General features: G+C 36.9%; 1 protein-coding gene and 2 pseudogenes across 1 annotated transcript; 2 read left to right on the forward strand and 1 right to left on the reverse strand.

The window, feature by feature from the left end:
- Positions 1–1,384: 1,384 nt before the first annotated feature.
- On the reverse strand, positions 1,385–41,179 carry LOC135147207 (uncharacterized; annotated as a pseudogene).
- On the forward strand, positions 37,462–37,576 carry LOC135147442 (small nucleolar RNA R71; annotated as a pseudogene).
- A 10,078-nt stretch (positions 41,180–51,257) lies between the features above and the next one.
- LOC108192423 (profilin) lies at positions 51,258–53,365 on the forward strand. The gene is made up of 3 exons (XM_017372510.2): positions 51,258–51,462; positions 52,060–52,197; positions 52,896–53,365. Exons 1-3 carry the CDS (start codon positions 51,331–51,333, stop codon positions 53,028–53,030), a joined length of 405 nt encoding a protein of 134 aa, XP_017227999.1. The 5' UTR covers positions 51,258–51,330; the 3' UTR covers positions 53,031–53,365.
- Positions 53,366–72,089: the final 18,724 nt, after the last annotated feature.

A 72,089-nucleotide genomic window follows, 5' to 3' on the forward strand; every position in this document is an offset into this window, starting at 1 on the left:
CATTTATCTAAAGATTAAATCTATAAAGAACAATGGGTATTGAAGTAGTTATTCCTTTTCTTTTTCTATCTTTTTTTTTTGCTATTTTCTTTTTTTTTATTCGCAAAGGTTCGATTCGACATTGTTTCAACATGTGGGTTCTCTCTCAGGTATCGAATAATATCACTAGACAATCTCTCCATCAAAGGTCTTGTGCAAATGTGTGTGCCATCTTGGAACTACGAGTACAAATCGGTCGATACAAGTTTCAAAAAGACAACCTTACTCAACTACGTTCAAATTATCTAAAAGACACTACATATATATACTTTTCAAAAACATGCTAAACACCAACTACTCCTAAAGTTCGAGTGAGGGAAAGACAACTTAGCTAAAACATCTCTATTTTTGGATTTTTCTAATTTTTCATTTTTTAGGTTTTTTTTCATTTTTTTTAGAATTACACTAAAGCCCTCCCCATACCTAAATCATGCATTGTCCTCAATGTATGCAAAAGAAAGAATTGAAATTAGAGAGTAAAGAGGAAAAATACCTGAATAGGGGATGAAGGGGGTTTTTATTAACTACTGAAGCAACTTACGTGATCAAGGGTTGATGAGGTGGATGACCTCTTCCTCCGAATCAACAGGTAATTCTAAAAATGGTTTAAGGCGTTGACCATTAACTTTAAAAACATTACCATTTTTAGGATCCTGAATTTCAACAGCACCGTGAGGAAACACAACTTGAACAATGTAAGGACCGTCCCATCTAGAACGCAACTTGCCGGGAAACAAATGAAGCCTAGAATTGTAGAGAAGAACTTTTTGGCCGGGAGAAAAGGATTTTCTCAAAATGGTTTTATCATGGAAGGCCTTGGTTCTCTCTTTGTAAATTTTAGCATTTTCGTAGGCATCATTTCTAAGTTCGTCCAACTCGGTCAATTGCAACTTCCGATGACTACCGGCGGTGGGTAAGTCGAAGTTCAATTCTCTAATGGCCCACATGGCCCTATGCTCTAACTCAACCGGCAAATGGCAAGCTTTACCATACACGAGTCTATAAGGAGACATTCCTAAGACGGTCTTAAAGGCGGTTCGGTATGCCCATAAGGCATCTATCAACTTGGTCGACCAATCCTTCCTATTCGAGTTGACCGTTTTTTCTAAGATTTGCTTAATTTGCCGGTTCGACACCTCTACTTGGCCACTAGTTTGAGGATGATAAGGGGTAGCAAGCCTATGAGTGATGGAGTACTTCTTAAGAAGTGACTCGAATTGACGGTTCTTAAAATGCGTTCCTTGGTCACTAATGATAGCCCTAGGAGTTCCAAATCGAGAAAAGATATTCTCTTTAAGAAATCGGAGGACAACTTTGTTGTCATTGGACCGGGTCGGAATGGCTTCTACCCACTTGGAAACGTAATCAACCGCGAGAAGGATGTAAAGGTGGCCAAACGAACTAGGAAATGGGCCCTTAAATTTATGCCCCACACATCGAAGAGCTCTATAACCAGGATTGGGCTCATAGGCATCATGTTCCTCCTAGTGATTCTTCCTAGATGTTGACACCTACTACATGCGGAACAATACTCGGCGGCATCCTTAAACAAACTAGGCCAATAAAAACCGCATTGGAGGATTTTAGCGGCGGTCTTTTTCGCACTAAAATGACCTCCACATGCTTGATCGTGAGAAAACGAGAGGATGCTATGAAACTCACTATTTGGGACACACCTCCTAATGATTTGATCGGGACAATGTTTAAAGAGATACGGGTCGTCCCAAAAGAAATGTTTCACTTGAGAAAAGAACTTGGCTTTATCATTTTTGGACCATGTCGAGGGAATGTCACCGGTTGCTAAGTAATTGACTATGTCGGCGAACCAAGGGAGAGTGGAAATTGAGAGAAGGTGTTCGTCGGGAAATGACTCGCTTAAGGGCAAGTCGTTAGTGGATTCAACCACTAATCGAGAGAGGTGATCGGCAACGACATTCTCACAACCTTTCTTATCCCTAATCTCTAAGTCAAACTCTTGGAGCAACAACACCCATCTAATCAAGCGGGCTTTTGAGTCTTTTTTAGAGAAAAGGTACTTAAGAGCGGCATGGTCCGTGTAAACAATGATTTTGGGCCCGATAAGATAAGAGCGAAACTTTTCTAAGGCAAAGACTACGGCTAGAAGCTCCTTCTCGGTGGTAGAGTAATTGAGTTGGGCATCATTTAAGGTCTTACTAGCGTAGTAAATGACATGAGGCCTCTTATCTATTCGTTGTCCTAAAACCGCTCCTATCGCATAATCGGATGCGTCACACATAAGCTCAAAAGGTTGACTCCAATCGGGAGACTTCATGATCGGGGCCGAAGTCAATTCCCTTTTAAGGTCTTCGAAAGAATGAAAACACTCGCTTGTGAACTCGAATTTGACATCCTTAGCTAAAAGGTTGGTCAAAGGTCGAGCCTTTTTGCTAAAATCTTGGATGAATCTACGATAAAATCCCGCATGTCCAAGGAAAGAACGAATTTCCTTAACGGACTTGAGAGGTGGGAGATTAGCTATTAGGTCGACCTTAGCGTTGTCTACTTCGATCCCTTTTTCAGAAATTTTGTGTCCTAAAACGATTCCCTCCTTAACCATGAAATGACATTTCTCCCAATTTAACACTAGATCCGTTTCCTCACATCTTTTCAAAACTAAGTCTAGATTGTTAAGGCATTGGTGAAAAGATGGTCCAAAGATGGAAAAGTCATCTATGAAGACTTCTAGAAAGTCACCTATCATTTCCGAGAAGATGCTAGTCATGCACCTTTGGAACGTGGACGGGCCCGTGGTTAGGCCGAAAGCTAGACGTCTATAAGCAAAAGTTCCAAAAGGGCAAGTGAAGGTGGTCTTTTCTTGGTCCTCGGGTGCGATTGGGATTTGAAAATATCCCGAGTAACCATCTAAGAAACAATAAAACGCATGACCCGCTAACCTCTCTAGCATTTGATCGATGAAAGGCAAAGGAAAATGATCTTTCCTAGTGACGGCATTGAGCTTCCTAAAGTCTATACACATTCTCCAACCGGATTGGACACGGGTTGGAACTTGCTCATTGTTCTCATTGGTCACCAAAGTAATGCCCGACTTTTTAGGCACTACATGGACGGGACTCACCCACTTACTATCGGAAATGGGATAAATGATCCCATTGTCTAAGCACTTAAGAATCTCTTTCTTAACTACCTCCATCATGGGAGGATTCAACCTCCTTTGAGGTTCTCTCACGGGCTTTGCATCTTCTACCAAATGAATCCTATGTTGGACAATCGCCGGGCTAATTCCTTTAATGTCCGAAATGCTCCACCCTATCGCTCCCTTATGTTTTCTAAGGATTCCTAAAAGTTCTTCCTCTTGTGACATAGTCAAATTAGAGGCAATGATAACGGGATAAGACTCGTTAGGACCTAGAAAAGCATACTTAAGAGTGTTGGGAAGAGGTTTGAGTTCTAACTCCGGCGGTTGTGACTCAGCAATTTTATTTGAAGATGGCAAAAGCTCGGGTTCAACATCACGCTCTTGACTCGTTGTAGGAATGGTGGATTCTAACATTTGGTTGACCTCATGTGTGTAGTCGGAAACATCCCAATCCTCTCCAAAATGTTTTAAGCAAAATTCAAGGGCATCTTTAGGATTCATGAGATCTTGATCAACTATTTCATCAATTAGGTTGACATCCATAGGTTGATCATAAAAATCATCGGATTGTTTCCCCACATGAAAGATGTTGAGGTCGATAGTCATGTTGCCAAATGTTAACTTCATTAAGCCGTTCCTATAATTAATGAAAGCGTTGGATGTAGCTAAAAAGGGTCGTCCTAGGATGATGGGAATTTGATTCTTCGGGTTGTTAACCGGCTCGGTCTCTAGGACGACAAAATCTACGGGAAACACAAAATCACCTACTTTAATTAGCACATCTTCGATCATTCCCTTAGGAATTTTCACGGATCGATCGGCTAATTGAAGTGTGACATTGGTTTGTCGAAGCTCCCCTAAACCTAAAGCTTGGTAGACAGAATATGGAAGGAGATTAACACTAGCCCCTAAATCAAGTAATGCCTTATCCACAAAAGTTTCTCCTATGACACATAAAATTGTAGGACAACCGGGGTCCTTGTATTTCACGGGAATTTGGTTTGAGAGAATCGAACTAATGTGAGATGTAAGGAAAGCTTTCTTAGGGACATGGTTGGTTCTTTTATGGGTACATAACTCCTTAAGACACTTAGCATATGAAGGAATTTGTTGAATTGCATCTAAAAGGGGTATGTTGACCTTGACTTGCTTAAAAACTTCCAAAATCTTCTCCATTTGAGCCGATTGCTTCGGTGAAATAAGTCTTTGTGGGTAAGGGACTCTCGGTTTATAGACTACTTCACTTTGCCACTCGGGTTCTGGGTTTGGGTCACTCGACTCCTCACGGGCTTTTGAACACTTGGGTTTGTCATGATTAATGGTAGTAATGGGTGGACTTGGGTTAGAAGTCGAATCCCCTTTCTTACCGAGGTTCTCACCAACTTGGGGATCAACTTGTTTACCCGACCTAAGAGAAATGACCGAATGCACATTATCCGGGGGTCTTTGATTAAGTGGAAATTTTGGATTCGGCTCCGGTTGGCTTGGGAATTTGTTCTTTTCTCGCTCACACAATGTGCTCGCTAATTGACTCAATTGGGACTCTAACTTAGAGACGGCTTGCACATTAGAATGCAAAAGTTGCCTATCTTGAGTTAAAGTTTGCATGAAAGTTTGTTGGGATTAGGTCAAGTTAGTTTGCGATTTCACTAAGGCCTCTATGCTCTTTTCTAAGGAATTGAGTCTCTTATCCGAATCATTAAAACCGGGAGGATTCAACGGAGCTTGACTCGGGTTTTGATAATTCGGAAAAGAATTGGGCCTAGGAAAATTAGGTTGTGGAGTTTGAAAGTTTTGTCCTTGGTTCCACGAGAAATTCGGGTGATTCTTCCACCCGGGGTTGTACGTTGGTGCAAACGGGTCATTTCTAGGCTTGGGTTGAAACATCGCGTTCACTTGCTCAAAATCGTGAGATTGTTGGATCTCGGGATGGGAAGCATTATAGTTCGGGAACATAGGCATAGATGAGGGGCCACTATGAGACTCTAAAGCTTCGAGTCTCTTAGTAAGGGTTGCTAATTTGGCATCGGTTGCCACATTGTTTCCTATCGAGTGCAAACCCCTAGAGCTAGATGCCTCGATCGACTTTTTAGGTTCCCTAGCAGACTCCCATAACATTGTTTTCTCGGCTAAGTCCTCGAAGAATTCCCACCCTTGGTCCTCATCTTTCTCCATGAATTTGCTTTGGCACATAGACTCTAATAAAGCGGTGGTTTGACTATCTAAGGCCTCGTACACAATCTTGCAAAGTCTCCATTTCTCTATTCCATGGTGGGGGCATTGTGATAAAAGATTTTTGAAACGATCAAAGAATTTCCAAAATGACTCATTTTCCCTTTGATGGAATTGATTTATTTCATTTGTAATTCGAGTCGTTTTATGGTTTGGAAAATACTTTTTAAGAAACATTACCACAAACCCCTCCCAAGTGGAAATAGAATTGACGGGAAGACTATACAACCATTTTTGAGCATTTTCTTTCAAAGCAAAGTTGATTAGTCTAAGCCGAATGGAGTCTTCACTCAATTGTTGGAGTTTTTGCAAACCGCAAACCTCCTCAAATTCTCGAATGAAAAGATAGAGATCCTCACCTTCACTCCCTAAAAATTTAGGCAACATACTAATGTGATGTGCCTTGATTTCGAAATTATTCCCATTAACGGGAGGAAGGGTGATACACGATGGTTGAGCGGAACGGGACGGGTAACAGCGGTCTTTAAGAGACAACGCCATGTTTACTATCGGTTCGCTAGCTTCTATGGGTTCGGAGTCCGAAGAGGACGAAGAAGGAATCTCGATGATCGGTCTTACTAATCTAGACGACTCGCTCCTAACCCAAGTAGTTCGCATAAACTAGATAGTAAACACGTAGCAAGTAAGTGCGAAAATTAAAACAAACAAAAGAAAGGGTGTAAAAGTGAAAGAAAAACTTAACTCTAGGGTTCCCTAATAAAAATGAACTAGACCTTGCTCTTAACGTTAAGGACCACCAAAAACTCGATAAATCCAAAATTATTCGGACCGGTCTGGCCAGTTTGGAGCAGGCATTGCCAAGAGGCCAATCTCCGCGCTTAGACACCAAACCTTAATCGGCCAGGTAAGCTTTCGCTTGCCTTAGACACCGAAGAGTCGGAATAATTAAAGATTACCTCGTTCTTTAGGTACCTTCCTAATTGAGCGCGAAACCTAGGGGCTAATGTCTAATTCAATTTTATTAAAAGGCTAGGGAATGCAAAATGAAGGATTAAGTCGTTGTGGGCCAAGGAAAGAGTGATGAAATCCCTCCCCTTATCTTGTGATTGGGTTTTGCCCTTAAGATTTATTTAAAATGATGCTCCACACAACGAGATAATAAAGGCTATAAACAATTATGGATGCTCTAAACTACGTGTTTTAATCTAGAGAAAAGAAAGAAATTAACGCACCTTAGGGTCCTCCAGCGATCACCACAATTAAAGGTACGAAAATTTAAAAACAAAAATTAAAATCTAAATGATGTGCCCTAAGTGATTAAATGCATGATGCGACACATATGTAGTTCTAACTAATATTTTTGGATTTTAAATTTTTGATTTGTTTGTGTTTTTCAATTTTCAAATTTGTTTGTGATTTTCTAAATAGAGGCAAAAAAATAAGAGTGGAGAGATACGGGCTACCAAAGCAAGCTTCCAAATCCGGGTAAAATTTGTCCACTTTACTCCATGATTCCCGAATAATCCTCCTCGAAATAAAAAAAACAAAAAATAGTGAGAAAACAAGCTAATCCGAAAGATTAAAAATAAAGGAGCGAAAAATTAATTTTAATCCCCGGCAGCGGCGCCAAAAACTTGATGTGCTAGAAAATATTACCTTTTAAATCGCAAGCGCACGATCACCGTTTTAATATTTAAGATTCGTCCACAGGGATTAAATTTAATTATTTTCGCAACCTTAAATTCTTAATCTAGGCGAATTAGAACAAAGAAATTTGTGAAAGAGAGTTTTCAAATTTTAGTCTAAAATTGCCAATTCTAGAAAGAAAATTAATTAAGCTACTTGATTATCACTTAACTAGTTAAATTGTGTCTAGAAAATTATTGAAGCCAAATAATTAAAACAAGACTAATTGATTTATTAGAACACAAAACCAGGGAAAGGGGCTTTGACTTGATGACATGGTTAAATAAAAAACGCAAGCAATCAAATTTATCAAAAAGATAAGCAAATCTCGACTAAACTCGAAACAGAAAGGTGAACAAAATGAAAACATAAAACCAAAACCTGCAGGACTCTTCAACACATGACTCGATTGTGACTTCAAATCAAAACAGAACTTTAAACTCAGCCATAATTCCAACCAAGCATTCAAAATCAAAAACTCTAACTCGATTAAAAACAAACCAGCGACTCATATTCGTGACTAAACAAAGTAAACTAACAGGTGACTAACTCGGAGAAACAGGAACGGACTTGGCTAAACTAAAACGAAATCAGCAGCCAACAATACACAAACTCAGCAACGGCTCAACTCGGTGATTCAAAGAACAGGGAAATGACTCAGCTAAAATGAAACAATAAACTCAGAAACTAGCAGGCAAAACTCGATAAACTCCGCAAGCAAAACAGAGAAGATGACTTGATGAACTCAGATTGATTAAACCCAGTAAACTTAAAACGCAGCAACACACAGTACCCAACAGACTGGACTCTAAGCTATCAACTCCGAACTAAACCCAGCATACAAATTCAACTAACAAAATGAAACCCAGAATCTAAACTCAGTGGTTAACTCAGCCAGGACTCGGAAAGCATACAAAACCCAGAACACGACTCGGCATGACTCAGTGCAGAAAAACAAACTCGACCCCAACTCGGAAAGGCGTTTTTTTGGACTCAGCTAACTCGAAAAAAAAAACTCAGAACAGAGCAATATATGCGACTCGGTGGACTCGATTAAGACTCGGCAAACACCAAAAACACCCAGTAACAATAAGAACGCGACTCTGTTCAAACTAACAGCAAAAAAAAAAAATCAGCCATCAGACGAAACAGGAACTCAAGGTAACGACTCGTACGAAAAATGGACTTGAACCTTGCAAATGAAACAGCAAACAAGCAGTAGACAAATCTAACAACGCACTCAGCTATAACTCGGTACGGAAAGCTACAACTCAGCTATCGAACTCTAACAAAACTACAAGACTCAAACTAAGACGAGACTCCGCAAGCAACTCGGCAGCTTGAACTCGTAGATAGCAAAATGAATCACAGCAAGAAAGACGAACCCAGAGAAATTAAACACACAAAACAATGAACTATAGACTCAGCGAATTGACGAAAACAGGGACTGACTCGGTGATTTGGACTCAGTAGCAAACAAACGAAAACAGGGTAAATGGGTTTTGTGTTTTAAGAAATAAAGACGAAAGCAAATTAGTAAGTGTAAACATAAAACAAGCTGTCTATTTTAAATTTTTACTACTAGCACTTAAAATTATAAATATGATAATTTTGGGGTTCTAAATCTAAACCCTAACACAAATTAATTTTGTGCTAGGATTTAATTTACTATTTCAAAAGATCACAAATCTATACTAATCACAAGCTTAATGATCCTTCATTTCCCAAAAGCTTAAAAAGCATGTGGTGGTACTTAAAAAAATCATACAACTTGGAGAAAATAAATTAAAAAGACAATACAAGATTAAGCTAAAAGAGATTTGCATAGAAATTAAAAAGTGTATACAAGCTTGGAAAGGAAATTGGGGCTAGCACAATGTAACTCTATCTAAGATACTAACTATAGAAATGACTAGGTAGAAAAAGATAGGTAGGTAGCTAGGTTGGTTCTTTACAAGTAAAGAGAAGGGGGGTATTTATAACTAAAGAATTAGGGTTCAGGGGTAGGGTGGCTCAATCTTGACCATCCATGTGCCTTGTGTGTTGGGAAGATTGTGGCCCTCCATGTGTCCCTTAGTTGCCAACTCTTTTCTTTTCTTCTTTTTTTTTCCTTTTCTTCTTTTTCTTGCATTTTCTCTTCTTCCTTTATTTATCTACAATTTCCTGAAATAAAATAAATAAGCGATTAATACTACGAAAATAAACAAAAAATAGGCACTTAAATATGCAAAAATATGGACTAATCACCCGCAGCTCTCCCGCTTCCTCCTCCTCTCAAAAGACTCAGCTCTTTCAGCGAATGCTCTCTGACCAGGTCTCCGAGGCTACCATTCGGGAGTGGGACAGGCTTTCGATAGCCGAGGCCACCCGTGACAAGGTGGTGGCCAACGCCAAGAGCCTGTTCCTCGATCTGAAGATGGGGGAGCATGTTGCTGATACAGCCCGGGTCAATGAGACGATGAGGGCGGATCTGAAGCAGGCTATGGCGGACCTGGCTTCCGCTGTCAAAGATAGGGATCTTGTGCGGAAGGCCAACCAGGAGCTAAAGGAGGCTGAAGCCAAAGTCCGTGAGGAGAGGAGGAAGGAGGATGCCGTGAGGCGTTCTGTAACACCCCGACTTTTCGGAATATTAAAACTAACTCCAAAACTAAAATACAACACAATTTATTAATCCAAAATCCGATTACAAAGGTGACTATTACAAAAGCGCAGCTAATAACTCTAATCAATATGTCAAATTTCTCCAAATCTAATATCCTCGACTCCAATGCTAATCAACCCGCTCTTAATCAAACCTGAAAAATGTAAGTAATGAGCTATACAGCTCAACAAGCAACTAATTGATCCAACTAGTCGGGCCAAGTAACAAGTATACACATATGATAAAATATAATTTCTATAAAATACGATAACAATATACGAAACAAATACTTTCAAAACACTTTCATATTCTTATTCGATGCCACAATCACATGGTGAACAATAACTCAGAACTCATAATTTATACCACGACCACTACAACCCGGTGATAACGGTCCTGAATTTTCCGAAAACTGTCACTATAACCCGGTGACTCGGTCCTTATTCTTATTCTTATTTTCACAAACCATGGCATAAATCAGAGTTCCGAAATCATCGTCAACACCGCACATATACGAGAACGAAAATCAATTCAAAATATAATCACTTAGCCCAAATTTATATAATCAAATATAAACATATAACACATAATTTTTAAAGCACTAGAAAGATCGGTCAGAAACTTACCTCAACACCATCCTAGATCATATAATCAATCCTTGGCAACCAACCAAAATCATCTCATCCTAGACTCCAAAATCCTCTGCGAATCCAATCTGTCCAGATCACTAATCTACTGTTTTGACCCCATAAACAACATTTTCTGGAAAAACACAAAACACGGAAGCTGTAGAGGACGAAAAGACCTTTCCGAAAAGGTAAGGCTCATCAAAAACGGACTCATAACGAATCGGGAATTAAATAAAACGTTTGCTGATCAGATTCAAAGCGAAAAACAGGACCTGAATATGTTTTGTAATTTTTAGAACAGTTCGAAAACGAATCTGAGAAAACATTGTAAACGAAAGTTGTAGGAAATTGAAAGAGCTTTCCGACACATTAAAAATCATCGAAATCCGATAAGAATTGAATTTACTACGAATTTTACAAGACAGCTGATTTCTGAATAAAAACCCTATGAATTTTTGTAATAAAAAGAAGAGAAAAGATTGGGAGCTCGCAAAAGATATAAAAAAACGAGGGAACACGATCGATATATAAAGAGTCTCAAAACCCTAATTCTAAACTTACCCGTTATCCGGATACAAGTCTGATCCATATTAGGCCCATTATCCTATTTCAATTTTAAAACCTAATCTAATCCAATTTTAATCCTTTATTAATATTACTAATCAATTAATATTATTCTAAAAATTACGGAATATTACACGTTCCTTGGAGGAGGAGGCTGATGGCCTTGGGAAAATGGTCAAAAAGCTGGAGGGCCAGGTGAAGGAGCTGCAGGAGGCTGCCGTTGCTGCAAAGGCGACGAGGAAGGAGCGGGAGGCCGCCGTTTTTGAGGCCGGAGTTGCCGCAGGGGTCAAGGACTGCGTGAATTAGGCCTACCGCTTCTTCCCTGACAATGATTGGGCCAAGTTGGGGCCCGATGCTGCGGTAGCCCTGGAGGAGGCGAAGGCCGAAGATGCTGCTGGCCAGGAGAAGGTTCCGGCGACTTGCCAAGGTTTCTCCGGGGATGATACTGAAAAGAGGGTTGTGGCTGAAGACGAACCGAAGCCCGTAGAGCCGATCTCTGCGGGAACTGAGGTGACGCCCCCGGAAGGGGTTCCAGCTGCAACCCTAGTGGCAACCCAGGCTCCGCAAGACATCCTCGCTGCTGACGAGAAGGGCTCCTCCTCCCCTGCTGCTCCTTGATCTTCCCTCCTCTTAGTTAATCAAACTTTTATTTTTTGTTAATACTGAATTTGTGCGTGGCGCTTATCGTCACGAATTTGATATTTTGGATGAGGGTGCGGGCACCTCCGAATGCCCCGCGAGATATTTTTAACGCTACAAGGGCCTCCCCCTGTTGGTGTGGGGACGAATTTCCCTTGTAGTTTATTTTCTATGTAATTGCTTTCACTTCTTCATTCTTTGCCTTGTATGCCTTTCTTGTATTTCCTTGGATATTATTGTGTTGGTCGCCTAACCCTTCCGTGCAGGTAAGGGGAATGAACGCAGGGGGTAACCCTTATATTGAAAGTGTACACATTGTCCACCTTCTGGGGGGTTGTGACCCTCGAGACTTTGTTCATCAGGATTGTCTCCTTCTTTGAGGATGCACGTTGATAGTCTAAGAGTACTTAATCTTTAACAATCCACCCAAGGATAGGTAAGCTTGACCTTATGTGAGAGCTTGGCATTGGGGCTTTACCCGTGAGCCCCAAATGTGAACCTCGAAAGATATTCTTGGGCGTTAGCCTTAAAGTGATCCCCAGATGTAAGCTTTTTTAGAATAATCTCCAAGTGCAAGCTCCGAGCTAATTCCACAAAGTAAGCCTCGTAGCAATTCCACCAAGTTAGCCATGTAATAACTCCACCAAGTTCGCCTTGTAATAATTCCACCAAGTTAGCCTTGCGAGCCAGGATAGGCTTCAAATTCGAAAGCCCTGATAAGCCTTCGGCCTTGAAAGCCTTGATGGGTTTTCACCTTGAAGGGGTACTGTAAGCCCAAAACCTTGGAAGGTTGAGAAGCTTTTTCCTTGAAAGCTTTGATAAGCTTTAAACCATGAGGGGCTACTGTAAGCCCGAAACCTTGAAAGCTTGAAAAGCTTTTGCCTTGAAAGCTTTGATAAGCTTTAAACCTTGATGGGCTACTGTAAGCCCAAAACCATGAAAGCTTGAAAAGCTTTTGCCTTGAAAGCTTTGATAAGCTTTAAACCTTGAAGGGCTACTGTAAGCCCAAAACCATGAAAGCTTGAAAAGCTTTTGCCTTGAAAGGTTTGATAAGCTTGAAACCTTGAAGGGCTACTGTAAGCCCAAAACCATGAAAGCTTGAAAAGCTTTTGCCTTGAAAGCTTCGATAAGCTTTAAACCTTGAAGGGCTACTGTAAGCCCAAAACCATGAAAGCTTGAAAAGCTTTTGCCTTGAAAGCTTTGATAAGCTTTGTTGCAGTGATTTTATGTAAAGTTCGTTCTCAGGGAAGGACTTAATACAATATCAAACCAAGTATATTATTCCTTTCTATTTAGAAGTTTTAGAGAAAAGTTGTGTTTTTACTATTAACTAAATTGAACTAATAAAGCAAGTAAAAGTGTGAATTAACGAAGATAAAAGGCAATCCAAGAATCAGGTTTCTTTGCTGGCTACAATGAATGTCAATCAATTGTGATATGCAAGTCTCTACTCTGCTAAAAACAATCCTTCTATTGATTATAATGTTCTCTCCCAAGATACAAAATAATACCTATAATTTAATCTTGAAGTCACTCCCATGATCAATCAAAACGAAATTATAAGTTATCACGAACCAAGGATTTTTTGTTTCACAACTCGCCTAATAATCTCCCGATTAATTAATCGAGTTATGTCTGTCATATCATGTACAAGAGATATAAATCCTCTCCCGATTCATTATAAATCCTACAGATACAATTACAGGTTCGCGACTCCTATAACTGTGTTAAGCGCTCAATGACAGATTAGCATACATAGGGAAACCACAATCTTAGATCAAACAAACATATTAAGCCAACAAATACTCCCCAATCCTCGGATTAAAGGATTAGTTACCCATAACAATTAAAGAAAACACGAATATATATATAATTGAAATCATGTCACAAAAGTACAAGAGTGAAGAAAATACAACTTGACGAAATCTCTCGAACTTGGACTGAATCCCTTCAATCTTTGCTCAAGTTCTCTCCAAAAGCTTTCTCTCTATCTCCGTCTCTCAATACACAATTCTCAATATGTTTCTAATCATACAAAACCTAATAATAATAGTGTTTTAATGGTTTCCTTGAAAAACAAATATATTTTCCTAAAACAATTTCGATTCTGAAAAGAAATTCGTAGGCTGACTTTCAGGCCTGATTCTGGGCTGATCCATTTGTCTTTAGAGAGCTGGGCCACTTTATACTTGTATAAAATTCCAATATCTTCGCGTGGGCTGTTGAATCGCTTAATTCTGACGCCCGGAGCTCAAGTTATGGCCCAAACAAGATTTGATTCGCAGGTAGCCCATAAAGTCCGAATTTCCATCAAATAAAAGCCCAAATAAGCTAATTTCATCTAACTTAGGAATATTTATTTTCCTGCCATTAAACACTTAAAATCAATTAGTAATTACCCGATTATTTACAAAATACTACAATTATGGGAATAAAATCATATAAAAGCATATATAAATATATGCTCTATCAAATATCCCCACACTTAGTGTTTTGCACGTCCTCGGACAAATAAAATAAATAACACTAACACCTAATAGATATATACCACTTCCGTAGGTGATCACGGTTGCATTTGGCATATGCAACAAGCCCTTTAAACCCCTAGGCAGCCCTAGTGGACGAGTAAGGTCTCGTGAGGGCCTATAGTGAATGTACCCACAAAATTCATTTCTTTTCTGCCAAGTCTTAAGAATGCAACTAATATGAATGCAAACTAAATGAATATGCATAGATCCCAATCATGAAATTATCAACCTTGTCAACGTATAATCCTCAGAATTTGCAACAATCAAAGAATTCATCTAGCTCACAAATTAGTCATGCAACTCTTCCACTGCAAGTACGGAGTGCATCGTGTGTGCTCAACATGCTCTCTAATGAAACAAAATAGAGACCAACAAACTTCAACAGAATCTTAGCCATGAGTCGTTAATCAGAATAATGCTTAAACACTTCGTTACATTAGAGTCAACTACAGTTTAGGGTCACCAAGGAACTTCCATGCCTCTCCTATATATGCTTCTTCTTTTTTTTTTCTTTTTTCTTTTTTCAATATCTATTATTTGGTGTGTACATGCTCGGTCTAAGGTCGGGACGCTGTAAATGAGTTACGACCACCATAAGACTTCACCAACCAAATTGTTCACATGCGGTTTAGGTGGCTTATTTGACCGTGCAATGGTTGAGATCCCTAAAGATTTATACACTAATACCCATTTAGCGAGAGTTGGGTCAGTAATCCCAAACCATGAAAGGCTTTAGGTTACTAGGCACAAAGTCCCCTCAGACTTAATTACTCGAGTATTAATGAGCCCAACCTAATCAATTTTACCACCATTTTTTTTTTGTGAACTTTATTGCTAATACATGTATTTTTTTTCTGTTTTTTTTTAAGAAAGACATGTATATCCCAAAGCTCCCCCTCACTTAAGAATTATAGACTCCAAGCTCAGAAGGGAATAGTCAAAATTCTACGCCCGGCCCATAGTTAAGACTCAAGAAATAAGCTAGTCTAAATCTCGCCTCTAGAACATTTATAGTGTAATTACAAGTTCCCGCACAAGCAATTTCTAAGCATGCAAGACATCACATATGATCAAGACTACTAACCAAGAAATTATGCAAATAAGCTCATCATAGGAAATTGACTTGGTCGACAAACTTTCATGAAATTATGAAAATGCAAACTATAAAAAAAATTAATAAAAATAAAAAATCTACTAAAAAAAATGCATGCCAAATTAAATAACTATATGCTCTAATTTAAATGCAACTATCATGACTATCCTAAAATTAAGACAAGGCAATATGCAATTTTTTTATTTTTTTTATATAATATTATTATTCGTGAGAACACATCCCCACACTTGAATGGGTCAATGTCCTCAATGACACAAGAACTACTCTAAAAAGCTATGAAAGAAAACTCCCCTCAAAATCAAGGTGTATGATGTGGAAGGTGCCTCTGAATATAGGAAAACATGTCTCCCATTTGTTTTTCCATCCTCGCCATTTGTCTCTGCAACCCTGCAACCTGGTCCTTAAGAGTATTTTTCGGATCCGGCGCTATATCATGATCTTTCATTGTTATTGAAGCATGCTTACGCTTGTGATCCACTTTACGCAGCTCTAAAAGTTTATGTCGACGCAACAAGTGCATACCAATCAAGTAATCGACATTGATAGTAGTGGGCCAGCCTTCTACCACCGGTAAATTGGTGGTATTGCGATTAAATACACCCAACCTCTCAGCAATTCTTGTTACAAAACCTCCTAGGACAATAGCACCTTTAGCTCGCTTGGCTTGATACAAGAATCTGCTAATTAACAAGTTTGTCCAATCCACTAGTTGGCCATCATGAACGTGATATAACAGAGCCAACTCACCCGTTTGAATCTTGTGATTATTTTCAGCACGACCATATATGGTGTAGGACATGAGGCGAGAGAAGTAGCGATAAGAATCACTTACAATTTATGAAGAGAAAGCACAATCAGTTCCATAACTGGCACTCTTCGGCAAGCGAGTGAGTGCTTGCCAGAATGGAGTAGCATATCCTTCGGGCAACGGTTGTGACTCAACCAATTGCCAACCAAACATATCAGCCAGAGCAGATTTTGTGATTTCATGCTGCACATTAGCTATCCGGAATGACAGGGCATCATCATTGACAGTGAAAGAACTCAAAAATTCATATGTAAGTTTCTCATAGGAAGGATCATCCATACTCATGAGGCCACTCCAACCAGTAACTTTCAATGCTTGTACGAGGTCATCTTGTATTCCCAACACTTGCAAAGCTGATAGATCAATATATTTGTTTGACAAAACCTTCCGTTTAGACAACACCGCATAAATATTCTGTTGTGCCGCACCACTAAATTTGATAGTGTGGGGATATTTCTGAGTTTTAGAAGCAGCGGCATGTAATGTGTGTTGTTTCGCCGGACCAGTATTCTGCATCTTTGTACCACCACCAAAAGGTTGAGTTGTCGAGAGATTTTCAAGCTCGCGCTTTTGTTTCTTGGCAGGAGGTTGTTGCTGTTTGCTTGAAGATCTAGAAGCCATGAAAGGGTTGTGTTGGTGAAATTGTTACCGGTTGTTATCTGAAGTGCAAAAGACAGAGTCAATAAACACGGCAGTTTGCACGCGACAGAAGATCGAGGATCACGGCTATCAATTATATAATTTGACGATGTGTTATGAACCCATGGTGGCTGTATATATATTGAAAGCACCCTGCAGCATCTAACTAAAACCAACTGGGATTAGAATTTCAAGAAAACAGAGCAGAACTAGGTTAGTGTACACGTAGAATACATATATTATAATACAGTAAATAAAATACAAAAGCTAATGTTACTCTTTTTGTTTTTTTTATTATTGGTGAAACTAATTAAATAAAGTAATAACTCTATAAAAAAACCAAAAACAAAAAAACTAATATATGTATATATATAATATATAGAATATAAAATATGTAGATAAATGATACATATAATTTTTTTTTAAAACAATAATCAAAATAAAATTAGCTAAGTAAATAAAATAAGAAACAATAGATAAAATACAATATATATATATATATATATATATATATATATATATATAATATAATTGTACAAATATGAATAATAATAATAATAATAATAATAATAATAATAATAATAATAATAATAATAAATGCTATACTAATAACAAGAATAAATCAAATACAAATATATTTATTATTATACAATATAGTATTTTACAGATTATATAATATAAATATAAAGATTATATATATAATAAATTAACAATAACAACACTAAAAAAACAAAAACAAAAAAAAACAAAAAAAAAACAAAAAAAAAAACAAAAACTAAGTACTCCGCTCCTTTTCCCAGTGATTTTATAAAATGGATGTTGTGAACTAAGTGGCGCAATGGGCCGAATAATTGTGGCCCAAAAGGATAAAATAAAAGCATAGGATGTCAAAATTGTGGCGTTTGTACAGTAGCTCAAGATGGTCATTCACCAAAATTTGGATGCCCATCCTGACGCACTGGAACTGGCACTCCTGTGTGACAAAAAAAAAATTATCAACTTAACCAAAATTCGCGCTCCTTTTGTTTTTAGGCACAAACTTGTCCACACAGCTTGCGTAAAAGTGAAATGGCCAGCAATATCTTCTGTCTCATATTTAAAAAAAATTATCTGAAACACTTCACAAAAATTTATCAAGGCACCTTGTGGGAGTAAAAATAATAATAATAATAATAACAATAATAATAATAACAATAATAATAATATATATACATCCCTAAAAAAAATTACAAAATTCTATTATATAATATAATATAAGAACTTACCGAGACATTGGGTTGCCTCCCAATAAGCGCTGTCGTTAACGTCATTTAGCCGGACGCCTGTTCTGGATCAAGTTCTACGATCAGTGAGAAGATAATGATCTCCTCCTTGTGACTCTTCCCCGATCAAATATGGCTTGAGCCTCTGACCATTCACCTTAAAAATTTCAGACCCCTCTCGAGTAATTGCCACAGTACCATATGGATACACTTTAACAATTTCAAACGGTCCAGACCATCGTGACTTGAGTTTTCCAGGAAAAAGTTTAAGTCTCGAATTAAACAAAAGAACCTTTTGTCCAACTTCGAAATCTTTCTTCTGAATATGCTTGTCATGCCACAATTTTGTTTTTTCTTTATAGCTTGCAGCACTTTCATAGGATTGGAGTCTCAACTCATCAAGTTCACTGAGTTGCATCAACCTGTTTAGTCCCGCATCTTTCAACTCCATGTTTAAGAATCGTGTTGCCCAATATGCCTTATGTTCTAATTCAACAGGTAAATGACAAGATTTTCCAAAAACCAACCTATAGGGAGACATTCCAATAGGTGTCTTGAAAGCTGTACGGTAGGCCCATAAAGCATCATCTAGCTTCCTCGACCAATCTTTACTAGAGCTTGTCACTGTCTTCTCAAGAATTTGTTTCAGCTCTCGATTTGAAATCTCTACTTGCCCACTCGTTTGAGGGTGATAAGGTGTTGCAACTTTTTGAGTCACACCATACTTTTTCAAAAGGTCTTCAATCAGTTTATTGCAAAAGTGAGACCCTCCATCATTGATAATAGCACGAGGAACTCCAAATCTTGTGAAGACATGCTTTTGTAAGAACTTTTTCACCACTCTAGCATCATTGGTAGGACTAGCAGTTGCCTCCACCCATTTTGAGACGTAATCAACTCCTACCAAGATATATTTGTTTCCATAAGATGATGGAAAGGGACCCATGAAATCTATCCCCCATACATCAAATATCTCCACCTCAAGAATAGATTGTAAAGGCATTTCATTCCGTCTTGATATATTTCCTGTCCTTTGACATCTATCACAAGTGGAAACAAAACTTCTCGCGTCTTGGTACATTGAAGGCCAATAAAATCCTGACTGCCAGATTTTTGCCACTGTTTTCATGCTACTATTATGCCCACCACATTCCAAATCATGGCAATGTTTAAGGATATCAGGGATCTCCTCGTGAGGAACACATCTCCTCAAAATCCCATCAGCACATTCTTTATAGAGCAGAGGTTCTTCCCAGAAGTAATGTTTCACATCAGAAAGAAATTTTTTCTTTTGTTGATAGTTAAGTTCTGATGGCACAATACCTCTAACTATGTAATTGACAAAATCTGCATACCATGGTGTAGACATCGAGACAACCAAAAGTGCTTCTTCCGGAAATAGTTCATTAATAGGCATATCATCACCTACCACTCCATCGCCTTGGTCCAATCTTGAAAGATGATCAGCTACTAGATTTTCAGAGCCTTTCTTGTCTCGAATTTCAAGATCAAATTCTTGGAGTAGGAGTATCCAACAGATTAGACGAGGCTTGGCATCCTTCTTTGACATCAAGTAACGGATCGCAGCATGATCCGTATAAACAATCACTTTAGATCCCACAAGATATGATGTAAACTTGTCGAAAGCAAAAACCACAGCAAAGAGCTCTTTTTCAGTGGTAGCATAATTGACATGTGCCTCATCAAGTGTCTTGCTCGCATAATAAATCACATGCATGCGCTTGTCCTTCTTCTGTCCCAAAACAGCACTAACTGCATAGTCACTAGCATCGCACATAAGCTCAAATGGTAAGCTCCAATCAGGGGCTGACATTATCGGTGCAGAAGTAAGCTCCTTCTTCAACCTGTTGAAAGCCACAAGACACCTCTCATCAAAATCAAATATGCTATCTTTTTCAAGTAAATTACAGAGAGGGCGAGAAATTTTAGAAAAATCCTTGATAAAACGACGGTAGAAACCGGCATGTCCAAGAAAACTTCTAATCCCCTTCACAGAAGAAGATGGGGGTAATTTCTCAATCACTTCGATTTTGGCCCTGTCCACCTCAATGCCCTTACTAGAAATCTTGTGCCCAAGCACAATGCCTTCTTTCACCATAAAGTGACACTTCTCCCAATTAAGAACAAGGTTAGTTTCTGCACATCTCTGCAACACTTGAGAAAGATTAGTCAAACAAGTATCAAAGGAAGAACCATATACAGTGAAGTCATCCATGAAGACTTCCATGGTTTTTCCTATAAAATCAGAGAAAATAGCCGTAATAAGTCGTTGAAACGTAGACGGGCCATTACACAAACCAAAGGGTAGCCTACGATAAGCAAATGTGCCATATGGACAAGTAAAGGTTGTCTTTTCTTGGTCTCCAGGAGCAATAGGAATCTGAAAATATCCTGAGAAACCATCTAGGAAATTATAATACTCATTACCCGCAAGTCTTTCTAACATCTGATCAATAAATGGGAGGGGAAAGTGATCCTTGCGAGTAGCATTATTTAATTTCCTATAATCAATACAAACTCTCCAACCTGTTACAGTTCTTGTGGGAATTAATTCATTCTTTTCATTTTTCACAACAGTCATCCCACCCTTCTTAGGCACAACATGAATAGGACTAACCCATTTACTATGTGGAACAGAGTATATAATACCCGCATCTAACAGCTTAGTTATCTCTTTTTTAACCACATCTTGCAAGTTAGGATATAACCTTCTTTGTCCTTCAATCACTGGTTTATGATTATCTTCTAAATCAATCCTATGCATGCAAAGAGCGGGGCTAATTCCCTTGATATCCTGAATTGTCCAACCTATTGATGATTTAAATTTTTTAAGCACTTTTAACAATTTTTCAAGTTCATCATCATCAAGTAAAGAAGATACGACCACAGGATATGTCTCATTATCACCAAGAAAAGCATATTTTAGATTAGAAGGAAGAGGTTTGAGTTCTACCTGAGGTGCCTCTGATATTGAAAATGCCATCTCAATCATTGGCATACCTGGTTTTTGCATCTCTAATGCGAGTTTGTCCTCACCTTCTTTGTCAGTTGGAGCTTGTTCTTGGTCCTCCAAGTCTACATCACCATTCTTCACAATCTCATCGACTATGTCAACATTGAAACATGTAGCGTCAATTGAAGGCATTTTCAGTGCTTTGTTGAGATCGAACTCAACCTTTTCATCACCAACATTCAGTGTGAGTTTCCTAGCTTTGACATCGATTGTGGTTCCAGCAGTAGCCAAAAAGGGCCTTCCCAAGATTATGGGCATCTCCACATCTTCATCCATATCCAACACCACAAAATCACAAGGAATAAAGAATTTAACTACCTTGACAATTACATCCTCTATGACTCCCAAGGGATGCTTGATTGTACGATCTGCCAACTGAAGTGAGATTCTTGTCTTCTTGAGCTCTCCAAGACCAAGCCTCTTGCAAATGGAGTATGGCATCAAACTTACACTAGCCCCCAAATCACATAAGGCTTTAATATTCTCCATCTTTCCAATAGTGCATGGTAATGAGAAACTTCCGGGATCTTTTAACTTTTGCGGAATTGATTTTTGAATTACTACACTACACTCCGCATTGAGAGTAATGGTTTCCACATCTTCAAGTTTCCGCTTCCTAGACAACATCTCCTTCAAAAATTTGGCATATAATGGCATTTGTGCCAAGGCATCAGCAAAAGGAATATTTATATGCAATTGCCGAAAGGTTTGCAAGAATTTCTCATATTGTTTCTGCAACTTCTTGTTATGCAGCCTTTGTGGGAAAGGGATTGGAGGAACATATGGTTTCACTGGTACCTTTGGTGTAATTTCATCTTCTTTTTGCTCATCATTTTCCTTTTCTGAAATTTCAGCCTCAGATTCAACTAGCTCGTCTTTCTTTGAAGGGGCCTTTTCATTACGCTTGACAACCTCGACTTCGGGCAATTCTCTTCCATTCCTCAAAGTGATAGCCTTGCATTGCTCATTACCCTTCAACTCTGGTTGACTAGGTAGAGATCCTTGCTCACGAACACCAACCTTATTAGCAATTTGCCCAATTTGAACTTCCAACATCTTTTGTGATGAAGCCATCTGATCAAGCCTTGACTCCACTTTTTCAAATTTGGTTTCCATATTGGCAAAAGCTCCAGTCGTCCCTTGTATCATCTTACTGAGTGCAATTTCCCAATCAGCAGGTTCTTTCTTGTCCTTTGGTGGAGGTTGAAACTGTTGTTGATTTGGATACTGTTGACGTGGTTGAAAACCGGGAGGTTGCTGCTTCTGAGCTGCATATGATGGATTAACAGCATGATTGTTGTTGTAAGAAAGATTGTTGTTGGGCCTCTGATTTGGATTGTAATAAGAATTATTCTGAACAGGCCATGATTGTCTTCCTTGGATGAAAGCTGCTTCCTCTGAAAATTGTTGTGCATGTAAGTACTGATCAGTACCAGGATCATTATACCCTTCCATTGGAGTAGAAATAGCATTGACATTTGCCCTTTGTCCACGAACTTCTTGAGTAAGAGCATCCAATTTCAGAGTGAGCAAGTTCATCATCTCAGTGTCTTGTGCTGATTTCACTGAGCTTGTACCACTAGGTGCCCAAGCATAGTTATTTGAGGCCAATTCCTCGAGAAGTGCCTTAGCTTGAGTAACAGGTGCTTTCTTAAAATTTCCTCCAGCTGCAACATTTTAAGTGCTAACTGCTATGTTTCAGTGTCATTTTAAGTGTTACGTTGATGCTTATTATGTTTATGTGGCTTTGTCATTGTTTGTTGGAATAAAAGTGATGTTATGCAAGAATGTTTACATACATAATGACACCTAAACTGAAAAGTAGCAACAAGTAGCAAGTGTTCATACATGAGCAACAAGTACCAAATAAACATACATAAGCAAACAACGGAACTACAAACTGAAAATACATAAACTCAAAAGACATAAACTACTTCTTCTTATGCCCGAAGATATGGCTGCCCGTGTGACATCTCCTGCCCTTCCCCTTTGCATCTCTGGGTGGCTGCTGTCTCTGCTCAGGCTGGGACGGCCCCTCGGGTTCCGACTCATCTCGTACTGCCCACGGACTACTCTCAGCAGCGTACGCACCAAAACTATGCATATGTACAGGAGTAGGAGTGGACCTCACCCCTGCCAATGTAAGTGGAAACGCAGGTGCCCCGAACACGTAGGATGGGCTACCAAATGACGGGACCGGGGCCTGTAGCGGAGGTGTGGTGTACTGATCGGCCAGGAATGACATGTCAGGACGATAAGCATCTCGATCTAAAAACTGGTATGACTCCTGAAGTTGAAGAGAAACATGTGTGTGCCCACCAGTAGCAGAGGTGTCCTCGTCATCCAGACCCAGAGAAATTAAACACACAAAACAATGAACTATAGACTCAGCGAATTGACGAAAACAGGGACTGACTCGGTGATTTGGACTCAGTAGCAAACAAACGAAAACAGGGTAAATGGGTTTTGTGTTTTAAGAAATAAAGACGAAAGCAAATTAGTAAGTGTAAACATAAAACAAGCTGTCTATTTTAAATTTTTACTACTAGCACTTAAAATTATAAATATGATAATTTTGGGGTTCTAAATCTAAACCCTAACACAAATTAATTTTGTGCTAGGATTTAATTTACTATTTCAAAAGATCACAAATCTATACTAATCACAAGCTTAATGATCCTTCATTTCCCAAAAGCTTAAAAAGCATGTGGTGGTACTTAAAAAAATCATACAACTTGGAGAAAATAAATTAAAAAGACAATACAAGATTAAGCTAAAAGAGATTTGCATAGAAATTAAAAAGTGTATACAAGCTTGGAAAGGAAATTGGGGCTAGCACAATGTAACTCTATCTAAGATACTAACTATAGAAATGACTAGGTAGAAAAAGATAGGTAGGTAGCTAGGTTGGTTCTTTACAAGTAAAGAGAAGGGGGGTATTTATAACTAAAGAATTAGGGTTCAGGGGTAGGGTGGCTCAATCTTGACCATCCATGTGCCTTGTGTGTTGGGAAGATTGTGGCCCTCCATGTGTCCCTTAGTTGCCAACTCTTTTCTTTTCTTCTTTTTTTTTTCCTTTTCTTCTTTTTCTTGCATTTTCTCTTCTTCCTTTATTTATCTACAATTTCCTGAAATAAAATAAATAAGCGATTAATACTACGAAAATAAACAAAAAATAGGCACTTAAATATGCAAAAATATGGACTAATCACCCGCAGCTCTCCCGCTTCCTCCTCCTCTCAAAAGACTCAGCTCTTTCAGCGAATGCTCTCTGACCAGGTCTCCGAGGCTACCATTCGGGAGTGGGACAGGCTTTCGATAGCCGAGGCCACCCGTGACAAGGTGGTGGCCAACGCCAAGAGCCTGTTCCTCGATCTGAAGATGGGGGAGCATGTTGCTGATACAGCCCGGGTCAATGAGACGATGAGGGCGGATCTGAAGCAGGCTATGGCGGACCTGGCTTCCGCTGTCAAAGATAGGGATCTTGTGCGGAAGGCCAACCAGGAGCTAAAGGAGGCTGAAGCCAAAGTCCGTGAGGAGAGGAGGAAGGAGGATGCCGTGAGGCGTTCTGTAACACCCCGACTTTTCGGAATATTAAAACTAACTCCAAAACTAAAATACAACACAATTTATTAATCCAAAATCCGATTACAAAGGTGACTATTACAAAAGCGCAGCTAATAACTCTAATCAATATGTCAAATTTCTCCAAATCTAATATCCTCGACTCCAATGCTAATCAACCCGCTCTTAATCAAACCTGAAAAATGTAAGTAATGAGCTATACAGCCCAACAAGCAACTAATTGATCCAACTAGTCGGGCCAAGTAACAAGTATACACATATGATAAAATATAATTTCTATAAAATACGATAACAATATACGAAACAAATACTTTCAAAACACTTTCATATTCTTATTCGATGCCACAATCACATGGTGAACAATAACTCAGAACTCATAATTTATACCACGACCACTACAACCCGGTGATAACGGTCCTGAATTTTCCGAAAACTGTCACTATAACCCGGTGACTCGGTCCTTATTCTTATTCTTATTTTCACAAACCATGGCATAAATCAGAGTTCCGAAATCATCGTCAACACCGCACATATACGAGAACGAAAATCAATTCAAAATATAATCACTTAGCCCAAATTTATATAATCAAATATAAACATATAACACATAATTTTTAAAACACTAGAAAGATCGGTCAGAAACTTACCTCAACACCATCCTAGATCATATAATCAATCCTTGGCAACCAACCGAAATCATCTCATCCTAGACTCCAAAATCCTCTGCGAATCCAATCTGTCCAGATCACTAATCTACTGTTTTGACCCCATAAACAACATTTTCTGGAAAAACACAAAACACGGAAGCTGTAGAGGACGAAAAGACCTTTCCGAAAAGGTAAGGCTCATCAAAAACGGACTCATAACGAATCGGGAATTAAATAAAACGTTTGCTGATCAGATTCAAAGCGAAAAACAGGACCTGAATATGTTTTGTAATTTTTAGAACAGTTCGAAAACGAATCTGAGAAAACATTGTAAACGAAAGTTGTAGGAAATTGAAAGAGCTTTCCGACACATTAAAAATCATCGAAATCCGATAAGAATTGAATTTACTACGAATTTTACAAGACAGCTGATTTCTGAATAAAAACCCTATGAATTTTTGTAATAAAAAGAAGAGAAAAGATTGGGAGCTCGCAAAAGATATAAAAAAACGAGGGAACACGATCGATATATAAAGAGTCTCAAAACCCTAATTCTAAACTTACCCGTTATCCGGATACAAGTCTGATCCATATTAGGCCCATTATCCTATTTCAATTTTAAAACCTAATCTAATCCAATTTTAATCCTTTATTAATATTACTAATCAATTAATATTATTCTAAAAATTACGGAATATTACACGTTCCTTGGAGGAGGAGGCTGATGGCCTTGGGAAAATGGTCAAAAAGCTGGAGGGCCAGGTGAAGGAGCTGCAGGAGGCTGCCGTTGCTGCAAAGGCGACGAGGAAGGAGCGGGAGGCCGCCGTTTTTGAGGCCGGAGTTGCCGCAGGGGTCAAGGACTGCGTGAAATCGGCCTACCGCTTCTTCCCTGACAATGATTGGGCCAAGTTGGGGCCCGATGCTGTGGTAGCCCTGGAGGAGGCGAAGGCCGAAGATGCTGCTGGCCAGGAGAAGGTTCCGGCGACTTGCCAAGGTTTCTCCGGGGATGATACTGAAAAGAGGGTTGTGGCTGAAGACGAACCGAAGCCCGTAGAGCCGATCTCTGCGGGAACTGAGGTGACGCCCCCGGAAGGGGTTCCAGCTGCAACCCTAGTGGCAACCCAGGCTCCGCAAGACATCCTCGCTGCTGACGAGAAGGGCTCCTCCTCCCCTGCTGCTCCTTGATCTTCCCTCCTCTTAGTTAATCAAACTTTTATTTTTTGTTAATCCTGAATTTGTGCGTGGCGCTTATCGTCACGAATTTGATATTTTGGATGAGGGTGCGGGCACCTCCGAATGCCCCGCGAGATATTTTTAACGCTACAAGGGCCTCCCCCTGTTGGTGTGGGGACGAATTTCCCTTGTAGTTTATTTTCTATGTAATTGCTTTCACTTCTTCATTCTTTGCCTTGTATGCCTTTCTTGTATTTCCTTGGATATTATTGTGTTGGTCGCCTAACCCTTCCGTGCAGGTAAGGGGAATGAACGCAGGGGGTAACCCTTGTATTGAAAGTGTACACATTGTCCACCTTCTGGGGGGTTGTGACCCTCGAGACTTTGTTCATCAGGATTGTCTCCTTCTTTGAGGATGCACGTTGATAGTCTAAGAGTACTTAATCTTTAACAATCCACCCAAGGATAGGTAAGCTTGACCTTATGTGAGAGCTTGGCATTGGGGCTTTACCCGTGAGCCCCAAATGTGAACCTCGAAAGATATTCTTGGGCGTTAGCCTTAAAGTGATCCCCAGATGTAAGCTTTTTTAGAATAATCTCCAAGTGCAAGCTCCGAGCTAATTCCACAAAGTAAGCCTCGTAGCAATTCCACCAAGTTAGCCATGTAATAACTCCACCAAGTTCGCCTTGTAATAATTCCACCAAGTTAGCCTTGCGAGCCAGGATAGGCTTCAAATTCGAAAGCCCTGATAAGCCTTCGGCCTTGAAAGCCTTGATGGGTTTTCACCTTGAAGGGGTACTGTAAGCCCAAAACCTTGGAAGCTTGAGAAGCTTTTTCCTTGAAAGCTTTGATAAGCTTTAAACCATGAGGGGCTACTGTAAGCCCGAAACCTTGAAAGCTTGAAAAGCTTTTGCCTTGAAAGCTTTGATAAGCTTTAAACCTTGATGGGCTACTGTAAGCCCAAAACCATGAAAGCTTGAAAAGCTTTTGCCTTGAAAGCTTTGATAAGCTTTAAACCTTGAAGGGCTACTGTAAGCCCAAAACCATGAAAGCTTGAAAAGCTTTTGCCTTGAAAGGTTTGATAAGCTTGAAACCTTGAAGGGCTACTGTAAGCCCAAAACCATGAAAGCTTGAAAAGCTTTTGCCTTGAAAGCTTCGATAAGCTTTAAACCTTGAAGGGCTACTGTAAGCCCAAAACCATGAAAGCTTGAAAAGCTTTTGCCTTGAAAGCTTTGATAAGCTTTGTTGCAGTGATTTTATGTAAAGTTCGTTCTCAGGGAAGGACTTAATACAATATCAAACCAAGTATATTATTCCTTTCTATTTAGAAGTTTTAGAGAAAAGTTGTGTTTTTACTATTAACTAAATTGAACTAATAAAGCAAGTAAAAGTGTGAATTAACGAAGATAAAAGGCAATCCAAGAATCAGGTTTCTTTGCTGGCTACAATGAATGTCAATCAATTGTGATATGCAAGTCTCTACTCTGCTAAAAACAATCCTTCTATTGATTATAATGTTCTCTCCCAAGATACAAAATAATACCTATAATTTAATCTTGAAGTCACTCCCATGATCAATCAAAACGAAATTATAAGTTATCACGAACCAAGGATTTTTTGTTTCACAACTCGCCTAATAATCTCCCGATTAATTAATCGAGTTATGTCTGTCATATCATGTACAAGAGATATAAATCCTCTCCCTATTCATTATAAATCCTACAGATACAATTACAGGTTCGCGACTCCTATAACTGTGTTAAGCGCTCAATGACAGATTAGCATACATAGGGAAACCACAATCTTAGATCAAACAAACATATTAAGCCAACAAATACTCCCCAATCCTCGGATTAAAGGATTAGTTACCCATAACAATTAAAGAAAACACGAATATATATATAATTGAAATCATGTCACAAAAGTACAAGAGTGAAGAAAATACAACTTGACGAAATCTCTCGAACTTGGACTGAATCCCTTCAATCTTTGCTCAAGTTCTCTCCAAAAGCTTTCTCTCTATCTCCGTCTCTCAATACACAATTCTCAATATGTTTCTAATCATACAAAACCTAATAATAATAGTGTTTTAATGGTTTCCTTGAAAAACAAATATATTTTCCTAAAACAATTTCGATTCTGAAAAGAAATTCGTAGGCTGACTTTCAGGCCTGATTCTGGGCTGATCCATTTGTCTTTAGAGAGCTGGGCCACTTTATACTTGTAGAAAATTCCAATATCTTCGCGTGGGCTGTTGAATCGCTTAATTCTGACGCCCGGAGCTCAAGTTATGGCCCAAACAAGATTTGATTCGCAGGTAGCCCATAAAGTCCGAATTTCCATCAAATAAAAGCCCAAATAAGCTAATTTCATCTAACTTAGGAATATTTATTTTCCTGCCATTAAACACTTAAAATCAATTAGTAATTACCCGATTATTTACAAAATACTACAATTATGGGAATAAAATCATATAAAAGCATATATAAATATATGCTCTATCAAATATCCCCACACTTAGTGTTTTGCACGTCCTCGGACAAATAAAATAAATAACACTAACACCTAATAGATATATACCACTTCCGTAGGTGATCACGGTTGCATTTGGCATATGCAACAAGCCCTTTAAACCCCTAGGCAGCCCTAGTGGACGAGTAAGGTCTCGTGAGGGCCTATAGTGAATGTACCCACAAAATTCATTTCTTTTCTGCCAAGTCTTAAGAATGCAACTAATATGAATGCAAACTAAATGAATATGCATAGATCCCAATCATGAAATTATCAACCTTGTCAACGTATAATCCTCAGAATTTGCAACAATCAAAGAATTCATCTAGCTCACAAATTAGTCATGCAACTCTTCCACTGCAAGTACGGAGTGCATCGTGTGTGCTCAACATGCTCTCTAATGAAACAAAATAGAGACCAACAAACTTCAACAGAATCTTAGCCATGAGTCGTTAATCAGAATAATGCTTAAACACTTCGTTACATTAGAGTCAACTACAGTTTAGGGTCACCAAGGAACTTCCATGCCTCTCCTATATATGCTTCTTCTTTTTTTTTTTTTCTTTTTTCTTTTTTCAATATCTATTATTTGGTGTGTACATGCTCGGTCTAAGGTCGGGACGCTGTAAATGAGTTACGACCACCATAAGACTTCACCAACCAAATTGTTCACATGCGGTTTAGGTGGCTTATTTGACCGTGCAATGGTTGAGATCCCTAAAGATTTATACACTAATACCCATTTAGCGAGCGTTGGGTCAGTAATCCCAAACCATGAAAGGCTTTAGGTTACTAGGCACAAAGTCCCCTCAGACTTAATTACTCGAGTATTAATGAGCCCAACCTAATCAATTTTACCACCATTTTTTTTTGTGAACTTTATTGCTAATACATGTATTTTTTTTCTGTTTTTTTTAAGAAAGACATGTATATCCCAAAGCTCCCCCTCACTTAAGAATTATAGACTCCAAGCTCAGAAGGGAATAGTCAAAATTCTACGCCCGGCCCATAGTTAAGACTCAAGAAATAAGCTAGTCTAAATCTCGCCTCTAGAACATTTATAGTGTAATTACAAGTTCCCGCACAAGCAATTTCTAAGCATGCAAGACATCACATATGATCAAGACTACTAACCAAGAAATTATGCAAATAAGCTCATCATAGGAAATTGACTTGGTCGACAAACTTTCATGAAATTATGAAAATGCAAACTATAAAAAAAATTAATAAAAATAAAAATCTACTAAAAAAAATGCATGCCAAATTAAATAACTATATGCTCTAATTTAAATGCAACTATCATGACTATCCTAAAATTAAGACAAGGCAATATGCAATTTTTTTATTTTTTTTATATAATATTATTATTCGTGAGAACACATCCCCACACTTGAATGGGTCAATGTCCTCAATGACACAAGAACTACTCTAAAAAGCTATGAAAGAAAACTCCCCTCAAAATCAAGGTGTATGATGTGGAAGGTGCCTCTGAATATAGGAAAACATGTCTCCCATTTGTTTTTCCATCCTCGCCATTTGTCTCTGCAACCCTGCAACCTGGTCCTTAAGAGTATTTTTCGGATCCGGCGCTATATCATGATCTTTCATTGTTATTGAAGCATGCTTACGCTTGTGATCCACTTTACGCAGCTCTAAAAGTTTATGTCGACGCAACAAGTGCATACCAATCAAGTAATCGACATTGATAGTAGTGGGCCAGCCTTCTACCACCGGTAAATTGGTGGTATTGCGATTAAATACACCCAACCTCTCAGCAATTCTTGTTACAAAACCTCCTAGGACAATAGCACCTTTAGCTCGCTTGGCTTGATACAAGAATCTGCTAATTAACAAGTTTGTCCAATCCACTAGTTGGCCATCATGAACGTGATATAACAGAGCCAACTCACCCGTTTGAATCTTGTGATTATTTTCAGCACGACCATATATGGTGTAGGACATGAGGCGAGAGAAGTAGCGATAAGAATCACTTACAATTTATGAAGAGAAAGCACAATCAGTTCCATAACTGGCACTCTTCGGCAAGCGAGTGAGTGCTTGCCAGAATGGAGTAGCATATCCTTCGGGCAACGGTTGTGACTCAACCAATTGCCAACCAAACATATCAGCCAGAGCAGATTTTGTGATTTCATGCTGCACATTAGCTATCCGGAATGACAGGGCATCATCATTGACAGTGAAAGAACTCAAAAATTCATATGTAAGTTTCTCATAGGAAGGATCATCCATACTCATGAGGCCACTCCAACCAGTAACTTTCAATGCTTGTACGAGGTCATCTTGTATTCCCAACACTTGCAAAGCTGATAGATCAATATATTTGTTTGACAAAACCTTCCGTTTAGACAACACCGCATAAATATTCTGTTGTGCCGCACCACTAAATTTGATAGTGTGGGGATATTTCTGAGTTTTAGAAGCAGCGGCATGTAATGTGTGTTGTTTCGCCGGACCAGTATTCTGCATCTTTGTACCACCACCAAAAGGTTGAGTTGTCGAGAGATTTTCAAGCTCGCGCTTTTGTTTCTTGGCAGGAGGTTGTTGCTGTTTGCTTGAAGATCTAGAAGCCATGAAAGGGTTGTGTTGGTGAAATTGTTACCGGTTGTTATCTGAAGTGCAAAAGACAGAGTCAATAAACACGGCAGTTTGCACGCGACAGAAGATCGAGGATCACGGCTATCAATTATATAATTTGACGATGTGTTATGAACCCATGGTGGCTGTATATATATTGAAAGCACCCTGCAGCATCTAACTAAAACCAACTGGGATTAGAATTTCAAGAAAACAGAGCAGAACTAGGTTAGTGTACACGTAGAATACATATATTATAATACAGTAAATAAAATACAAAAGCTAATGTTACTCTTTTTGTTTTTTTTATTATTGGTGAAACTAATTAAATAAAGTAATAACTCTATAAAAAAAACCAAAAACAAAAAAACTAATATATGTATATATATAATATATAGAATATAAAATATGTAGATAAATGATACATATAATTTTTTTTTAAAACAATAATCAAAATAAAATTAGCTAAGTAAATAAAATAAGAAACAATAGATAAAATACAATATATATATATATATATATATATATAATATAATTGTACAAATATGAATAATAATAATAATAATAATAATAATAATAATAATAATAATAATAATAATAATAATAATAATAAATGCTATACTAATAACAAGAATAAATCAAATACAAATATATTTATTATTATACATTATAGTATTTTACAGATTATATAATATAAATATAAAGATTATATATATAATAAATTAACAATAACAACACTAAAAAAACAAAAACAAAAAAAAACAAAAAAAAAAACAAAAAAAAAAACAAAAACTAAGTACTCCGCTCCTTTTCCCAGTGATTTTATAAAATGGATGTTGTGAACTAAGTGGCGCAATGGGCCGAATAATTGTGGCCCAAAAGGATAAAATAAAAGCATAGGATGTCAAAATTGTGGCGTTTGTACAGTAGCTCAAGATGGCCATTCACCAAAATTTGGATGCCCATCCTGACGCACTGGAACTGGCACTCTTGTGTGACAAAAAAAAAATTATCAACTTAACCAAAATTCGCGCTCCTTTTGTTTTTAGGCACAAACTTGTCCACACAGCTTGCGTAAAAGTGAAATGGCCAGCAATATCTTCTGTCTCATATTTAAAAAAAATTATCTGAAACACTTCACAAAAATTTATCAAGGCACCTTGTGGGAGTAAAAATAATAATAATAATAATAACAATAATAATAATAACAATAATAATAATATATATACATCCCTAAAAAAAAATTACAAAATTCTATTATATAATATAATATAAGAACTTACCGAGACATTGGGTTGCCTCCCAATAAGCGCTGTCGTTAACGTCATTTAGCCGGACGCCTGTTCTGGATCAAGTTCTACGATCAGTGAGAAGATAATGATCTCCTCCTTGTGACTCTTCCCCGATCAAATATGGCTTGAGCCTCTGACCATTCACCTTAAAAATTTCAGACCCCTCTCGAGTAATTGCCACAGTACCATATGGATACACTTTAACAATTTCAAACGGTCCAGACCATCGTGACTTGAGTTTTCCAGGAAAAAGTTTAAGTCTCGAATTAAACAAAAGAACCTTTTGTCCAACTTCGAAATCTTTCTTCTGAATATGCTTGTCATGCCACAATTTTGTTTTTTCTTTATAGCTTGCAGCACTTTCATAGGATTAGAGTCTCAACTCATCAAGTTCACTGAGTTGCATCAACCTGTTTAGTCCCGCATCTTTCAACTCCATGTTTAAGAATCGTGTTGCCCAATATGCCTTATGTTCTAATTCAACAGGTAAATGACAAGATTTTCCAAAAACCAACCTATAGGGAGACATTCCAATAGGTGTCTTGAAAGCTGTACGGTAGGCCCATAAAGCATCATCTAGCTTCCTCGACCAATCTTTACTAGAGCTTGTCACTGTCTTCTCAAGAATTTGTTTCAGCTCTCGATTTGAAATCTCTACTTGCCCACTCGTTTGAGGGTGATAAGGTGTTGCAACTTTTTGAGTCACACCATACTTTTTCAAAAGGTCTTCAATCAGTTTATTGCAAAAGTGAGACCCTCCATCATTGATAATAGCACGAGGAACTCCAAATCTTGTGAAGACATGCTTTTGTAAGAACTTTTTCACCACTCTAGCATCATTGGTAGGACTAGCAGTTGCCTCCACCCATTTTGAGACGTAATCAACTCCTACCAAGATATATTTGTTTCCATAAGATGATGGAAAGGGACCCATGAAATCTATCCCCCATACATCAAATATCTCCACCTCAAGAATAGATTGTAAAGGCATTTCATTCCGTCTTGATATATTTCCTGTCCTTTGACATCTATCACAAGTGGAAACAAAACTTCTCGCGTCTTGGTACATTGAAGGCCAATAAAATCCTGACTGCCAGATTTTTGCCACTGTTTTCATGCTACTATTATGCCCACCACATTCCAAATCATGGCAATGTTTAAGGATATCAGGGATCTCCTCGTGAGGAACACATCTCCTCAAAATCCCATCAGCACATTCTTTATAGAGCAGAGGTTCTTCCCAGAAGTAATGTTTCACATCAGAAAGAAATTTTTTCTTTTGTTGATAGTTAAGTTCTGATGGCACAATACCTCTAACTATGTAATTGACAAAATCTGCATACCATGGTGTAGACATCGAGACAACCAAAAGTGCTTCTTCTGGAAATAGTTCATTAATAGGCATATCATCACCTACCACTCCATCGCCTTGGTCCAATCTTGAAAGATGATCAGCTACTAGATTTTCAGAGCCTTTCTTGTCTCGAATTTCAAGATCAAATTCTTGGAGTAGGAGTATCCAACGGATTAGACGAGGCTTGGCATCCTTCTTTGACATCAAGTAACGGATCGCAGCATGATCCGTATAAACAATCACTTTAGATCCCACAAGATATGATGTAAACTTGTCGAAAGCAAAAACCACAGCAAGGAGCTCTTTTTCAGTGGTAGCATAATTGACATGTGCCTCATCAAGTGTCTTGCTCGCATAATAAATCACATGCATGCGCTTGTCCTTCTTCTGTCCCAAAACAGCACTAACTGCATAGTCACTAGCATCGCACATAAGCTCAAATGGTAAGCTCCAATCAGGGGCTGACATTATCGGTGCAGAAGTAAGCTCCTTCTTCAACCTGTTGAAAGCCACAAGACACCTCTCATCAAAATCAAATATGCTATCTTTTTCAAGTAAATTACAGAGAGGGCGAGAAATTTTAGAAAAATCCTTGATAAAACGACGGTAGAAACCGGCATGTCCAAGAAAACTTCTAATCCCCTTCACAGAAGAAGATGGGGGTAATTTCTCAATCACTTCGATTTTGGCCCTGTCCACCTCAATGCCCTTACTAGAAATCTTGTGCCCAAGCACAATGCCTTCTTTCACCATAAAGTGACACTTCTCCCAATTAAGAACAAGGTTAGTTTCTGCACATCTCTGCAACACTTGAGAAAGATTAGTCAAACAAGTATCAAAGGAAGAACCATATACAGTGAAGTCATCCATGAAGACTTCCATGGTTTTTCCTATAAAATCAGAGAAAATAGCCGTCATAAGTCGTTGAAACGTAAACGGGCCATTACACAAACCAAAGGGTAGCCTACGATAAGCAAATGTGCCATATGGACAAGTAAAGGTTGTCTTTTCTTGGTCTCCAGGAGCAATAGGAATCTGAAAATATCCTGGGAAACCATCTAGGAAATTATAATACTCATTACCCGCAAGTCTTTCTAACATCTGATCAATAAATGGGAGGGGAAAGTGATCCTTGCGAGTAGCATTATTTAATTTCCTATAATCAATACAAACTCTCCAACCTGTTACAGTTCTTGTGGGAATTAATTCATTCTTTTCATTTTTCACAACAGTCATCCCACCCTTCTTAGGCACAACATGAATAGGACTAACCCATTTACTATGTGGAACATAGTATATAATACCCGCATCTAACAGCTTAGTTATCTCTTTTTTAACCACATCTTGCAAGTTAGGATATAACCTTCTTTGTCCTTCAATCACTGGTTTATGATTATCTTCTAAATCAATCCTATGCATGCAAAGAGCGGGGCTAATTCCCTTGATATCCTGAATTGTCCAACCTATTGATGATTTAAATTTTTTAAGCACTTTTAACAATTTTTCAAGTTCATCATCATCAAGTAAAGAAGATACGACCACAGGATATGTCTCATTATCACCAAGAAAAGCATATTTTAGATTAGAAGGAAGAGGTTTGAGTTCTACCTGAGGTGCCTCTGATATTGAAAATGCCATCTCAATCATTGGCATACCTGGTTTTTGCATCTCTAATGCGAGTTTGTCCTCACCTTCTTTGTCAGTTGGAGCTTGTTCTTGGTCCTCCAAGTCTACATCACCATTCTTCACAATCTCATCGACTATGTCAACATTGAAACATGTAGCGTCAATTGAAGGCATTTTCAGTGCTTTGTTGAGATCGAACTCAACCTTTTCATCACCAACATTCAGTGTGAGTTTCCTAGCTTTGACATCGATTGTGGTTCCAGCAGTAGCCAAAAAGGGCCTTCCCAAGATTATGGGCATCTCCACATCTTCATCCATATCCAACACCACAAAATCACAAGGAATAAAGAATTTAACTACCTTGACAATTACATCCTCTATGACTCCCAAGGGATGCTTGATTGTACGATCTGCCAACTGAAGTGAGATTCTTGTCTTCTTGAGCTCTCCAAGACCAAGCCTCTTGCAAATGGAGTATGGCATCAAACTTACACTAGCCCCCAAATCACATAAGGCTTTAATATTCTCCATCTTTCCAATAGTGCATGGTAATGAGAAACTTCCGGGATCTTTTAACTTTTGCGGAATTGATTTTTGAATTACTACACTACACTCCGCATTGAGAGTAATGGTTTCCACATCTTCAAGTTTCCGCTTCCTAGACAACATCTCCTTCAAAAATTTGGCATATAATGGCATTTGTGCCAAGGCATCAGCAAAAGGAATATTTATATGCAATTGCCGAAAGGTTTGCAAGAATTTCTCATATTGTTTCTGCAACTTCTTGTTATGCAGCCTTTGTGGGAAAGGGATTGGAGGAACATATGGTTTCACTGGTACCTTTGGTGTAATTTCATCTTCTTTCTGCTCATCATTTTCCTTTTCTGAAATTTCAGCCTCAGATTCAACTAGCTCGTCTTTCTTTGAAGGGGCCTTTTCATTACGCTTGACAACCTCGACTTCGGGCAATTCTCTTCCATTCCTCAAAGTGATAGCCTTGCATTGCTCATTACCCTTCAACTCTGGTTGACTAGGTAGAGATCCTTGCTCACAAACACCAACCTTATTAGCAATTTGCCCAATTTGAACTTCCAACATCTTTTGTGATGAAGCCATCTGATCAAGCCTTGACTCCACTTTTTCAAATTTGGTTTCCATATTGGCAAAAGCTCCAGTCGTCCCTTGTATCATCTTACTGAGTGCAATTTCCCAATCAGCAGGTTCTTTCTTGTCCTTTGGTGGAGGTTGAAACTGTTGTTGATTTGGATACTGTTGACGTGGTTGAAAACCGGGAGGTTGCTGCTTCTGAGCTGCATATGATGGATTAACAGCATGATTGTTGTTGTAAGAAAGATTGTTGTTGGGCCTCTGATTTGGATTGTAATAAGAATTATTCTGAACAGGCCATGATTGTCTTCCTTGGATGAAAGCTGCTTCCTCTGAAAATTGTTGTGCATGTAAGTACTGATCAGTACCAGGATCATTATACCCTTCCATTGGAGTAGAAATAGCATTGACATTTGCCCTTTGTCCACGAACTTCTTGAGTAAGAGCATCCAATTTCAGAGTGAGCAAGTTCATCATCTCAGTGTCTTGTGCTGATTTCACTGAGCTTGTACCACTAGGTGCCCAAGCATAGTTATTTGAGGCCAATTCCTCGAGAAGTGCCTTAGCTTGAGTAACAGGTGCTTTCTTAAAATTTCCTCCAGCTGCAACATCCAAACTCAGCCGAATATCAGAATTTAGAGCTCCATAGAAAGTACTCAGAACCATCCACTCCTCGTAACCATGATGTGGACATTTTCTCAACAATGCCTTGTATCTCTCCCATGCTTGATACAAGCCTTCACTTGGTTGTGCTTTGAAAGTAAGAATAATTGCTCTCATTTGCTGAGTCTTGTCAGAAGGATAATATTTTGATAGGAACTCGGTCGAAAGATTATCCCAAGTAGCTAGAGCAGTATCTGACAGCTGTTGAAACCATTCCAAAGCCTTTCCCTTTATAGAATAAGGGAACATGTGGAGACGAATCTGATCTGCTGTGACACCATTAATTCTGAAGGAACCACACATTTGCACGAAGCGCTCTAGATGGCGGTGTGGATCCTCTCGCTCAATGTCTCCTTCAAAAGCAGAATTGCTCACCATCTGAATTAGACGGGGATTGATGTTATATCGAGCTGCACCAATCTCAGGAGTCTTGTACATGCAATTAGCAGGATTAGGAGTCTCATGATCCTGAATGGATGACTCATCAGGCACAACAATATTGAGATTTCCGTTTGGATTATTGTTATCATCCATCTTGGCCTCCTCTTCCTTTCTCCTTGCTTCTTTCCTTCTAACTCGAAAAGTGCGCTCAATTTCTGGATCTGGTTCGAAATTTCCAATACTTTTCGATCTTCGCATATATAAGGTGCACCTGAAACGAAACACCAATGAGATAGATCTTGAAAACAAATTTAATAAAATCTAAACAATAAGAAATAATTAAGCTAAACTTAATATTGCTGCCTTCCCCGGCAGCGGCGCCAATTTGTTGCAGTGATTTTATGTAAAGTTCGTTCTCAAGGAAGGACTTAATACAATATCAAACCAAGTATATTATTCCTTTCTATTTAGAAGTTTTAGAGAAAAGTTGTGTTTTTACTATTAACTAAATTGAACTAATAAAGCAAGTAAAAGTGTAAATTAACGAAGATAAAAGGCAATCCAAGAATCAGGTTTCTTTGTTGGCTACAATGAATGTCAATCAATTGTGATATGCAAGTCTCTACTCTGCTAAAAACAATCCTTCTATTGATTATAATGTTCTCTCCCAAGATACAAAATAATACCTATAATTTAATCTTGAAGTCACTCCCATGATCAATCAAAACCAAATTATAAGTTATCACGAACCAAGGATTTTCTGTTTCACAACTCGCCTAATAATCTCCCGATTAATTAATCGAGTTATGTCTGTCATATCATGTACAAGAGATATAAATCCTCTCCCGATTCATTATAAATCCTACAGATACAATTACAGGTTCGCGACTCCTATAACTGTGTTAAGCGCTCAATGACAGATTAGCATACATAGGGAAACCACAATCTTAGATCAAACAAACATATTAAGCCAACAAATACTCCCCAATCCTCGGATTAGAGGATTAGTTACCCATAACAATTAAAGAAAACACGAATATATATATAACTGAAATCATGTCACAAAAGTACAAGAGTGAAGAAAATACAACTTGACGAAATCTCTCGAACTTGGACTGAATCCCTTCAATCTTTGCTCAAGTTCTCTCCAAAAGCTTTCTCTCTATCTCCGTCTCTCAATACACAATGCTCAATATGTTTCTAATCATACAAAACCTAATAATAATAGTGTTTTAATGGTTTCCTTGAAAAACAAATATATTTTCCTAAAACAATTTCGATTCAGAAAAGAAATTCGTAGGCTGACTTTCAGGCCTGATTCTGGGCTGATCCATTTGTCTTTAGAGAGCTGGGCCACTTTATACTTGTAGAAAATTCCAATATCTTCGCGTGGGCTGTTGAATCGCTTAATTCTGACGCCCGGAGCTCAAGTTATGGCCCAAACAAGATTTGATTCGCAGGTAGCCCATAAAGTCCGAATTTCCATCAAATAAAAGCCCAAATAAGCTAATTTCATCCAACTTAGGAATATTTATTTTCCTGCCATTAAACACTTAAAATCAATTAGTAATTACCCGATTATTTACAAAATACTACAACTTTGGGAATAAAATCATATAAAAGCATATATAAATATATGCTCTATCAAGCTTTAAACCTTGAAGGGCTACTGTAAGCCCAAAACCATGAAAGCTTGAAAAGCTTTTGCCTTGAAAGTTGTGATAAGCTTTAAACCTTGAAGGGCTACTGTAAGCCCAAAACCATGAAAGCTTGAAAAGCTTTTGCCTTGAAAGCTTTGATAAGCTTTAAACCTTGAAGGGCTACTGTAAGCCCAAAACCTTGAAAGCTTGAAAAGCTTTATCCTTGAAAGCTTTGATTAGCTTTAAACCTTGAAGGGCTACTGTAAGCCCAAAACCATGAAAGCTTGAGAAGCTTTAGCCTTGAAAGCTTTGATAAGCTTTAAACCTTGAAGGGCTACTGTAAGCCCAAAACCATGAAAGCTTGAAAAGCTTTTGCCTTGAAAGCTTTGATAAGCTTTAAACCTTGAAGGGCTACTATAAGCCCAAAACCTTGAAACCTTGAAAAGCTTTATCCTTGAATGCTTTGATAAGCTTTAAACCTTGAAGGGCTACTATAAGCCCAAAACCAAGAAAGTTTGAGAAGCTTTAGCCTTGAAAGCCTTGATAGGCTTGAAACCTTGAAAGCTTTGATAAGCTTTAGCCTTGAAAGCCTTGATAGGCTTGAAACCTTAAAAGCTTTGATAAGCTTTAGCCTTGAAAGCCTTGATAGGCTGTAAACCTTGAAAGCTTTGATAAGCTTTAGCCTTGAAAGCCTTGATAGGCTTGAAACCTTGAAAGCTTTGATAAGCTTTAGCCTTGAAAGTCTTGATAGGCTTGAAATCTTGAAAGCTTTGATAAGCTTTCCTTCCCACCAGTGTAGCCAAGTTATCAAGTTGTGTCCACGAGTTTTAGTGTTTTCAATTTCCATTTCAAATTTAAGCTAAGTAATGTTAATGATATGCCTACCACTACCCCCCGAGTTCTTAAGCATAATTTTTAATTATGGTGAAGAACTAGATGCAATTGAAACCTAAATACCTTTTAAAGCATACACGAAGTATTCAACTAACAATCACAGTAAGCAAGCAAGCATATACGACATTTTTGTAACAGAAAGCTGCGAAAATTTATTGAATCACATGGTAAAAAGTTGACATAGCATAATTTTGGGGGGTGTAACGACACTACCCCCCGAGCATCCTAGCAAATAAAGCAAATAGTAGCCTGATAATTTTCCTAAAAGCATAGCGATTACAACTAATAAACCGCCTTTATTGTCCTGACCCTTATGCCGAAGCCTACAGAAATACTACCCGGGTGAAGCTACTGGTAATACCTCTTTAAGTGTTGGGCGTTCCATGCCCGTGGTATGAGTCTTCCATCCATGTCTGTGAGGTGATAGGTACCTTCCCAAAGCACAGTTTTGATGATGTATGGGCCTTCCCATTTTGCACCGAAGGCTCCATGAGCGGGAACCCTCATGTTGGGCATCATTTTCCTGAGAACTAGGTCTCCCGCTTTGAGGGGTCGAGCCCTCACTTTCTTATCAAAATACTTACGGGTCCTGTGTTGATACGCAGTAAGTTTTAGCTGAGCCGTATCCCTTACTACTTCAATCAGATCTAGGTAGAGCCTGTGATTGACTTCATTGTTCTCAGGGTCATAGTTATCCCTTCGAAAAGATCCTGCACCAACTTCCACGGGAACCATAGCTTCACACCCGTATGTTAGGGTGAACGGGGTTTCGCCAGTGGTAGACCTTGGCGTTGTATTGTAAGACCACAACACCATAGGGAGTTCTTCTGGCCAGCATCCTTTTTTCTCTTCCAGTTTGGCTTTCAGGGTGTGCTTATAATTTTGTTGACGGCTTCTGTCTGACCGTTACTCTAAGGGTGGCACACTGCGGATTAGCCTTTCTTTATGCCAAGGTGTTCACAGAAATTCATCATCTCATTGCTATCAAACTGTTTCCCATTGTCTGATATGAGCTTGTAGGGAACCCCGTATCGACAGACGATTGCTCGATAAACGAAGTCTACTAGCTTCCTTGTAGTGATGGAAGCCAGGGGTTCAGCCTCAGCCCATTTAGTAAAGTAGTCTACAGCCACGACTGCGTATTTCACCCCTCCTTTCCCTTTTGGTAATTCACCAATCAGATCTATACCCCAAACAGCAAACGGCCAGGGGCTCGTCAGAGTCTTCAGGGGTACCGCAGGGCTCTTGTTTGTATTAGAGAACCTTTGGCAACTGTCACAGGCCTTGGCGAAGGCATAAGCATCCTTGTGGAGAGTAGGCCAGTAGTAGCCTTGACGGAGGATTTTGTGAGCGAGGGAGGCACCCCCCGAGTGATTCCCACAAATTCCTTCATGCACCTCGTGCATAATGTATTCACATCTTACCCCAGCAACACACCTGAGGAGGGACCGATTGAACCCCCTTTTGTAAAGGATTCCATCATAAATTACATACTGGGCTGCCTTGTATCTCAATATCCTGGCCTCACCCTTGTCTGTAGGTAGGGTTCCGTTGGCTATGTATTCATGGATTGGGGTTGTCCAAAGGTCAGACTCATCAACTTTAACGTCCATGACTTCAATTTTGGGAATGCTAGGTTGATACTGGATTTCGAGGGGGATCACCCCAAGCATGTGTGCATCCCTCTGATAGCCCAATTTGGCTAAGGCATCTGCATCTGCATTCTCAGATCTTGGTATTTGCTCTAGCTTGATTTCCCTGAATTTTCCAATTAATTCCTATGCATACCGCATATAGAGATCAGTACGGGGACCCCTAGCTTGGAAGCCACCTCGGATGTGCCAGACTACCAACATAGAATCACTGTAAACATTCATATTTTCCACCCTCATCTCCAAGGCTAGCTTCAACCCAGCTATTAGGGCTTCATACTCAGCGTCATTGTTGGTGGCTTTAAAGTCGAAATGAATGGAGGTTCGCAGCTTATGGCCTTCCGGACTGACTAGGACGATGCCAGCCCCGGCCCCATTTACATTGACAGCCCCATCGACGTACAAGTTCCACCAAGGGGAACAATTCTCGGGTATGGCTATCGGAGACTGAGGCTCAGGTACACACTCCATCCCTTCAACTTCGAAAGTGGGTGGAAACTCTAGGATGAAGTCAGCTAGTGCTTGCCCCTTAATTGCGGTTCTTGGCTTGTATTCTATATCAAATTGGCCTTGCTCAACCGCCCACTTCATAATTCTGCCAGAGGCTTCCGGCTTGTGTAAAACTTGTCTGAGGGGGAAGGATGTTCGCACTTCAATCTTGTGAGCCTGGAAGTAGGGCCTTAGTTTGCGAGAAGCCAAAATTAGTGCATAGGCTAACTTCTCCATGTTTGAATAACGGGTTTCAGCGTCAAGTAATCTTTTGCTCACATAATATACCGGCTGTTGGGCTTGCTCATCCTCCTTGATCAGGACAGCGCTAATTGAGAACTCGGAAACCCCTAGGTAAAGGATTAAGGCTTCACCCTCCGTTGGTTTTGCCAACAGTGGCGGCCTTCCAAGCTGCTCCTTCAGCTTCAAGAAGGCAGCCTCGCATTCTGTCGTCCATTCAAATTTTTGCCCCTTTTTTATGGCTGCAAAAAATTCTCTACATTTATCTGAGGATTTTGAGATAAACCGGTTTAGGGCGGCAACCCGGCCTGTAAGGCATTGCACCTCTTTTACATTCTTAGGCGACCTCATTTCAATTAAGGCCTTGATCTTCGCAGGGTTAGCTTCGATTCCCCTGTGATTGACAATGAAGCCCAGGAACTTGCCGGATTCAACCCCGAATACGCATTTTTGGGGATTCAACTTCATCCTGTAATCCCTCAATATGTCGAACATTTCTGATAAGTGTGTAACATGATCATAAGCTTCCTTTGATTTAACTACCATGTTATCCACGTACACTTCCATTGTTCTCCCGATCTGGTCCTTAAACATCTTGTTGACAAGCCTTTGATATGTAGCTCCAGCATTTAGTAAACCAAACGGCATGCCTATATAGCAATAAAGCCCTCTGTCAGTGATGAAGGAGGTATGTTCCTGATCTAGCTTGAACATGGGGATTTGATTGTAGCCCGAGTAGGCATCCATGAAGCTTAACAGTGCATGCCCCGCAGTGGAATCCACCAATTGGTCAATTCGAGGGAGTGGGAAGCTGTCCTTAGGGCAAACCTTGTTGAGATCAGTAAAGTCTATGCAAGTTCTCCACTTTCCGTTAGGTTTCTTCACCAACACTGGGTTTGCTAGCCATGTGGGGTAAAAAGCTTCTTTCACTAGGCATGCCTTCAATAGTCGGTCTACCTCTTCTTGAAGAGCGGCAGCCCTTTCCCCACTAATTGGTCTTCTCTTCTGTCTGACTCCCTTCCTGTCTGGGTCAATATTGAGGTGGTGGCACATGACTTCCGGGTGAATCCCGATCATATCCGAATGGTTCCAAGCGAAGACGTCCAGATTATTCTTTAAGAATGCGGCCAGGGTTTCCCTTAGGTCCGGCCCCAATTGCTCCCCAATTTTTAGTTCTTTAGTGGGGTCAGACTCATCCACCAAGATGGACAGGGTATCCCCAGCTGCTCCAGTCTTCACCTGGGTTTCCGGCATCCTTGGGTCGAGGTCGATTTCAACGGTAACCTCTTTGTTGCCACCCACTTGGGGTTGCGTACCCAGGATTTCATGAGCGGGAAGCCGTGTCCGGTTTCCGAGTTGATAGGTTACCATAGCACTGTTGAAGTCACAAGGTGCCTCGCACTCATTTTCTTGCCTTTTATTTTGGGGCCGCTTTTGACCATCCCTTTCAAAGTCACTGTCAGTAACATCTTCCACAATCCTTTCAACCAGGGTTTCAGCTGTATCAATATTCTTCACTGGGAGTGCATCCGTGGGTGCAAGCCCTTCATGCACGGCATGCGAGGCTTCTAGATAAGGGTCTTCCCCCGGATGTTGCACGATAATCACCATGTTGGAGGTTGCTTTCACAAACTTTATTAAAACTCTTCCCTGAGCCTTGGTTTCGGGTTCCTCTTCTATATCCACTTGCTTGTAACAGCTTTCCGGGATGTCTTCATCCATTTGTTGGGCTTCTTTACAGGCTTTTACTGCGGCCCTCAAAGCCTTGCTGTAGCATTCCCGGGAGTCAGCTTGACATCCCCGTACACATCCTACCCCATTGGGGGTTGGGAACTTCATTGATAAGTGGTAGATTGACGTCACGATCCGCATATCCCTTAAGATGGGTCTGCCCAGGATCCCGTTATAGGAGATGTCTTCATTCACTATCATGAACTCCGCAACTTGAGTGGTAGCCCGGGGTTCTGTTCCAAGGGTGATCGGGAGTCTTACCCTTCCAACAATCTGGACGGCATTCCCCGTGAAGCCGTACAACTCATTATAGAAAGCCATCATATCTTTATCCACCATTTTCATTCTTTGGTACGCAGTGTAGGCCAAGATATTGACAGAGCTTCCGTTATCGACAAGAAGCCTGTGTACATTGACATTTCCGATCACGGCTGTTACCACCAGGGCATCGCTATGAGGATGGTGTACCGCGTGCGCATCCCCCTCAGTGAAGGTAATGTCCATGGTCTCCCTTTTGAACATTTTGGGAGGCCTTTCAGACAGATGGCACACATTGGTTAAGGGCGGCCCTCGGGCTTCCCGTACATATCTCTTCATAGCACTGCGTCCCTGGCCTCCCACGAAGGGTCCTCCGATGATCATTCGTACACTTCTAGCTCGAGTGTTGCGGCTGGCTTCTTGGTTATTCGTCCTTTCGGCTTTCTTTTCCTTATACTTCTTAGCCTCTTGGGCTACAAACTCCGTCAAGTACCCGGTTCTGATTAGGTCCTCTATGTGGTCTTTAAGATGGACACATTCCGCCGTGTCGTGCCCATTCAAATCGTGGAAAGCACAATATTTCCCCTGATCTTTCTTTCCAGGGGGTCCACTTCGAAAGGGCTTCCGGAAGAGTCTCGCCTTGTCTCCGACCTCAAAAATGTGATCTATGGAAGCTGTCAGTGGTGTGTATTCGTGGTACCTCGCTTCTCTTGTCTTCCTCATTGTCAACCTTGACTTGTCGAAGCCCTGCATGCTGGTTGTGTTCACGGTAATGGGCGAGGTCTTGCCATCTCGGCTCGAGGATTTCTCACCGACAGGCCTTACATAGGGGTTCCTCTTATAGGTGTTCCTCCTATCTGGGCTGTAAGACCTATCCCTCTTGTTTTTCCAGTTGCTACGGCTTTCAGACTTTGACTCCTTCTTCAACTTAGCTAGGGATTCCTCGATCACCTTATGGGGTTCAGCCCTAGCAAAGAAGTCAGCCAGGGTTTCAGGCTCCCGCCCTTGCAACTCCTTCCAGAAGTCTGTTCCAGGCTTTACCCCCGCTATCAAGAAGTTCTTCAGGGTTTCCTTTGATGTCGGCCTAACCCGGGGTACCTCTGCGTTGAAGCGCTTGAAATACTCTCTTAATGTCTCATTTTCCTTTTGCTTAATATTAGCCAGAGTGTTGGCAGGTGGGGCGTAGGTGACGGAAGCCCTGAATTGTCCCACAAACAGTTCGCACATTTTCCTCCAAGAACTGATGGAATCAGCGGGAAGCCTCTTGAACCAGTGATGAGCGTCATCTCTGAGGGTTGCAGCCAACAAGCGACATTTTGTGAGGTCTGGAATCTGGTAGACCTCCATCTCAGTGTCAAACCGGCTAAGATACTCCACGGGATCCGTGGTTCCGTTAAATCGCAGGTCGCCAACCCCCCTGTAGATACGTGGTAGGGGTGACTCCCTAACCTTCTTAGTAAAGGGTGACTTAACGGTAAGCTCAGCTTTTGACTTCTTATCAGCTTTCACCTTCTTTAGGGCTTCCAGCAGTTCTTCCTTCTTGCATTTATCATCCCCATCATCAAGTGCAACCTCATAGCCATCATTCAGGGGCTGATCTTTCTTTTTGCTTATTTCATTGTCATTGTGAGATCCTGAGCTTTCCTCATCGTCATGAATGGAGATAACCTTTGACGGCCTTTGGTTTTTATCCTTTGACCGAGCTTCAGACACGGGCTTCTCATGTCTCTGACTGGGAGGAGCCCTATGTTGCGAGCCTTCAGGTCCATCCCCGTTAGGGGCCTTGTTGCCAAGCCTGTGCTGCAAGTCTTGCTCGGTCAGTTTCCTCCCAAGGCGGTCGAACACACTAGCAGCCTGCGAGTGCTCTCTATCATCCATTTCGGGGTTAGCTTCTTTCTCAGGGTTGCTACCCTCCTTCCTACCGCCTTCTCCGTCGAAATCTAGCTTGGTGGGAGTTACCTTGCTAGCCTTTTTTGATCTTGCTGACTTTCTCTTCAAGGAGGCAATCCTCCTACTCATTCTTTTCATTTTTGCCTTCATCTCCTCGCGGGTTAATTCCCCGCTTGGAACATCGCTTTCATCTTGCGTGGCGCCTTCCGGCGTCTTGGGATTAGTTACCCATAACAATTAAAGAAAACACAAATATATATATCACTGAAATCATGTCACAAGAGTACAAAAGTGAAGAAAATACAACTTGACGAAATCTCTCGAACTTGGACTGAATCCCTTCAATCTTTGCTCAAGTTATCTCCCAAAGCTTTCTCTACCTCTATCTCTCAATACACACAATATTCCATATATCTCTAATAAAAATACCAACCCTAATAATAATAGTGTTTTTAATGGTTTCCTTAAAAAACAAATATAATTTCCTAAAACAATTTGGATTCTGAAAAGAAATTTTTAGGCTGACTTTCAGGCCTGATTCTGGGCTGATCCATTTGTCTTTAGAAAGCTGGACCACTTTAAACTTGTAGAAAATGTCGATATCTTCGCGTGGGCTGTTGAATCGCCCAATTCTGACGTCCAGAACTCAAGTTATGTCCCAAACAAGATTTGTTGTGCAGGTAGCCAGTAAAATCCGAATTTTTATCTGATTTAATCCAACTTTAGGAATATTTATTTTCCTGCCATTAAACACTTAAAATCAATTAGTAATAATCGGACTATTTACATAATACTAAAATTATGGGAATAAAATCATATAAAAACATATATAAATATATGCTTTATCAGTTGTCAATTTCTATTATTATCCTGCATTGACACGTTTAAAGGTCAAATTGTCTACTAATTAGTGCTTTATTTTATATATGTAGGTACGAACTCTGCTAGTGCCATCACCAACACAGAAAATACACTCATTACATAGAATCTTGGTTATCAACATACGTCTACTGTTTACTCCAACTGTTTACTCCAACGTATTTGTTACTTCTGGTGTACCTCTGTTATACAATCTGTGCAAAAATCAAACAGTGTTTGTGTGTGCAAAACGTAGGAGACAGAATAGAAACGAAGGATATATGTAAGAGAATCCGAGTCCAGTGCGCAACTGTCTCCTTAAAGCGTATTTCGTCCTCACCGTATGTGATGAACGATCGCCTCCCAGGATAAAACGGATTGACGATGCGAGAAGCACCTTCGACGAACTAGAACAAGGCTGAGAACTATCACCGACGCGGCTAGGGTTTTTGGACGTGAGAGGCTGTGTATATTTCGTGAATACAAACCCTAAACTATAATGAATATATATATAGGCAATGCAAGACTTGTGCGCTACGCTTTGTAATTAATTAAAACGCGTTAATTAATTCACACGGTTTTTGGACGTGAGAGGCTTGCGAAGCCACGAAACTCCCCTCGAAATCCCACAATTTGCATCCCCCCCTGCGCGCACGTAGGTGGTGGAGCATAACATAATAACACAAGTTAAACACTACAAGAGTGTTCTACTATATAAAGCCTTTAAAGACTCTTTCTTGAATCAATGTGGGAATCAAGTTTTCTCTCCAATTTTCCACTACCAAGGAAGCAACTTTGGATCATCATAACTCATCCATTCCTCAGTCGTTTGAGTGAATAAACATGCATTGGAAAGCTCTCTCGGAGGAGAACATAATCCAAGCATAACCCGCCACGAGCACGTAGCCGAGCCTCACTCAAATTGGTGCTCAAAATGACAAATTTCCAACAACCTCAACAAGCAACTTTTCTTTTTGCGCTTTTACAATACCCAGGTAGAGTAATTTAGTGATAATGGCTTTAATCGATCGCAAGCTTAAATGTAGACACGACTAATTACGTAACTCCTTTTAGAGGAGGTTGGCTAGTGATAAATGTAGCTCAAAAATTGCATGTAATAAAAAAGAGGACTAAGTATTATGAAAAATTTTATTTTGACAAATAAGACTATTAAAATGGGAAAGATGAGTAATAATTTTTTGACATGAGATGGAATCAATATCCCACTTAAAACATAAATCATTAATTACACACTTTTTAAGATACACATACGCATTTTCATACTGAGTGTCCGTTTGGCAAAGGGTAATTCTAGCTTTTTTTGATAAGAAGCCGGGTTTTACTTTTTTTTGTCACGTTTGTGTATAAAATAAGAAGCACCTGTAAGAAGTTGAGAATGATAGTTTTTATTTCAGGACTTAAACTTCTTTCTCAAATAATTTAATCACTTACAAGTCTTAATTTACTTCTTAATTCTAGTCCAGTTTTTTACTTTAAGCAAGAAACACTTTTCTTAAGTTTATCCAAACGGGTCTCATTCTGATGACCATCATAATCGTTCTCTTTGTTTACAATCATCATTCTGATTCCGAAAGTTTTTTAAACGGTTTAACGTGCACGTTATTCATGTTCTGACAAAAATCGTTCTCTTTATTTACAATCATGATTCTGATTCCGAAAGTTTTTTAAACAGTTTAACGTACATGTTATTCGTATTCTGGCAAAACAATGATTCCAACGGCGTCATCTAATGAACAATATTCCAACGGCGTCATCCAATGGTCACGAATGATTAGCGACAACGATAAAGATATGTTAACCAGGGATTCAAATCTTATATTTTTTGTCATATTTTGAATATTTAAATATATTAAATGTTTACAATATGAAAATTCTATTATCATAAAATTAGCAACGGGAAAAAAAATACCGGACATCTAATTTTTGATATTATGATTCCAAAATATTAATAATAATAATTTATATCTTATATGTAATATGATGTACAGGTAGTTTTAAATTGACTATTTTATTAGTAATAGTTCAATTTTAATTTATATTTTCGTGAGATACGACAATATTAGATAAATATGTATTAATTATATTGTGGTATGTGTGTGTTTGTGTATACTCATATGCCATTAAATAAACTGGAAAATTGGACATTGTTATATAATTAAAAGTTTGATATTTTTGTTTAATGTTTTGGTATATTTGATAAAGATATTGAGAAAGTTTAGTTACTTTAGTGGTGCATTTAGGGTTTGTTTGAAATTGTCGTTAAAAATTACATAATTTGTTTGGTATTTTTTTGAAATTTGCATATTTTGAAAATATATAAAAAAAAGAAATACTGTTTGGGAGTGTTGTTAAAAGTTGTTATGTTGTCAGAAAATATGTTAGTAAGAAAAGTGATCTTCGAGATATCATATACTCTATTTGATAATATTTCTTTGGTATTTGCATATTTTGAGTTATAATAGAAAAATTAATATTTTGATGAGGTTTGACAGGAAAATTTATGTTCGCAGGGCCAGCTTTTCTAAATACAGCTTTTGAGTTAAATATTGCTCCCTCCGTCTCATCAGATTTTTTACAGTTTACTTTTTGAGATGTCCCATCCAATTCTATACATTTCAAAACTTACCAAAAATAATCATTGTGTTCCACCCCTTCCCAACTTTTTCTCCCTCTTCAAACCACTTTTACTCCTTTTTCACACTACTTTTACTCCACTATCTCTTTTTTATACATTAAAAATTAGTAGGTCCCACCACTCCAACCTCTTTTCTTTCTCTTTTCTCCTATTTTATACATATTTATTAACCTTCGTGCCCAATTCAAACGTAAAAAATTGGCCGGGACGGAGGGAGTACTATTTGAAAAAGATTGTTTTTAAGAATGTCAAATAGATTTTCACATTTTTTGAACAAGAAGTTGTTGTTACTAATCTGTCATAGTAATATCAAACAGTAATTTTAATATTTTTGGTGAGTTTTGATAATAAAATTTATGATCGCATTCCGTTAAAGTTGAAAAACAACTTTCATAGAAGTAGAACCTATTTTTTTATAAAAACAGTTTCTAAACTAAAAATCATTGTTTAAAAAAATTAGTTGTGATCACGACCGTGTCCCAAAAGTCAAAAGTTATCTTTTTCTTTTCTTAAAAAAATTAACTTTAAAAAGTATGCAGGAGAATCTGCTTTGCAAAGACACATTACTCTGCCAGTTATCGCTTCATTCTTTTTCTTGGGTCCAACATGCTCTGTCCAATTTACACGGCACGTTTAGGTGTACTTTGATACTATGATAAAAAAATTATTTTTATAACTTTTTATAAATAAAATTATAATACAAATATTTTTATTCAGGAAAAAATAAATTTAAAAATATTAATTTTGGATATGTGGTCAAACTTAAAAAGTCAAATGATTTATATAATGAACCAGATAAATATGTAAGTTAAATTATAATTACACTTATTTCATAATACCTACCCAATAATATATTTATAAAATTTAATAACATATTAATATCACTAATATGTTCATTAATTTAAACGCATTAACTTTATGACAAATTAAAATTGCATGTATTTATAATATAAATATCTTGTGTGTGGTACAAAAATTATGTGACCCTTATCAAACCTGGTATACATACTCGTAAACAATTACTATATGAGTACGAATTTGGTAATAAAAAGTTGCGATTAATCTTAAATTTAGGTGTGAATTTGGTTTTGGAGCACTTACGCAGAGTATAAATACCCAAGGCATTGCAGCACAATCTACTAAACAGAGAACAAATCCTCCTATTTCTCTATTATTATACAAAAGAAAACAAAATGTCGTGGCAAACATACGTAGACGATCATCTTATGTGCGAGATCGAAGGCAATGCCGGTCAGCATCTCACCGCCGCGGCTATCATGGGCCACGACGGCAGCGTTTGGGCTCAGAGCTCCAATTTTCCCAAGGTCTTTTCACCACTTCTTTTATTTTATTTTTAGATCACATCTTATTGCGTTTTTGAAATGTTTCGGTTTTAATAATATAGTATCTGTTACCTGATCTTTGATCATGCGTGGTTTCTATGTGCATATGTGGGGTGATCTTGGATCATTTCAGATTTTAAAATTTACATGCAATGTGGAAAGATCGTGAATCTTACATGTGTATTTTTATGTTGGGACGAATGATTATCCGCGTTAAGTGACTAGTTTTCCTGAGGTCTTGAGAGGATTGTCTTGTAATGAAATATATATGTAGTTTTATGAGGATGGCTGGTAATGTAGTATTTGTTGTTACGCGATGAAAAGCGTCTGAATTGTTTGTTTGAGTGATTGTCAGATTTGTATATAACAGATGAACGTGTTTGTCAATGTGAATTTTGAATGTTATCTCTGTATTTGCCATGGTATGCAATTTTGTTTGGCTATCGAGGTAGCATTTCAACTATTTAAAGCTTTGGCGGATTCTAAAACCTATGTTGACATAGAGTCGTGTAATTTAGAACTTTTCTGGGTTTCTGTTTGGATTTTGTAATTTTGTTTAACTTTTTTGCTAAATGGCAGTTAAAGCCCGATGAAGTAACTGGTATCATGAAAGACTTTGATGAACCTGGTCACCTTGCTCCAACTGGAATGCACATTGAAGGAGTGAAGTACATGGTAATTCAAGGAGAGCCTAATGCTGTGATTCGTGGCAAAAAGGTATTTTTTTTCAAATTGAACTGCAAATCATCGATTTGTAACCTTGGTTCTCTTTTATCCGTGTGTTATTTAAGTCAGCTCTTTGATTTAGTTTTTATATTTAGCAGGATCTTTATGTAACAGTGCTATAATAGAATAACAGCAGAATTAATCTGATGTAGAGTGTCCATTCTCTCTGTTTAGAATTATATTTATAATGTGGATATCGTTTACTAGGTTGCAGTTTTAACTTCTACCATATCCATCACTGTATCTGAATTCTGAACTTACCTTGATGGATATCTGGAAAAGTTTCACCGCATAATCATATGCGTATGTCCTAGAAGCAGAAGTTCATGTGTTACAGGTGCAATGAGGGCATATACACCTTATCTTGGTATCTTAAGTTCCAACTCTTTGGAGTTGGTTAATATGTGGCGGTGTAGTTGGAACATAATAGTCGTTAATTTGCCTTGTAAGGACTTGAGATATGCATTTGCTATACTATGCATTAAGGCTCTGCGTCTGCATTTTCTAATCTCATTATTAAATATAGTTCATAAAGTCATACAATTTTATATATAATGGAGGATGTACATGATTAAATCAACTTCAAAAGCTATGTTACAAGCCTGTTTATGTCAACAACTTTATGCCTGTCTTCAGAAAAAACGGATTCCTAAAATCAAGTAGTCACACTGAAATTTTCTCTAATGCAGGGATCTGGAGGTATTACCATTAAGAAAACCGGTCAAGCTCTGGTTTTTGGGGTGTACGAAGAACCTGTGACTCCGGGACAGTGTAACCTGATTGTTGAGAGGCTGGGAGATTACCTCATTGAGCAGGGCCTGTAGAGGTCTTTCTCCAAGTGAAGTTTGTATTCGTTTTGTTATCAGTCATGGTCTTCTAATATTTCTAAATTATTGTTATGCAATGGAGTTGTGGCAGAAAAATAACAAAGGACAGAAACAATGGTTTTTGGACCTCCCTAAGCTTATTGTGTGCCTTGTAGCCTCATAAGCTTGTAATTTCTTTCCATTTTTTCTTTATTGATGCTACTCAGTGAGAATGGATGTGTGAAGTTTTGGTTGTTAGTGGAAATTTTCCCCACATGATAAACCAATGTTTTCATCAGCTAAATAGTATTTTGTAATTGAATTGGTTGGAATTGAGATTGATTTATTTTGCATTTTTGCTTATAAGCCAGAGCATATTTTAATTGTTACCACAGGTTTACACTGTACCTACAGGGCACCGATCTTTTTTTGGGATTGATTGTTTGGTTGCGAAACATGACTTCAATTTGTTCAAATTTCATATTTCATAGAAAAAAAGACTTCTACAATATTTAAAATTTAAATCTATATTATTATTTTAAATCATAATTTAATATTAAATTTGAAAACTTCTATAATCAATCATCAATATCAATATACTTATATAAAGGAGAAGCGAGGAGCGTATAGGCGGCGCCTCTCACATCGCTCCGTTCTATTTTTCTAATTTTTTGGAATTTTTGGATGAAAAATATCAAAAATTAGAATTACCATTTTTAGTTTCGGATATATTAGAAACAAATTTCAGAATCTGATTTTGTTTCAAATTATTTATGGAATATAGTAGCTTGAAAGTTTTAATCTGATTTTGTTTCTGTATAAAGGAGAAGCGAGAGATGTGTAGGTGGCGCCTCTCACATCGCTCAGTTCTATTTTTCTAATTTTCTGGAATTTTCGGATTAAAAATATCAAAAATTAAAATTACCTTTTTTAGTTTCAGATATATTATAAGCAAGTTTCGGAATCTGATTCTGTTTCAGATTATTTATGGAATATAGTAGCTTGAAAGTTTTAATCTAATTTTGTTTCAGATTATTTAATTATGGGAAAGATTAGCACACAAGTCTCTCTGCACCTGTAAATACCCCTATAGGTTGTAGAGTTTTAGATCATCTAAATACAACCTCCTCTCTCTCAATACCACAACCCTACCTCTGTCTGGTGATAGTTCTCTTGCTCGATTTATAACTCGGTGGTGTCGTTCTTCTGCAACGATAAGTGAATGTTTTTTATACGGTATTAAAATAATAAAGGTTGTTGCAAGCAAAGGTAGTTATAGGCAGCTATGTAGGAGTCGACAAATCTAAACACGCGAGAAGAATATAGTCTTCACATGATATTGATGGATGATATCAATAAATTAATTAACAGTGATGTATGTTTGTTGGTTATTCTTTTATAATATTTGTTTTGTTAATCGGACATGTTTGTTGTTGTTAATTTTTATATAATTTACTTTGTATACAGGAAAATATTATTCATGCATTATTTGTTTACTCCGTTCAAGCAACTTTTAAGTAAGACTTTTTAAACAGTATTAAAAAATAAAAGTTGTAACAAGCAAAGTTAGTTATAAACCGCTATCTCACAGATTTAAGTTATATGTTTTTGTGCACAATCAATCCAAAAAAATTGGAGGAAGGTGATAATGTAAAAACATGATTACTTTTCAAAAAAAAAAAACAAATAAAATTAAGATTCGTCGTGTTTTAAAATTGTAATTATGTGTAGGAATTTATTTTCATTTTTTTAACCATGAATTATAGTCCATGTTTGCAGTTTTATATATTAGTATTGGTATTACATCAAGATTTTATAATATAAAATTTATTTTATCCTACAAATATTAATTTTGAATCATTAATATACTTTTTATAGACATCCATAAAATTATTGCATTTCACAAATATTAATATTGAATTATTAATATAATTTTTATAGACCGCCGCAACGCGCGGTTTCTCAACTAGTTAATCGGAATATAAAATGGAGCAGTTATATGTACGTTAATTTTGAGTAATCTCCCCACCCGTAAGTCACAAAAAATTATTAAGGTCATATATATTAAAGCGCATTTATAGAAAACATTTACCTCAAGGAAAATTATCTTTGCAATACACGCCTTAGTATTTAGTAATGATATATGCTTGGGAGTTGATCATACTTGTAAACAATTATATAAAATACCAAAAGGATAAAGAAAATGAGAAAAAAAAAAAAATCTGTCATGTTCACGAGTTCTGTTAAAAATTGCACGTGTTAGAAAAATACTAATAAAAAAGGATTGTTGAATATTTATATATTTTAAATTATAATATTTTGAGAAATTCTCTATGATACACTCATGTAATTGGCTTTTTTCGTTGGTATAACTACATTGACTTTCACGCATGGTAATTGGTACCCTCCAGGTATAAAAACTTTCCCAGCGATGCATTTCTGTTAGACTAAACGTTAGTCAGCTGTTACTTTTCAGATCAGCCCATTATTTATGATAAATATAGCGAGATCAGTCGGCTTTTTAGTGTGACAACCCCAAACTCAGTAAATATGTTGATCAACAACAATATATTCCCTTCTCATCTTAACAAAAGCTAACAACGCTTTCTCAAAATCACCATTTTTAATATACCCATAGATCATTCATCACTACCCACAAAAAATTCATCACCACTAAACCTACCCACAAATAATTCATCACCAAACCCACTTTTCAGTGCAATACAATGTACTTGTTCCCTCATTCCTACCAACTCAACAACACAAAAAGACTTGCTCCCCTATTCCCACCAACACAACAACACAACAATCATGTACGACACTCGAAAACGCAAACTCATTCCTACCATCATTTCTCCAAAAGTGATAATTGCGTCCACAAATGCCAAATTCTGAGAAAGGCTCAGATATCAAAGCTATCCAAGAAACAAAGTTTGGTTGAGGTATTTTGTCGAACACCTTGACTACATAGACTAGATTGCCACATTTGCAGTACATTGCGAGATTGTGATTGCTAAGGAATATATATGCATAGTGTCATAACAGAGCTCAAATGGAGCAGAAGCGACGCATTGGCGTTTCACTGGAAAGATATTATAAACACGAGATGGAGAAAGAGGAGAGTAAAGAGCAGAAGGGAGAAGAAAATGGGGGTGGGTGTATATAATAAAATAGAAGGGGCACAGTAGTAGTTTAACAATTCCAAAAACTGATTTCTTTTAAAAAGTTTATTATAATATTATAAAAATTATGATGAATGTTATTAAAATTAAGGTTTTGTTAATGTTTTACTAACAGAAGTTTGTAGCTGAGAATGAAACATTACCACGAGGGTATCATGCGTTAAACCCTTTTTATATAGACACAAAACAATTCATGAATATTATATCTTTACAAAATTATTACATAGTGTTAGATTATATTTAATAATGTAATAATAATATGTGAGTATACAAATTAAAGACAATTATATATATTATGTTTATTCTAATTATTGGGCTAATTAAGTGGTCTAAAATGAAGAGCCCTTAGAGCACCTCCAAACCTGTGCATCTATTAGCTATAATATCTAGCTGGCATGCTGTATACCCTAATAGCTCCAAAAATGAGCCACTTCAACGGGCTCACCTGTTAGGTATATTTTTACCTACCTCAAAACAAGTACGCTATATCTGTTGAATGAAGGTTCGTCCTCTATGTTACATCCACGTCAGCTTCTTCTCAAACTTATACATATATTCTCATATTTAATAATTATATTAAGTATATTAATAGTTTAGTTTTATATTTAAATTTTATTTTAATTTTAAATGTAGAGTATAATCTGTTAAAACAAAAATTAGTTGAAAATTTTTGTAGATTGTATTTAAACCCCCCCTTCCTACAATCTAACTCATTGTTTGCATTGTTGAATAACAAATGGATAAGAAACGTAATATCAATTCAGACTTGAATCATAAATCTAATGTTGCGTTCCCAAGTACTGATACATAACTATTTTTAGAAAAGGATGCTGCAGAGTTATACACACGTGAAATATTTTATAAATTCCAGAAACAAGTACGAGATGCTTGTTTCCACTTGGTAATAAAGGATATGAGTGGTGTTGAAAAAGAAGTTTATATTACATGATCTTAAATCTGCTAAACAATTTCAGGTATTCCTGAAGTACTATTAAAATGCATTCAATTATTATCTAATGTTTTTTTGTCATTGTAAATTATTATTCATATTTGCATGTAGTTTATATTTTATATTAATTCACTTATATTTGGTACAGGTTTTGCACATTTTGGAAAATCATAAACTTGAGTGTTCTTGTAGGATGTTTGAAGGAATTGGTTTGCCATGCAGTCATTTGATTCTTGCATTAAAACAAGTTCTTGTGCACAAGCTACCACGACATCTTCTTCTGAATAGATGGATGAAAAATGCTGAGAAAAATGCAACAAGAATTGTTTCAAACACAACAAGTGATGATAAAGAGAAATTTAGTGTTATTGTGATGATATTTGGTTTGACATGTATGGGTTTGGCCGGTGACAATAAGGAAGCACTTGATTTGATTCAAAGTTGTCTGAAAGATGTAAAATAGAAATTACGTAATAAGAAATTTGAAGGAAAGCTAGTTGCACTACACCATAGATTGCTTATAGCAACGCCGAGAAAACATTACCCTAAGTGCTATATTTTTTGCAACAGGATCTATAGCAACAAAAGTGCAAAATTTTGGCATTGCATCTGACCGCATTGCAATTGGTGGATTTGAAAACAAATATATCCCCATACAACAATGAAATTTTTTTATTGCAATAAATTGATATAGCAATAGATGTTTGTCTACTGCAACGCATTTCTTATATTGCATTAGCTTAATTTTGTATCATTGTAATGACTTAAAGGCAACAATATTAGACCAATTGCAATCATTTTTAACAAAAATATAGCAATGATTTCGACCATATTACAATAATTTTATACATTTATTGCAACAGATTTCGATGCAATAGCAACAATTTTTTTTTTTAAAATGAAAAGGTCATTGCTGCAAATACAAAGAGCCATGCATATATAGCCACAAATTTTAATTGTCTATTCAGAATATCAATTAGCATCAAGTAGCCAACCCAAAAGCGGTCCCATGACAGTTACAAAGCCTTACAAGCCATTCCAAATCTAAGTCGTATACATAATAATCTAAATAAAAGTATGTAGTCTAGACAGAGAAAATTAAAACTAATTAAGTCAAGAAGACTGTAATCCTTGTATTTACTTTTCTTCAAATTTCAAGAACATAACACTGCTGCCTCATTATTCTTTTCTTCGTTCTCGTATATGCATGCTTTCTAGTCAGGCTTTGTTGCTGGGATTCTGCGAAAGCTTTGAAATGCCAGGCTTTGCTACTGGGATTCAACTGTGACCAATGTAGTTGTGGCTGATGTTTTTTCCTGCTATTGTGATGTTTCCTTTAAGGTCCTGCATATCACGAAAATCAAAAATGAGATAGGCAATACATGAAGCAACTTGTGTTTATAACAAATAAATGTACTTAAGTTGTGGTTCAACAAATTTAAAAATTCCCAAATTAAATAGACCAATTAGATTAAATTATTATTATTTTTGGTTGCCTAGTCGTCGACTTGTCTACTAATTGACTAACCGGACACCTGCCAACTCAACGTGAACAACCATGATAGATGAAGCATGCAAAAAAGGTACAAAGAGATATTACTAATGTTGCAACCAGAGAGAGATTGCACATGCAACAAATAAGCATTATAGTAGCAGCATAGAAAAGTATTCAACAACAAGTTCCAACCAAATCTACCTTTGTTTTAATTTCACTAAGAACATCTCCTATAGTGCTCTGATTTGGCAGTCGGACGTTATGGATAAAAACCTGAGAAAAGTGTAATAAAACCATGAAATGCTTTTAAATTACTTGAGCACAACTGGACAGAAAGCATTTCCAGAATCACTTCATCTTTAGTTGCATGATGGAAAGTAAACTTCAGAGTTTTGAGACACTGGAGTTCTGGAAGAGGGGTATCGAGCACTTCATAGTACTGAATATCAGATATATATTCAGAGAAAAACAAAAAACTGTAAGCTTGCATGCGATCATAATGTGTCAGTTGCCCTTCTTCATAATATATAAGACAGTATAACATTTAGCTATGTACACCAAACTACAAAAAGCCGATTGTATGAACATAAATAGGCATTGTGATGTAGCAACCTGATTATAATGCACCAGTATATCTAACAAATGTTCTGCTACTCTATATTTTATTGGATGCAGTTTAGGTTTCTAGGAGTAGCAGTTGTGCGGAATAAGTCTGATCTTTGAAGGATCTTCCAGTCCTAGATTCCGTGCAACTCTTTCAGTGACATTGTCATAGGTATGTAATTTGGACCTATAATTTAACATTAAACCATCTTAGCTAATAGCTATTATTGTCGGAGAAGATGTGTATAACATAAGATTGTTGTACTCATAATTCTAGACAAAAATCATCCTCCTTGGGCTTCTCAAGAGATCGAAAATGAACAATCTGCAGATTAAAAAACATGAAGCTGAAATTTTTTGAAGCAAAAGACCACACTCCACAACAACAAAAAGACTTTAGCAGCTCTCTTATATCACTCACCAAGAACTACGGGTCATAAAAGGATCAATCAGATACTAATTTATATTATATATTTTAACTCAAAAGTGTTATAAGTCTTCCAATCTTAAAGCCTGCACTTACTAATAAGCGGGGAATAAAAGAAATTGGCCAAACAGGCTCTTAGGACGGCGCCCCCTCATATAATCAACAAATAACCTGGAGATCTCCTTTAATCAAGTTTATAGAGTAAACATAAAATTCATCAAAAAGGTAAAATAACAGATACAAGTAGAAAAAGATGATATCACATAATATCCAGGATCTTGAATTTTAAAATGAGATTAAATCAGAAGAGCAGGCCACAAGATCTAAACTGGAAACAGATGAACTAAAGGCCCAAACAATATATGCTCGAGAAGGCCCAAAATATATTCTTCTCCGGGAAAGCTCTATGTAGCTGATGTCAACTTATATACATTACTGTCCCTGAGATTATAGAAGTAACAAAACATATTACATCCAATGAAATATGTAATATTAGGAAGTAGTCTACTATAATCATATACCTCTTTGGCCACGTGATGGAGATTAATTAACCAAGAAGCTCTTGTAATAACATTATATCAGCTCTGTAGTTAAACTGAAGCAGTAAGATGTATACATTTTTAACCTTACAGTTTTAACAGAGCAATTAAACAAGCAACTTCGCAGTTTCCTTCCTCAACAATTTTATAGAAATCTACATATATAGGCAACACTGAAATCTAAGTGATTAAACTTATCTCAACACAAACAAACATTTGCACAACACAAACACCGCTAATCTTATATACAAACATGAACTAACCATATCCCAAATAATAGCAGTATTTACATAGCAAACACAAACAAAGCATACTAATTTAAAAATCCCAATTCTTAACAAAAACACAAACACAATTGAATACCTAATTTAAAAGCTAATCCAAGTCCTAGTTTTAAAATGCCCAATTCAAAAGTTTCGATAAAATCACAATTGAAGCCCTAATCAGTGAACAAGCCCTAAAAGAAACACCAAATTTCATTTACCAACAAATAAAAATTAATTGGAGGAAGAAAATTAATTTGGGAAAGAAAATCTATTATAAAATTTAGTTATTTACCTCCGAGCTTGAATGTTGTCTGAGCTTGATTGGTTTTTCCAGGTTGAATCTTTGAGCTCGAGAGTTTCTTGAGCTTGAATGTGAATCTCTTGTCGAGCGCCTCTTTCTCGTCTTAGGGCAGAGTGGTGTATTTTTCAGCTGGACAATGTGTGTACACTGGGGCGGAAAGCCCGGGCAAAAAAATAGAAGGAAGCACGCTTCTTTTTAGGACCCGGGAATTTTATGGGCCCAAAATTTTAAACCCTACCGCAACGGTCATACAAACTCGTTGCAAATTGTTATTGATTTTGCAAAGATTATACCCATCTGTAACAGTTTGTAAAAATATTGCAACAGATATAGCTCTGTCAAAATTTGTTAAGAAACAACAACGATTTATGAGAAAAATTCAGCGTTGGCGTTGCTATAGCCCTTTTATGGTGTATTGTTTTGCGGAAACAAGAAAGATGTTGTTGAAAAGTTTATTGGATCATAGATTCCAGTTAACATTGAAGTCCAGCCTCCAAATCAATGTCGAAACAAATGGTGTGGAACAAAGAGAATTAAGAGGGAATGCTGAAAAATCAACTATACTTTCTGGTAAAGTAAAGAGGATTTGCAGGAATTGCAAGACAGAAGTTTATCATGACTTCAGGAATTGTCCTTTAAGAAAACTGTAAAATTTGGATGAGAATTCTACTGGAAAGAAGAAATAGAAAAAAAAGTACAGACAACAGGGAAAGTGGCATGGGTGACAATGTTGAACTCTAGTGCCTGTTTTGTTGAACATTTATTATTTTAAAGTTTTCTTAGAATTCATTGTTGAATTGTTATATAGATAATGTTGAATACATATAGTTTAATAATATTAACTACTGGGAGTTATATAAATAATGTTGAATATATATAGTTTCATTGTTGAATTGTCATATAACTAATGTTGAATACATATAGTTTCATTATTGAATTGTTATATAACTAATGTTGAATACATATAGTTTCATTGTTGAATTGTTATATAAATAATGTTGGATGTTGTTTTTTTTTTTGCTCTTTTTTCCCAAGAAATTGAGGTAACGACAAATTAAAACAGAAATCTCTATATAATTAAACAAAAATAATTTATAATTCAAATTCAGATAACTTCTAAATTACACGATGAATTTCATAATAAAATTTGTAGTGGGGTTGATTGGGGGTATCAAAATAACTGATATTCAACAACTAATGTAACCATGTGCAACATAATACACAATCATGTGAGGTTGATATGAGGTGTAGAAATATTTTATTAATTTTTTACCTCTAAATAAAATACTTAAATATTCAATTTAAATTGTATACCTGCTCAAAATAATGAAATACCTATTAAATTTCGTACGTGGTATAGAATTTTTTTATTTTTCATTTTTTAACACTAAATCACAAACCATTTGGGGTTGATTTAGGGTATAAAAATATTATAATTTGTAGGGAAACAAAAAATACAAGAATTAATATTACAAGATAGTGATTGTTCATGTGCACATATTGCAATTAACATTTATGTGGATATGACATTAGATAAGAATGATTGGAGACGGCGTATTAGAGTAGTTGAGACTAGGTCTCGTGGCTCACAGAGTTAATGGGGGTTGTAGTGTTATGTTTTAAGGGAAAGATTCAGCTCAGTCATTACCAGATGCATTCGTTCCAATCAAAACTGTTTGGGTAAGTCCCATGTGAAGAAGGCCATGGGCTAAGGTATTATATTCTTATCATAGCACACACTGTTTTATTTGTTGTGCACTAAGCCGGGGGTCTTCATGGAAACAGCCTCTCTACTTTAAGGGTAGGGGCATGGCTACGTACATCTTACCCTCCTCAGACCCTGCTATAAGCGGGATATACTGAGTATGTTTGGTTTGGTTTGGTTTATATATGTGGTACTCCTCTGTAGACAACTTCTGAAGGGACTTTGAGTGTATCAAGGGACAATGGAATATGTAAATGGATGTTGGGTTTAATATTTGAGCCAATATATAAACATATTCAGTAGATGTTTTAATCCAAAAGCTTTTTGTTTCTTCTCCTCTTTCTTTTTTTTAAAAAAAAGAGCTTGGATGGGAATTTCCTTCATTAGGGTTTGTAAAAATCAATGTCCACGCAGTATACTATGAACAACCTTTGCCGAATGACTATAAAACCAGGGGAGGCGTAGTCATCAGGAATGAAGAAGGTCGGATCATTCCAATGGTTTCCGAAACTTTTGGTGATATAAATAGCAAAGCCAATGAGTTATGGACGATTTTACTTGGACTCAAGATGGCTTATCGTCAAAGACAAACGAACATCGAACTAGAAACTGAATGAGATGATGCACTTCATGAATGGGACAATTGGCGCACGTTTATTGATGTGCGTCATTCCAACATCGTGGATTCGTTGAATCAGCGTTTCAAGCTGAAGAACTTGGTGCCCAGAAAAAGTGTGATTGTGCGTAGCCAGAATCATTTGGCAAGGTATGCAGCAGAGCATGGTGCAGCAAACAGACACAACCTGTTGGAATATTTGAGCCATTTGGCCATGTGAGAGAATTATGGTATCTTGATACGGGTCTAGGTTCTGTGGATCAATGTTTTCTAGTGGTTGGAGAGGATGAGCATTTAGAAGAAGAAGAACCATTCCTCATGCAAGAGGAGGTCGAGAGCACCAGTTCGCTTTTTATAAATTAAAATTTATTGTGAGAGGAGGATGGGATTTTTTCCTTAAAGATGTCATCTAATCAGTTGTTTACATTAATTTATTACAAAGATTATGAATGAAGTTAAATATTATTTGAAATTTGTCTCTGGATTTTTTGTTTATGTTTTGCATAAATCACCAGAATATATTTTCTTTACAGTAAAATTTAACTCATATTCAACACGTTTTGTACCCATCTTCAACTAATAACTAATAGCATTTGGGGTTGAGCTGGGGTATAGAAATAACCCATGTTCAACCCTTTTTGTACCCATGTTCAACACTATAAAATCTCATATGGGATTGATCAGGGATAAGTAATAACTGATAATTAGAGCATAAATTGGATTTGATATCTACATCATAAAAACTCATGAGGGTTTGGTTGGAGTATAGAAAAATCTCATTTTTTATTTCAATTTCTAACGCTTTGTCACATAATTACGAGATAGCGTTTGGGGTTTGATATGGGGTATAGAAATAACCCATGTTCAAACCTCTTTGTACCCATGTTCAACAAAGTAAAAATATCATGTGGGGTTTATCAGGGGTATAGTAATATCTGACCAATAGAGCATAAAATGGATCCCATGTCTAAATAACAAAAACTCGTAAGGGTTTTGTTGGGGGTATATAAAGATCTCATTTTTTATTTCAATTTTTACCCTAAGTCACATACTTACGAGATAGCGTTTGGGGTTGAGTTGGGGTATAGAAGTAACCCACGTTCAACCATTTTTGTACCCATGTTCAACATAGTAAAATCTCATGTGGGGTTGTTCAGGGGTATAGTACTAACTGATAATAAGAGCATAAACTGGATCCGATATGTACATAATAAAAACTCATAAGGGTTTGGTTGGGGGTATAGAATGATCTCTTTTTTATTTCAATTTTTAACGTTTAGTCACATAATTACGAGATAGAGTTTGGGATTTGATTTGGGGTATAGAAATAACCCATGTTCAACCCCCTTTGTACCCATGTTCAACAAAGTAAAAATATCATGTGGGGTTGATCAGGGGTGTAGTAATATCTGATCAGTAGAGAATAAAATGGATCTCATGTCTAAATAACAATAACTCATAAGGGTTTCGTTGGGGGTATAGTATAGAAAGTTCTCATTTTTTTTATTTCAAAATTTAACCCTAAGCCACATACTTACGAGATAGCGTTTGGGGTTTAGTTAGGGTTTAGAAATAACCCATGTTCAACCCCTTATGTACCCATGTTCAACACAGTAAAATCTCACATGGGGTTGATCAGGGGTATATTAATATTTAATGATTAGAGCATGAAATGGATCCCATGTCTAAATAACAAAAACTCATAAGGGTTTGGTTGGGGGTATAGAAAGATCTCATTTTTTATTTCAATTTTTAACGCTTAGTCACATAATTACGAGAGATCCTTTGGGGTTTTGATTTGGGGTATTGAAATAACCCATGTTCTACCCCCTTTCTACCCATGTTCAACAAAGTAAAATCTCGCTTGGGGTTGATCAGGGTATTGTAACAACTGATCATTAGAGCATAAATTGGATCCGATATCTACATAATAAAAACTCATAAGGGTTTGGTTGGGGGTATAGAAAGATCTCATTTTTTATTTCAATTTTTAACGCTTAGTCACATAATTACGAGATAGCGTTTGGGTTTGGTTTGGGGTATAGAAATAACCCATGTTCAACCCCCTTTGTACCCACATTCAACAAAGTCAAATGTTGAACATGAGTTTATGTGCTGTTGAACTGTTGAAGAATAGTATATCAAATACAGTGATACTAAACAAACAATTATATACAGATCAATTAGCATTCATGCACTAACATTCCTGTTTCTTGGTGATTTTTACCAAATGACCAAAGAATAATGTATGAAGCAAAATGCACATAATAGCAATATATTTACACCGAAAAGATTTAATTTCTTAGAAATGTCTAATCAATTTGTACTTTACCCACGTCTTTGTCTTTTGGATCCAGCTTTACTATCCTTTTCCTTCTGTTCTTATTTTCTTTTCTACTTCTCCAATTCAAGCTTGTTCACATATACATCATTCATCTGATACTCCACATGATGCTTTTATTTGTTGCTTTCATGTAATAGAATCTTGTATGCTTATCTTATCCTCAAAACTTCTAACTGTTGTTCTTGCGTTTTTCCCTCAACAGCGAGTCCACAATCCCAATTTTTTCGAAATGCCCTGGTTGTGCTCCATATGTCTCATGACAAAAACACCACAATCAATATGGTTGTGCGCGGTTCCCCATTTCATTTCCAACCATACAGGCAAAAGAGTAAGTATGTCCTTCACCTTTGGATGATATTTTGATACCATGTATTTTCCAAGGAAGTCTCTCTATTAAAAAACATACATTAATTGAGAGAATTGCATGTCAAATACAAGTCAAAAAATTATACAATCATTTGAAGAAAGTAATAATTACTTAAAATATTTTCGGGTATTTACTGGTATTTTGCGTTGAAATCTGGCTGGAAAGCACTACTATTAATAACCTCAAAACTTGATTTTTTTATGTTGAAACATAAGAGGTAATGATGCTCAGAAACAGTCATGCTGAAGAAAATCTGTTAGAAAATATTAAAACAACAGTAAAATTAAATAAAATAGAGCATAAAATGGATCCCATACGTACATAATAAAAACTCATAAGGGTTGGGTTGGGGTATAGAAAGATTTCATTTTTTATTTCAATTTTTAACTCTTATTCACATAATTACGAGATAGCATTTGGGTTTCATTTGGGGTATAGAAATAACCCATGTTCAACCCCCTTTGTACCCATGTTCAACAAAGTAAAAATCTTATGTGGGGTTGATCAGATGTATAGTAATACCTGATCAGTAGAGTATAAAATGGATCCCATGTCTGAAAATTATAAACCGTAAGGGTTTGGTTAGGGGTATAAAAAGATCTCATTTTTTATTTCAATTTTTAACCCTGAGTCACATTCTAACGATATAGCGTTTGGGGATGAGTTGAGGTATGGAAATAACCCATGTTCAACTCATTTTGTACCCATGTTCAACACAGTAAAATATCATGTGGGGTTGATCAAAGGTATAGTAATAACTGATCAGTAGAGCATAAAATAGATATTATGTCTAGATAATAAAAACTCATAAGGGTTTGGTTGGGGTTATAGATAGATCTCATTTTTTCTTTCAATTTTTCACCCTAAGTCGCATACTTACGTGATAGCGTTTGGGATTGAATTGGGGTATAGAAATAACCTATGTTCAACCCTTTTTGTACCCATGATCAACATGGTAAAATATCATGTGGGGTTGATTAGGGGTATAGTAATAACTGATCAATAGAGCATAAAATGGATCCCATGTCTAAATGATAAAAACTTATAAGGGTTTGGTTGGTGGTATAGAAAGATCTCATTATTGTTTCAATTTTTAACTCTAATTCACATACTTACGAGATATAGTTTGGAGTTTGATTTGGGGTATAAAAATAACCCATGTCCAACCCCCTTTGTACCCATGTTCAACAAAGTCAAATGTTGAACATGGGTTCATATGCTATTGAACCAGTTGAATGCAGTGATATTAACAAACGATTATATGTAGATCATTTAGCATTCATGCACCAACAATAAAATTAAGAGTTAATTGCAATTGGCACCCTTTTGGTTTCAGCATATTGCACATTGCACCAAATAGTTTTGGAAAATACACTTTGCAGCCCCAGACTTTTAACCCGTAGACACTTTGCACCCTTTCCGTTAATTTCTGCCGTTACCGTTAACTTTTGCAGGGGCATTTTGGGAAATTTAATTATATTTAATTAAAATCAGACTTTTATTTAAATTTTCTGACCATCTAAACGATATTTTTCGGAAAAACTTAAAGAACGAAAGTTGTAGAGAATAAAAAGATCTTTTTAGAACAATAAAGTTCAAAATTTAAATAATTATTTAAAAATGATTGTTCATTCTTACAAGATTGCTAATTTTTGAATTTTTTTAGAATAATTATAAAAAGAATTACGAAAATTTTGAACCTTGTAGTTCTAAGAAAATCTTTTTATTCTCTACAACTTTCTTTTTTTAAGTTTTTTCGAAAAATATCGTTTAGATGGTAAAAAATTTAAATAAAAGTCTGATTTTAATTAAATATAATTAAATTTCCCAAAATGCCCCTGCAAAAGTTAACGGTAACGGCAGAAATTAACGGAAAGGGTGCAAAGTGTCTACGGGTTAAAAGTCTGTCTCTGCAAAGTGTATTTTCCAAAACTATTAGGTACAATGTGCAATATGCTGAAATCGAAGGGGTGCCAATTGCAATTAACTCTAAAATTAATTAAAAATATATTCATCATCTATATAATGAACAAAACATATAAGGTAGTAAATGTTTTATCATATCAATATCGTTGAATTTTATGTGATCATAAGCATTTAGAACATCATCCATATATGTTGTTGATGTTTCTGTGCACAACCAATCCAAAGAAAATTGGAAGAAGGTGACAATGTTAATGAAGAACATGATTATTTTTCAAAAAAAAAACAAGTAAAATTAAACTTCTTCGGGCTTTAAATCGTATATTACATGCAGAAATTTATTTTTATTTTTTCACTCATGAATTATAATCCAATTTTGCAATTTTGTATATTAATATTGGTATTGCACAGAGGGTTTATAAAATAAAATTTATTTTATTTCACAAATATTAATTTTGAATCATTAATATAATTTTTATTGACCGCCAAAAATTTATTTTATTCTACAAATATTAATATTGAATGATTAATATAATTTTTATAGGCTGCCGCAACGGACAAAAATGACAAATAAATATAACTTTTATTCAATGTGGGGAATGGAGAGATATCTGTTCTTCACTAGGGGTGAGCAAAACCGGTTATCCGATCCGGTTATGATTTACAAACCGGATATCCGGTTTTCCGGATCTTCAAATTTTTATTCCGGTTTAACCGGATGTCCGGATATCCTCTTAAATCGGATCGGAAAACGGATTATCCGGATCCAATTTCTTCTCAAGAAATATTATATATAAAAATTTAACTTCCTTCCTTTGCACAAGTATATAAAAAGAAACTCTCTGAGAGAGAAAGATTGCAGTAAAAACTTGAAACCGCGATCATCGATTCACTGATCACATACTTACTTGAGGTGTATATACAAGTAATCATATATATGCACCTGGCTGGTAGGTTGAGGTTCTGGGTTTCTAAGTCTTGACATAGTCTGCAGACTCAGAACTTAGTAGATTGTAGTAGATTGCTAGCTACTGCTAGTCGTTACGACTAAGTATACAACTGAGTAATTCTGTGTTACAGTAAAAGACTAACAGACCAGACACTCTTACTATTTTATTTAGAAAATTAAATAATAATGATTTATTATTTATAAAAATATTTTTTAATTAATAATAGTAAAATCAGATCGGATCCGGATATCTTCTTTCATATATTATGTGATCCGGATCCGAATCCGAATCCAAATTTATAAAAAAAACCGAATCGGATATCCGGTCCGATTTATTCGGATCGGATATCCAAATTTCCAAATATTTTAAATCGGATACCGGGCCGAAAAGTCGGATAATCCGAATTTCGGATTTTTATGCTCACCGCTATTCTTCACATAGGGGTTGAGCATTCTTCCTAGGTTGGTGGTGGATAAATGGAAGGGTGATAACATTTCTGCTTTTTCTTTAACTCCAGAAATTATTTCCTGGGGAAGCTTCGTCTGAGTATACAGCTTAACATTTTCTTCCAAGGTCTTGATCCTGGTGTGCCACTTATTCAGCATCAAACTGGGAGGCACCAATGCAACCCATGCCTGCACCATGCACATATTACAGTTAAATGAATAATCTTGTTTTGTGATTTAATATAAATATCAAACTAAAAAATTCTGTGAAAGTTGAATAATCTGTTATAAATGCATTATAACTTTGTGTGAGTGTGGGTATTTAAATGTAAATGGCTGCGTGAGAAATTTAAGCTCATAAATATCCAAATGATTTTGCAGAGATTACCTGAATAATAATGAGGAGTACAGGCTTCAAGGTTGTCATGTTTAGCTTCATCATCCTGCTCTGTCATCATAATTAAGTTTATGAGATAAAATAAATATTCCGAATCAGATAACAATTAACAATTGTAATGTAATTTACATTGCTTCCCACTGCAGAAACATTACATGGATCTATAAATCGATCTGAAACACAAATCAAATTAAAAAAAATTGTTTCAATTATTTTTCTCGAATATAACTTGTGAGCCAAAAACTATTTTACATTCTTATATAAATATTGATTAGAATTACTTTTAAAAAAATGACGAGAATTAGATCCAATCTGTTTAAAAGATTCATGCTCCGTACTAAATATAATTTCTTCTAATTGCTGATGCGTAAGTGAAATTTTTTTAAAGGTGCAAATTCAAATTTTGAAGAATAATATTTATTTTCAAGATTTGATAGGTAAAATTGCATTAATCATATTTTGTTATTTTTAGGAGAGGCATGTGGCTCTTCTCAAATTATGCTCTCTTACATCAATATTTTTTCACATCCTACAACAGAAAGCAATATCTATGGATCATATCAATATTTTTTTATAATATATGCATAATAAAAAAATGATGTAACATAAAATACAAAACATGATATTGTTATTTGAGCGGGAGAATGACTAATTCTGAAATGAATTACTACCTCCGTTTCAAAATACATGTCCATTTTAGAAGAAACAATTTCTTTCAAAATACTTGTTCACTTCAACTTTCAATGTAAATTTATGTTTCCAAAATCAACTCTTCTTCACATATTTCAAATTTATATTTCCAAGATCAACCATATACCACATATTATGTTCAATTAATGAATTATTACAACTCTTTTTTTCCTCAAAATCTACTTTTCTTAAACTATGCGATTTTTAGAAAGTGAACATGTGATTTGAAACGGAAGTAGTATAAAATATCAAACACACATAATAATGTGAAACATATTTGATGAAAGTTGAAAATAAAATTTATCATGTGTGTGTGTGTGTATTGTTCTCATTTATACTATAAAATGCTTTATAAATATCTTCTGGTAAACTCAAATTTATTTAGTTTATATATTTTTGATAAATTAGTTATAAAAAAGTAATCTGAATAAAATAATTTTGTGAATTCATATTTTTCAATTTATGAACTAAAATTTTAATCTAAGTTTTATAGGTCGCTTTATGTAAATAAATTCAATTTATTAAATTAGCATTAAATGAATATGACATATATGACATACAATACTAAATGGATATAAGAGCTAATAAGTTGTGCATTACTACAATAAACATTAAATAATTACCTTCAAATATATGACAATGGAGCATAGTTTTTTTGGAGCAATTTCTTCATTGTTTACCTGAAATGTACATCTTTCATGAATTTATAAAGCATAACAAAAAACTCAGAGATGAGACTTTTGAAATAATAATTTTATATAGACGAAGTATAAGATCGTGTAAGTACACGATTTATGTGTGTGTGTGTGTGTGTGTGTGTGTGGACTCCTGTCACAACATAATTTGTGTCAAAAATGAAATCTTTCAACTAAAATCTAGATCAAATTATAGTCAATTCAAATCTATCCATCAACTTTAAATCTAAAATCATACTTGAATCATTAGATTTTAACACAATTCAATTAATCTGAAATTCAAGATCCAATCAAAATCAAATCGATTCAAAAAGTGAAATCAAACAATAAATTGATGTACACATTATATAGAATCTGGTTGGGTTCACTTTTGATTTTTGTTAAAATAAAACATAATTTGTTTAAAATTAAGGAAACATTGAAATAATAAATATATTGCCGAGTTAAATTAAAATCTAAACAGAACAAAACATATATCCATATATTTGTTTAACTATCAATATATAGTGTATCACAAATTGATTCAAACAATAACTTACCGAATCATATTATGGTGAAATTCGAACGTTGAATATCTTGCAAGTATAAGAAAAGATAAAGGTCAACCATGATATTGATACAAATATTAGAGAGACTCTCTACAAAATTCGTGCTAGCCTTTTGGATGCCTCCATCTCAATCCCTAGTCTTTCTCATATGAGCGGCTAGGGTTTACTTTCTTATAAAATGTGTAAAGTAGGGTGATTGGAGAAAATGCACATCTTAATGTACATGTGTGTGTGTGTGTGTATAAAGATTGAATTTGGGCTACCAAACCCATATCAAATATGGGCCTTATAAATCCTAATCTTCTCAGGTTATATTTTAAATCAAAATTCTAATTAAATTAATTAAATATTTTTTTAATTAATATTGACAGTTATTTCAAAAAATAAATATTTACTTAATTTAGCATCACAATATAAATCAATGCTCGTCAAAATCATTCTTTGTGTATGAACATGCAAGTTCCATATTTACAGGGTACCAATTAATTAATATCTTATAATAAATCATAAATATGACAAATGATTGAAATTTATAAATGCATTTTCACTACTTAATTAGAGATAAATACTATAGTGATTTTATAAAACACTTTTTGATCAATGTTTAACCATGATTTTTTCCTTTCCAAACTAT

This window comes from Daucus carota, chromosome 6 (genome assembly GCF_001625215.2).
Source record: "Daucus carota subsp. sativus chromosome 6, DH1 v3.0, whole genome shotgun sequence".
Lineage (NCBI taxonomy): Eukaryota > Viridiplantae > Streptophyta > Magnoliopsida > Apiales > Apiaceae > Daucus > Daucus carota.

Coding starts and splice junctions, on each gene's coding strand:
- LOC108192423 (XM_017372510.2), top strand. CDS start 51,331: ATGTCGTGGCAAACATACGTAGACGATCATCTTATGTGCGAGATCGAA. Junction 51,463..52,059: donor AGAGCTCCAATTTTCCCAAG/GTCTTTTCACCA, acceptor GCTAAATGGCAG/TTAAAGCCCGATGAAGTAAC. Junction 52,198..52,895: donor CTGTGATTCGTGGCAAAAAG/GTATTTTTTTTC, acceptor TCTCTAATGCAG/GGATCTGGAGGTATTACCAT.